Source organism: Thamnophis elegans, chromosome 2 (genome assembly GCF_009769535.1).
Source record: "Thamnophis elegans isolate rThaEle1 chromosome 2, rThaEle1.pri, whole genome shotgun sequence".
Classification (NCBI taxonomy): Eukaryota; Metazoa; Chordata; class Lepidosauria; order Squamata; family Colubridae; genus Thamnophis; species Thamnophis elegans.
The window spans coordinates 16,265,903-16,335,910 of NC_045542.1; the positions used below are offsets into that span (position 1 = coordinate 16,265,903).

The 70,008-nt window shown below is 40.3% G+C and overlaps 1 protein-coding gene across 2 annotated transcripts; it reads left to right on the forward strand.

Moving 5' to 3' along the window:
* The first annotated feature begins 2,239 nt into the window (after positions 1–2,239).
* GTSF1 (gametocyte specific factor 1) lies at positions 2,240–29,485 on the forward strand. 2 transcript variants are annotated; one of them, XM_032208780.1, is made up of 9 exons: positions 2,240–2,296; positions 6,381–6,467; positions 6,559–6,618; positions 8,315–8,412; positions 16,104–16,230; positions 18,161–18,241; positions 18,556–18,616; positions 21,832–21,926; positions 28,671–29,485. In XM_032208780.1, exons 2-9 carry the CDS (start codon positions 6,446–6,448, stop codon positions 28,682–28,684), a joined length of 558 nt encoding a protein of 185 aa, XP_032064671.1. In that variant the 5' UTR covers positions 2,240–2,296; positions 6,381–6,445; the 3' UTR covers positions 28,685–29,485. The 2 variants fall into 2 exon arrangements, with proteins under 2 accessions (XP_032064671.1, XP_032064672.1); XM_032208781.1 differs by lacking the exon at positions 6,559–6,618.
* The last annotated feature ends 40,523 nt before the right edge of the window (positions 29,486–70,008 follow it).

Sequence of the window (70,008 nt, forward strand, 5' to 3'; positions counted from 1 at the left end):
CAGAAATAAGCACTACACCCTAAACTGGACACTACCTTTTTACTGTAACAGATATTTATCCACTTTCAAATTATTTTGCAGAAAAATTGCTTATTGCCCAAAAGCAACCATATCAATATGATTAACATCTTGGCCAATCTCCTGTAATAAAAAATTAGATTATAATTGGTAGACATGCCAGGGAACAAAAATATACAATTTACTTACCTAATTCTTTGCATCTTCTCCTTCAACAGAGAACTGCTACAGACATTTCTTCAGTTATCCTGTTTATCTCAGGGGCTGCCACAAAGAAGAGGGAGTCAAGCTATTCTCCAAAGCACCTGAAGACAGGACAAGAAGCACTGGATTAATAAATAATTGCATAGTATCTTCTATATCAATTTGTCATCAGTCCCCACTATTGTCCAGTGTTGCTAGTTCTCTATAAAAACCCTCTCTTCACATCTTTCACAAAACATGATTGTATCAACTCTAACTCCACCCCTTGGTCTTTTAGTTCTAATCTGGTTTTCAAGTTACCTTTCTCATTTAACATATCCTTATAAGAAACATTTTTTCCATATTTTTCCAGAATTTTTTATGTTAAGAAAAAATGAAGCTGAGTGGTGTACTGAATTTTGAACTTTAAAAAAACACTACTTTTATGTAAGAGCACTTACAGACCAGACTATGCCACAAAATAAACTAATGGGAAAAAGATGGGTAAGAATTTCTAAAAAAATATTGAAATATTGAAAGCACAATCACAAACAATTCCAATGAGGAAAAATGGATGCCCATAAAAAGAGCGCAATGTGGTTGTCCCGAAAGAATTATGGAAAACAGGAAATCAAATGACTTGAAGTAGAAAGAAGGACAGATCACAAAAGGAGGGCACATATAGAAATTTGGGTTTGTGGAGATGATGCCTGGAAAGCACATGCTCAGAACAAATCCAAGTTAACAAGTTAACAAAAAGGCTTTGTAAATACTGTTATGTATTTTTTTTAAAAATACTGTATGTATTTAAAAATAAATGAAGGATGAGAAGTGAAACCATGTCAGCTGTTCACCGAAGACAACAAATGGGTATCAGATCACAAAGAAAAAGCAGAACTGTTGTTTGCAGTCTTTTCTGAACTGTGTTCTGACCATTTAATTGGTTATTAATAGTTCATAGAGCAGAATTCCAACTTAACAAGAACACAGTTCAGATCTCCAGGACCAGATGGATCTGCATGCTAACTGTCCAGCTCTTCACAGCCAGAAGCAAGTATTACACAACATTCCCTAAAGTTACCCTGGGATCAGCAGTAAAATACTGCAATCTGCAAGAACTTTCAGTCTTCATTATTAGTAAGTTTCTTAAGACAGAACCTTAATGATTTGAAACGAGCTTTTGGCAGTCTGGCCTAAGCTGCTATTTATAGGGTAACTATTAGCAAACTTTTTTATTTCTTTTGCATCTAACACTCCCCTCATTATCTTTCCAGCCTCTTTATAAGTTCCTATATACTGAAAAAATCTACCATTACCATCTACTATTACTATCCAGAAATCCTGGAAAACAGGTGAAGTGATAGATGCACCATGGAAAGGAGGGCAAGCAGTGTTATTTTCCAGCAAGGGGGGGAGGGGGGAGAGGCTTCCGTTGTGTTTGACTGCAAAAAAAAAAGAAGAAGATAAACCGAGTAAATCTGGCTCAGTTAATGATGACTAGGGACATCTTAAAGGAAATCCACCCTAATTATCCTTTGGAGGGAGAGCTGAAGAGCTGAAGCTCAAATATTTTGACCACCAAATGAGAAGAGAGGATTCACTGGAAAACACCCAAATGTCGGGGAAAAATTGAAGGCGGAATGAGAAGGGGAAGGCAGAGGGCAAGGTGGTTAGATAAGTGTCACCGATGCAACGAATATGGGTTTGGGCAAACTCCAGGAAACAGTGGAGGGCAGGTGGGGAGCTGGCGTGCTGCGGTCCACGGAAGAGCCGTTAGCGTCTGAACAACAACAACAAAGGGCACCATACATTTAAAAGGGCATCAGCCTGTTTCTGGGAACAGCCAAGGCCAAAACTATGGGCAGCCCGTCCGACTCCATCCCGATCTCGCGCCAGCAATCCTCGCGCGCTCAGGCGGGACGCAGCACGAGCCACAGACCGAAGGACCCGCCCCGCCCCGTTCGCACCTGCCTAGCAGACAGCGAGAGAGAAAAAAAAGAGCGGGCGGAAGTGAGGCCGTGCGCATGCGCTCTAGAGAGGCACATTGGCGGGGGAAAGTTCTTTTCGCGTGTGACTCCCAGGAGCGGGTTTGTAGGTAACGGGCCCTTTACGTGGCTTCGAGAGTTTCGCTTCCCGTCTCGCTCTGATACCGGGTGGTGTTTTCCAAAGGGCGGGGCCGCCATTTATTAATGTCCTGGGCTCTCTTGAGATTTATTTAGTTATTTATTTTCTCCCGCCGAGCACTAACCGCGTTAAGAGGATAAAGCTTTTTTTATTTTATTTTATTTTTTGGTGAAGTTAAGGCATACGTGTCGGTTTCGGGGCTTTAAAATAAGCAGGCTGTAAAATAGCATAGGGTGTATTTCTGTAGAAGGTGGTAAAGGTTAGGGTTACAACATATTTATTTGGACTCTTAGGGTTGTATAAGGCTGAAAAACATATCGGCGCTAAAACATTTAAAGATTACAGTGGCAGGAAGACGTCTTACCTTCAGTCTCTCTTCCGAAGCTCTAATAAAAGGCCTTATGGCTAATATAGATTAGCCAGCAATGCTAGAACCTTCTACCGATTATACTGGCTAATCTGTCTTCTCAATACAATTTGCAAGATGGGTACTTGGTTATCCACTGTATTCACCTAACCAATAAGCTAATTAATTAATTAATTAAAAATCAGCTCGCGGTGATGTATGAAAGAGGAACACGGGTGGCTATCTGACAATAAGTGAATAAATAAAAAATTAGCTCACAGTGATGTACAAAAGAGGGGAGCATGGTGGATTCCAGTCTTGTCCTGCCTCTCTTTCGTGACTTGTTTGCTTATTCTAACCAAGAGCTTTTTTTCCTTTTTCTCCAAGAGCGCCAAGCGGTGTGCGAACCATTCACTTCCATTTCTCTTCACAATAACCACCCTACAACATCAGCTTCCTGTAGGAGCAGCGTCTTTCCTTAAGGAGCCTAGTTTCAGAGTGACTTAGCAATGGTCCTCTTTCTCTAGATATATTCAGATCAGTGGTATCTTACGTAACTGTGATAGTCAGGGTTTCATGTCTTCAGAACCAGCAATTTATCTACTTCCGTAGTATTCTCTTGCTCCTTTCACCCTGGCTCTCAAAATTTCAAATGGAAACTGCATAGTTGCAGCACCCTTATCATCTGGCCTATGTGTGTCTTATTGGATTTCCTGTTTTTCTTCTTCCTGCCTTCCATTTTTTTCCTCTACTGCTTGTATGAGTTGAAGAGTACAGGTAGTCCTCAACAGTTAATTTAGTGACCGTTCAAAGTTAGAATGGCGCTGAAAAATGTCATTTATGACCATTTTTCACAATTACAGCCTTTGCAATTACAACCTTTCCCATGTCACGTGATCAAAATTTAGATACTTGGCAACTGGTTTTTATTTATGACAGTTGCTGGGTCCCAAGGTCATGTGATTCCCCTTTTGTGAACAACTGGCAAGCAAAGTCAACGGGGAAGCCTGATTCACTTAACAACCAGATTACTAATCAACTGCAGTGATTCACTTAATAATGGAGGCAAGAAAGGTCATAAAATAGGGCAAAATCCATTAGCAAATGTCTCTGTTAACACATTTTGGACTGAATTGTTGTAAGTTGAGGACTATCTGTAAAATCTGATTCTTATCTAAAGAGCTATTCTGATAGTAAGTTTTCTTATGGTCTTTCTCCAAGTTCAGTTCTCTGACCTGGTATAATCTATGTTGGGAGATCTATTGTTTAGGTTATTTGTCAGATAGTACCTCTGTTTGAGTGACTTTATAATTTAGCTTTTCGCTTAGGAAGGTTATTTTAGGAGCTGTAGCCATCTTTCCCAGTTTTATCCAGGAAATATTGTCTTATTTTATCTGTATTATCACTTAGAAAGCAAGTTACTATCATTTTATTGGATTTCGATGATAAGAATTATAGCAGATATCCTGTAATTGTTTCAAATTCTCTTAGGGCAAGCTGACATACATACTTTGCTCTAAAGGTTATTATTGATTTGATTTTTTATAAAGATTAATGAGATTATAGTTTTATAAATGCTAACATTTAAATTAGCAGGAATATATGAATAGTGCTGTCTTTTAAAGTTTTAGATTTATTAATTAAATAGACTGTTTGCAAGGTTATACTGAAATGCTAATATTTTCATCAAGTAGTATTTTATATGTTTTGAATAATGGCAAGACTTGGAAAAAATATTTTGCCTATATTTATGTAAAACTAAAGAAACTTTAGGAAAGTACATATAATTAACAATTTATTCCTGGAAGGGGAAAATGTATTCCCCTATTCAAACTGCCCAATAATATCAGTATCATTTGAATAAGTAAGGTAACCCTATTGAAATTTTAGACTTTCGGCTTTTTTCAACATACAGCTACGGTATCTCATCTTTATTTCAACAATATGGATAAAGGATATAACAAATATGTACCATTTACATTTGATATTCTTTTGTATAACTGAAATCTAAATGCAATTTTTGTATGTGAAAACAAGTACATTCCTACATTTATCACTATCTCAAGTACCTAAAATTAGAATCAAGTACATCAGATCAGGTGTAAATGATTAGAACATAATTAGGATGTGGGTGAGACTTGTCTTATTTAAACCTCAGACATTCTATTTATTTTCTATCTATTATTTTTACAAATAAGACGATAAACATATCCAACACACCGTCCCCCTCCTATTTTTCCCACAACAACAACCCTGTGAGGTGAGTTGGGCTGAGAGGGTGACTGGCCCAAGGTCACCCAGCTGGTTTTCATGGCTAAGGCAGAACTTGAATTCCTAGTTTCTAGCCCAGTGCCTTAAGCATTTTACTCTTTATTGTTGAAGTATGTGTGGAATCACCTTGCTTAGATGAAAAGAATTCTCCGAGGCATTCGGAAAGAAGGTTATAGATGCCTAATTAGTCTAGAAAGGGATGTTAAAAGATCACCAAACAATTGGGCATAAATCATTTCATGTCTGAAAGGTCATCTACAAATAACTTCAGGCAACTGCTAACTTGTCCATGCCAGGCTGTCCCAGCAAGTTCAGTTCCATATCAATGCAAAATGCTGAAAGTCTCTTAGGAAAGTAGACCTTTACCATATGATTTACAGGTAGTTCTCACCACTATTACTTCCAAAGTTCATTTGTCTATTAGAAGGAAGCTGCACAAATTAATTCTACGTTTGTGTGGGTGGGGGGTGCCGCGAGGAAGCATTTGCCCTCCAGGAAGAACATGAGACGACTTAAGTTTGGTTATAAACATCTAGACAGAGACCAGAATCCAAGGCACCTATCATTACTGGTACTATCTTTTACCACTGTTGTCCTACTTCTATTTTCAGATCTTTGTATTTTATAATTGTCTCTTTTATTCTGTGTCTCCAAATACTGCCACTACTTACTGCTCAGACTTTTGTTAAATCTGGGGTGTTATGTAGCAGGTGCTTGTTTGTTTTAATTATAAAATCTTGAGCACTTTAACTTCTAGATTTTCTATTGTGATGCCACCAGTTATTGCTCGCAGGCAAATGGTATTTTCTGCAGATATTTCCAGTGCATCATTGCTGCTGCTAACATACCATCGTTTGCAGTCTGTGTTATTATTTTGTAATGGTTGAAATCTTAAGTGATCTGCAAATCTCTCAGGTTTTTGGCATTCTTAACACGCTCAAGACTTAAAATGGGAATGCAAAAATCTTCCAGGGTTTGGCACTTTTCCACAAATTGAACCATTTTATATGTAAGAATTAAGGATATTTAATGAAGCAGAAACACTGAATTATGGCCCATAGTACCAGTTTGCCAGATTTTAACACAAAAAGCAATCTGCAGTTTTCAGAGATGATACAGCCTACATAAAGGAAATGATAATAAATTACTTTACAAAACTAGGGAGCATGTTTCTGACTGTAATCTTTTTTCAATCATTTTTTCTCAAAACAGTGAAAGATTGTAGGGAAGGAAATTTGTTCAGGTAGGTGCCCATTTAGAAAGTATAAGAGATGTGTAATAGCTAGCATTTGCTGGATTACTTGAAGTTTCTCATAAATTCTGTATTATTGCCTCCCACCCAGCTTTTCTGACTACTATTATATGAGTAACAGCTGTATGAACCATAAAAAGTATTAATTGGAATAATTTTCATTATATCCTGGTTTCTACTGTTTAGAAGCCTGTGGGTCATAACAGCAGAGTTACCAAAGTTTTCGGCAGGCTTCTATCAGTTTCCAAACAATGAATACAGAAGACAGCTATGGTAAGATAAATTTAATTATTAAAAAACGGCAACTAAATGTGGACTATGTGTACATGAATAAATGCTTTGTGTTTTTAATCTTTAATCTTAGTTGCCACCTGTGCTCTTGATAATCACCTCTGGGCAACAAAATTCAGACACTTGGCAACTGGTATGTATTTGACTGTTGCAGTGTCCCAGGTACTCGGAAGTCCAGGGAAATCGTGCTTTTGTGAGTTCCACTTGGAAACTTCACATTGAGGGAAGTGCTGGAGCTCAGTTGTACCTGATTTGCTTAAACATGCTGCTAGCTATAGAAATTATTTGTCCTCCCATAGAATCCACCCCAGAGTCAGGAGAATGCCATATTCAGGCCTTCTTTCTACAACACATTTCATTACATGAAGACAATCTAATGTGCTGTGTGAACTGACTACCCCGGTCAGTAAGTGAGAGGGTGGTTATCAATTCAGTTTGTTCCCAAATAACTCTGTGGGATGATACTATCTCCCTAAGGCACCCACGTCGTATATGTGGAATAAAAGAGTTAATAAAGGATCATCCTTCCCAGCCAGCCCAAGAGGACTTACGATGGGGCTTCTTGTAGGTAGTCTGTTCCCCTCTACGCCCATAGTTGTCATCCAGGAGTTTGGAAGAAAAAGATTAGTCCCAACCCTAATCAGGGCACTGCAGGTTTTTAGATCTTTTTTCCTTACTGAGGGTAGAAAACCAAGTGACAGCCTCCTTTATGGCAAGTAGGAGGACTTTGAAAATGTCAGTTTTCAATTTTGCCAAGATATTGAAAAATGTGCATTTCCAGTGGATGGGATAAGTCAGTTGCCAGAAGAACGATTAGGTTGATTTAGTTAGTTTACTAATAATAAGCATATGATAGGAATTGGATTCCTTTGTTTGAAAGTATCTAGTGCTTTCAGCTGTTGATCCCATCTCTTAAAACATGAGTGTTAAACTCACCACTTCATGTTGCCATCATGTGATGTATCATAATGTTTTTTTCCTTTCCCAGAGCTCGAGCGAGTATGGCCTGTATGATGCATAGGCCCTCTGGGCTGCTAGTTTGACACCCTTGCCTTAAAAACTTATCAAATAGACATGATTTTGCTGCACTTGGGATGGCAATCTGTTGAATTGTTTGTAAATAAGTATACTGAATTGTACTTTAGTTGTACAATCCAAGAACATCTCACATATACTATTTTGTTAAATGTAATCTTTTACACTGATGGAAGAAATTTTTTTTCACATAGCATCTCATTGGAAATACACATATTGAAGAAAAGAAAAAAATAATGAGAACAGTCTGCTAGCAAAGATTCAGGGTTTTTTATAGATCACTTGAGATTTTAATAATATTGTCCTCAGATTTTTTTTTCCTGTAGCTGTGTGTTGTTGTGGTCTCTGAATTGAAAGCAGAAAGGTGTAGCCTAATACAATGACTGCCTCCCTCAGACGAATGCCACTTATCTTATAATGCCAGTGGGGACTGTGAGCAGCACCTCTTCAATTTTCTTGAATAACTCTTTTAATTGGACTGTCTAATTGAGTAGCTTCAGGGATACAGATTTTCGGCAGCTTTCTCTTCATTTCATAAATATGCTCATTAACATCTGCCGCATTGTCTTGCACTACTGACTACATTTCTTTGTTTAGTACCCTAATCGCCTAAACCTTCTGAGTGAATTTAATTAGCCAGCAAACTTGAAGTAATTTTGTGGTTGTGGAATACTAAGAACTGATAGCTTTTCTTACCTATCTGATTAATTCCAATGCTTTGGTGTGTTTTTGCATTGCATTTAGAAGAGTATTTGTGGGATACTCATTAGTCCTTCAATGTTCTTTTTTAATAGATGCTTTGGATCCTGAAAAACTAATTCAGTGCCCCTATGACAAAAGTCACCAAATCAGAGCTTGTAGGTTCCCCTACCACCTTGTCAAGTGTCGTAAGGTAAGCTGTGGAAATCTTTTTGTTTAAATGTAGTTGACAATGCAGAGTATAAAGAATATTTGACTACCTGCTTATTTCCCAAATGATACATTTACTTGTTTTTTGGACAAGTCAGTGTTACTGCTCTTCCCAGTTTCCTCAGGATATGTTTTAGTCTTAATCCCCTTCATTCCATTCCCTCCATTTCAAAATGTGGTCCCAGTGTTCTTTTTTCATCATTTGCAAATGGTGGAGAAAGAACTGGCTATCTTGATTGGGTTTTGAGCGGTACCAAATTTGAAATGGTATTTTTGGTCTTGTAAATATGATTTTGGCATGAATCATTTTCCTGTTCATTACATTTCCAGCAGTTTTTGGAGAATTAGTAAGCCATTTTAGCAATTAAGACAGAAATAACATACCAATAAGAGGAAAGTGTACTGAGTAACTCAAATCAGGAATAGCCAACACCCTAAATGATAGGCTCAAGAACAAGATGGATCTTGACAGACTTGAACATTGGGCCCTATCTAACAAAATGAAATTCAATGTAGAGAAAAGTAAAGTCTTACACTTAGATAAGAAAAACCAAAAGTACACATACAGATTAGGTGAAACCTGGCTTAATAGCAGTAACTGTGAGAAGACTATTCGAATCCTAGTGGGCAATCAATTAAATATGAGCCAGCAGTGGGTAGCAGCAGCCAAAAAAGCCAATGTAATCCTAAATTGCATTAACAGAGGGATTTAATCAAGTTCCTATGAGGTATTAATACCTTAGTAAGGTATAAAGCCTTAGTAAGACCACACCTAGAATACTGCATCCAGTTTTGGTCATCACACTATAAAGAAGATGTTGATTTTCTAGAAAGAATGCAGAGAAGAACATAATGATGATTAGGAGCATGGAGGCTAAAACATGAAGAATGGTTGCAAGAACTGCATGGCTAGTCTAGTGAAGAGAAGGCCCAGGGATGACATGATAGCAACGTTCCAATATTTAAGGAACTGTCACAGAGAGGACAATCCCAAAGCTCCTGAAGGCCAGACAAGGAACAATGGATGGAAATTCATCAAGGAGAGTTTCAACCTAGAAATAAGGAGAAATTTTCTGACAGAAAAATCAACCTATGGAACAGCTTGCCTTCAGACGTTGTGGTGCTTCACTGGAGGCTTTCAAGAAGAGACTGGACAGCCACTTAATCAGAAATAGTATAGAGCAGTGGGTTGGACTATACATGACCTGCCCCTTCTAAATCTGTTATTCGTTAATCAGGGAAGTGTACAATGGCTTGCTAGGAGAGTGGGATGTTGCCAGCTGCTGTGAAATAAATGATCATTTAGCCCAGGGGTGTCAAATTCACTTTGTCACGGCAGCATCACCTGATGTATCGGGACTTTTTTCCTTTCGCTAAACTGGGCAGGGCCAGTATGTGACACATGGTTAGCCTCTCGGATCTGACAGATTTAGACAGAGCTTCCTCAGTCTCCTTCCTTTTTAAGAAGGTTGTCAAGAAAATGATGGAAGCAGTTGCACTAACTCAATCCATAGCACGCACACACACACTCACACACACACACACACACACACACACACACCAAGTTAGCTTGATAAATACATAGATGCAATAATATAAAATAACATACACTTGGGTGAAATATTGCAATGCACTCTGTATGGAACTACCTTTGAAAACTTCAGAACCTGTCCCTGGTACAACCTGTTTGCCAATGCATGAAAGGATCCTGAATTATATAACATTGGTATTGTGGGCACTGCTTTGGTCACCAGAGTCCTACATGCTTTGACACTTAAGTATTATAGGGCCACTTAATTCAAAGGGAGTTGCCCCATTCAATGAGTGCTTCCCATTAGGGATAGTGAGTATCTTCCCATGTTAGGGGAAAGCTGGTTAGAAAAAAAAGTTTCTTAATTTGTGCACCATCTCTATTTAACAGCTTAACACTTAGAACTTCAGATATCCCTACTGCTTGCTTTTAGAAAGACAGAACACTTCCAAAGAACATGTTTTATTCAATGTTGCAGTATTATTATTATTGGATGAATTTATATACATTGCCAAGTGTCCATATAGTTAGCAATATACAAATGTTGTAATATATACAGGTATCTGTTGACTAAATCCTTTTTCAATATAAAGTTAAGTAATTATAGCCAGTAGTGGGATTCAGACGGTTCTGGCAAACTGGTTGTTAAATTGCTGGCTGGCCTCGCCCCTTCCAGGAGTCCACACACACACCCTTTTGGCTCCCAGGTAAGTTCAGGGAGACCTACTAGGGCCAAAATGGGGTGCAGGGGATGCAGCGTCCCCCCACAGTCCATTTTTGCTTCCAGGAGGCTGTAGGGAGGCCTACTAGGCCCAAAACAGGGCCCGCCTTTTGCTCTCGGGAGTTGCAAGAGTCCAAGTGCTGCCTGTCACACCCCCTGGCCATGTCCACCATCGCCATGCCTACTCAGCCAGTCACTAGGTGGCAGAGAACCGGTTGTTAAATTATTTTAATCCCACCACTGATTATAGAACCATTTATGGTTCAGTGAAGGAAGTCTCTAGGTTCATGGTAAATATCAGAGTAATTCTTGATGATATACAAAATTGTTCCAAATAAACATGATTCTCATTGAAAATAAGGTGCTTCTCCAGTTGAATACTTTTAATGTATATTATTCAAATTGAAAACTAGGCCAGAAAAGAGATTAGGATAGGAATGTCCTATGGGACAATGTATTTACTACTATAGCTTTTTTTTTTTGTATGGGAGATGTTTCAATCATGTGAAGCCCACGCAGCTGCATACTTAAGTGGCACATCTCAGAAACAGATCCATCAATTTAGTGAGAATTAGGCCTTTTGGCTAAGATCAAGTTTAATTAGGCCATAGGCTTCTGTTGTGAGAAATCAGGAAAGGATGTAAAATAGTATATCTTCGTTAAGAAAAATCTGTCTATGCAGGTGCTGATTCACTCACTTATTTAATTTAGCTCCTCATATGAAAATTTTTGTAATATTCAGGAATTCAGATGTTATTCCAGTACATAGCACCTAAATAAACAATCATACATCAACTCTCACAGCTTAGACAGAATTTGCTTCATTTCAGAATATATTTGGAGGTTCCTTATTCCTCCTCCCAAATATGACATAAGCTACTCATTTATTGTTAGATTGATATAATGTAAAATCCCTAGAACAATGGTTTTATTCACCTGTAAGAAGTTAGAAAAGAAGCTAGGTAAACTTTAAAAATAGTAAATTTCCATTTTGGCTTTATTCCAGCTCTAAACTTGTATCTTTCTTGGTGAATCTAACCATTTCAACATGTCACCTCAGCTTAGGCAGCATACTCCTCAATAATGAACCAAATATTTGTTCTTCTTTGAGGGATTTTATATACATACATACAGTACATACATACATACATACATACAATTTTTTTAATTGGAGGTTCTTTGGGTTCCTGACTTCTGATGATACTTATACATAATTTATACTCCTGGGGATATGTTTTTACTTTCCCAAGAATATGATCAAATATTTTCTCCATGATTTCTGCAATACTACACTATTAATTCATTTGGAAAAACGCTGAGGGATTTTAGGTTAGGTTAGGTTAGGTTTATTGGTTTTGTATGCCGCCCACTCCCGAAGGACTCCAGGCGGCTCACAATAAACAGGGGAGGGAATAAATAAGACAATACAAACAATTTTAAAATCCACAACAGTCACAATTAGGATGGGGCTGGGTGCTTTAACAGCCCCCAGCCTGCCGGAACAGCCAGGACTTAGTAGCTTTACGGAAGGCCAGGAGGGTAGTAGGGTCCGGATCTCCACAGGGAGCTTGTTCCAGAGGGCTGGAGCAGCAACAGAGAAGGCTCTCCCCCGGGGGGGTCGCCAGCCGGCATTGGCTCGCAGATGGAACCCGGAGAAGGCCAAGCCTGTGCGATGGAATTGGTCTTTGGGAGGTAATTGGCAGGAGGCGGTCTCTCAGGTACCCAGGTCCGATGCCATGTAGGCCTTTATCAGTAACAACTAGCACCTTGAAGCGAGTCCGGAGACCAATGGGCAGCCAGTGCAGTTCGCGGAGGATAGGTGTAATGTGGGTGTACCTAGGTGCACCCACAATCGCTCGCGCGGCTGCATTCTGGACTAGCTGAAGTCTTCGAACACTTTTCAAGGGCAGCCCCATGTAAAGCGCATTACAGTAGTCCAGTCTTGAGGTCACGAGGGCGTGAGTGACTATCTGAAGTGCCTCCCGGTCCAGATAGGGTCACAATTGGTGCACCAGGTGAACCTGGGCAAAGACCCCCCCTGGTCACAACCGATAACTGGTGATCTAAAGTCAGCTGTGGATCCAGGAGGACTCCCAAATTGCGAACCCTCTCTGAGGGGCGTATAATTTCACCCCCCAGACTGAGAGATGGAATAATTAGCCAATCTTTGGGAGGGAACATCAATAGCCATTTGGTCTTGTCGGGATGGAGTGCAAGCTTGTTCGTTCCCATCCAGACCCTGACAGCCTCCAGGCACTGGCCCATCACTTCTACTGCTTCACTGAGTTGGCCCGGGGCGGACAGATACAATTGTGTATCGTCCGCGTATTGGTGGTATTTAATCCAGTGCCGCCATATGATCTCACCCAGCGGCTTCATGTAGATGTTAAATAGGGGGGACAAGACCGAGACCTGCAGCACCCCATAATTGAGGGGCCTCGGGGTCGACCTCTGTCCTCCGACCAACACCGACTGCGACCTGTCTGAGAGGTAGGAAGAGAACCACCGAAGAACGATGCCTCCCACTCCCACCTCTCATAACTGTCGCAGAAGGATACCATGGTCGATGGTATCGAAGGCCGCTGATCCAGGAGCTCTCCTGGATCTGCTACCTCGGAGAGGCCGCAAAGGCACAATCCGGTTTAGAGCCCCCGTCGCCGCTGCATTCCAGGCAGCGACTAAGGACTCGACCGGACTGTTTTCCTTATAAAGTGGGCCTCAGTATCTTCTTAGTACCAACAGGAGAACCCATCAGCAGCATTGAGACCACCAAGTTTTTACATGACAAAGGCAAGTCAGAATTTCGTTTGGAAGGCTCTTAACCCACACATTTATTGATAATCTCCAGAGATTAAGTTCCAAACAAGCAGTAATCAGTGGAACAGAATAGTTTGTCTATTGTCTCAATGCCAGTCTCAACAATAGAAGACAAAATCTGAGTAGTTTGTCCTCAGCCAGTCCTTGAATTGTCACAGTATCCTCAGTTAACCTAACATGTTTAATCTTTATTCCTGTTTCCAAGGAACATGCATTTTAACCATACTTTACAAACTGGTCCCTTAACTCCAGACTCCTGCCTTCTTCCAGTAAATTTACTTTTGTAAACTAATATAAAACATATTAGCTTCTGAATATTTTGAATTTGATAAAACATTTCAAACTGGATTCAGCTTCTTTTTCTATTCCTTTCCCTGGAGCACCTGGTCTTCAATTTCTTCATCTAATTGAGATTTGGCATTATAATGCCTTTTCATGTTTACTGCATCAGAGCAACTCATTCAGTGCTAATGAGGCAAACTGCCTTGTCTTTCACCTCCCTGCAAAATAAATCAATTATCTAATTCTCTTTTATAATAAGGCTCTCAAAATGAAATGATAGAAACTCAAGTTGCCTCTCTTCAAGAAAAACACCCTCAATATGTTTCCATCACACAGCTACAGGTTTTTCCTATGCAAGCTTAGCAAAAAGTTGAAGTGTTGTTGAAATCAATGTTTCAGATATTCTCAATATGTATCAATGCTGAAATACATAGGCCAGGGGCAGTGGTGGGTTCCAGATCCCTTTGCAACTGGTATGGCGCAACGGGGCCGGGCATCCACCACATGAACGCACGCAGCACGTGCATGCATACTTACCGTCCACGATGCTCCAGCTACTCGGAGCATCGCGCAGGTGCCGTATGCTCCATGCACGGAAGCCCTGAACAGCTCAAATACAGGTGAGGAGCGCAGGTGGGCCCTCCAGAGCACCATACTGGAACGGTACCTGGTGCTCCCAGCAGGCACCGGTACACTCGTACCGGTCATATTCCACCACTGGCCAGGGATGTCAAACTCATGGCCTGCCATCAGGAGGTATCATGTGCTGGCCCTGCCCGGTTTAGTGAAGGGGATGATGCCATGACGACGTGAGTTTGACACCCCAACCTAGGCTATGTATATCTTCTCAGAAGGAACGGCAAATAACAGCCAGAAATGAAATGTAATCAAGCTCATTTCTCTTCATAAATTACAAAGCCACATCTTTAATCTTATAAACAACTAGATTATATTCATGCATTTTCCCAAAGGTGCTTTTTTCAAGGGGCAACTGGACTTTCTTGTTTTTCTTTGAAGATGTTTTGCTTCTCATCCAAGAAGCTGCTTCAGCTCTGGCTGGATGGTGGGGTAGGATGGAAGGATTTATATTCCTTGCAGACAGCTAGTCATTTGCATTATTTTCAGAGAGTCGTTGAGGCCACCTGGAGGTTTATCTGTGTCCTCAGGGTCCCCTGAGTGGTGCAAATGGGTGTGGAGCCTTGGAACTACTGAAAGGACTGTGTTGTAGACTGGAGATAGATGATGTTGTATCCCTCCCCCTCTGTTGAGAGAGGAAAGTTCAGTTTTGACATAGATGGCCTCTTTGACTCTTCTTTCAAACCAGTGGTCTTCTATGTCCCAAATGCAGACTTGGCTGTCTTTGGTGGCTTTGTTTTTTTTAAATGCAGATGGACTGTTGAATCTTGTACTGATAGGTCTGTTCTCCTATGTTGTGCCACTTCATAAATGCAAACCATCCAGTCAGAGCTGAAAAATCTTGGATGAGAAATGAAATCTCAACAAAGAAAAACAAGAAAGTCCAGTTGCATCTTGAAAAAAGCACCTTTGGGACAAGCATGACATGGATGACTGAGAATCTCCATAAATATTCATGCATTGATTTAGAATTAACCATTTCCCAAAAGCAGTTGGTAGAGATGCTGTGGTAGTGGTTGTTCTGGAGTTTAATGAAAAGGCTTTGGACAATAATGGACTAAGGAATGGGGGAACGTCCCAAAAAGATCAAGAATACATGAGTTCTCCTTCCAGGCAAAAGTGACCTAATAGATAAAAGAGATAAATATAAGAAGAATAATGGAACTAGTATGGAGAGGAAATTTTGGTTTCAAATTATGATTTTGATGACCTGAAATATTTTCTGAATGTGGTCACTATGTAGGGATTCACACTTGTTATGCTAGTGATGGTGACAGTATGGAGAATCCAACAGGAGATGGGTTTTGCGATATTTTTTCCCTATGTCCTGCCTTTCTCTAGAGTTATTTAAGATAATATATTTATGCACTTGTTTTACATAGCCTGGCTAAATTATGGCACCCAGCCACATGTGGCAAATCTTGATTGGATATGGTTAGTAATTCGGCTGTAAACCAGACTAGGAAATTAAAAACAAAAATCTGTGAAGAAGATGATGGCAAACGTATTGATGCCAAATGGATGTTTCACAGAAAAATGAGGAAATTACAGTACTTACTTTATGTCACAGTTATATGTCACTGATTGTTAAGATTTGAATTAAAATGCATTCATGTTGTTAAGACAATGTCTTGGAGACCTCTCAGTAAGGCTGCTATGATTTTGTTATCTGTACTTATCTTTCTAGAACCATCCTGGGATTGTGGAACAGCTGGTCACTTGCCCATTTAATGCTCGTCATCAGGTGCCCAGGGATGAAATCAGTCAACACATATCAAGCTGTGATGACAAACGATGCATTGAGCAGGACATCGGTAAAAATAAATATTTAGGAATTGACTGTTGACAGCTATAACAGTCCCTTACTTTGCTGTTAGAGTTTCAAAAATGGTTTGTCGCTTTTGCCTTCAAAAGGGCTTTCAGCATCTGTTGCAGGTATTATAGACTGTGTGGCTTGCTGTTGAATGTGATTTGAAGTGGCATAGGTTTTTAGCTACTATTTTTAGCTACTATTTTTTAAATGACCTAACAGGTCTTGTGAGTCCTTAGTTTCATAAATCAATGACTTTTTATTGTCAAACATTGTGACATAAATTGTTGATGTTATAATAAAAGGTAGTCGGGGTTAGGTTTTGGAAATAATAATTTGGGTCACTGGCATTCCACTGGTGTTCAGTGGAGTGAAGCAAGCGGGAACAAAAGCTATATATTACTTTCCCTTTTATGAAATAAGTGAACATCATTGTGTTCTTAGTCCACAAATATATATAAGAGAAATTGAACATTAGCATCATACTTGGAAGTTGGTTGATTGATTGATTGATTGATTGATTGATGCAATCATTTATAGACTGCCCATTGCTTAAATAACTCCAGATGATTTACCATGCTATACATAAAAAGTGATTAAACATCATCAGAAAACTTACAGACAGATAGTACCATTCAGCACCCAACATGGCCCATAGTATAAAATATTTTTAAGGACTTTTTAAAAACCAGGAAGTGTGGGGCATTTCTTATCTTAGGAAGTGCCATTTTCCAAAGGCTGGGCATCTACTGAGAAGAGGCATTCTTGAGCTCCTAGCTCCTTCACTTTCTGTAGTGTGGGAATCAAGATTGCATGGAGCGTATTGAGTCTGGACAGAATGGACCCTTCTGTTGGTACCAGGGTAACTTTTTCCCATCTGCTAGTTGGGCTAATTCTGCAAGGAGAAAGCATTCTCTCAGTTAGCTTTTGGATTGAAAATAAATAGCAATGTTTTAACCACTCAGATTGAAGTACTTTGGAAATCAAAATCTCATTAGATATTTACAACCTCTAATATATGTATAAATGTGCCAGGATAAGTAAATATGAAAGAACCAACATAGCTTGAATATCGTTTCGCATAAACCTGAATACTTATCCCTTATTAACGTAATGTACTGTAAACCTGGGAGTAACTACTGTTCTGAGCCAGTGCAACAGTGATTCATAGTAACTAAGTACCAGATTGAAGTTTGTATTTAACAGAATATCATCACACTGACTTAATTGTCAAAAGGTTGGCATCAACATTAATTGCAGTTAAGATTAGCCAAGGAGACTCTGAAATACTCATCCCATAATTTTAATTTAAACTTTATTGGTTATAATGTAGTTTACATCTTGAATTAAGGCAGGAGAAGGGGATTATTGTGAGAAAACAGCATGTTCTTGCAGCTCAACTCCTGATTGTAAGTAAAAAAATAAAACTGGATAAGAGAAATAAGGAGAACTAGCATTATATGTGCAGCTGGAGGGTAGTTGGATTTGAACTCTGTATTTCAGAGTTTTAGTTTGGAGTTTGAAAGAAAACACAATGTTTTAGTTTCATGCTCTTAAGTGCTCATGTGTGGGAAGCAATGGGCACCCAAAATAAATTCCTGCTCCTTCATTTTCTATAGCCTCCAGGTAAATGTTATAGAAGATGTAGACCCTACTGAGAGCTTCTATCACTCAAACCAATGGAAGAAATGGTCAAGGGTTGTTGTTTTCTTATAGTGTTTTAAAGAATGGCCTTTAGAAGCAGTTATATTGCTTCAAACCTAATAGCCATTAAGCCCCATCATTTCTATAAACTGAAGCTATTTGTAGGCTACCCCTTGGGATGGGTTACTATAATGTAGTCAAATGTGGTTCCAAAGGATTAATGCTGACAGCATTAAATTGGGTCATTTTAGAAGCATTTTTTCCTTATGATTTAGTCTTTTTTGTTATAGCAAGTCAAGCAGAGAATAAAAGAAAAGTGAATGTGATAAGTTCATGGCAATCTCCTCCATGTGAAGAAGATTGGGACAAAGGTGAGAATTGTGTAGTTGATAGAATACTGCAAGTTTGAGCCTTCCCTTTCTCTTTTTGAATGATATTTAATATGAAAAGATACTCCTGTCAAACCCCTGTTCTTGCATTATTTTGTGTCCTGTGCTATTATTATCCTTGGCTAAGCAGAAATTAGAACATTTTACAACTTAAGGTTATGCATTCACATGTAGATTAATTATATTTCTGCATTGCTTCATTTGATACCAAACCATAGATTAGTTTTATCCTTAATAAAAAACAGAACTTATTTTCTTTGCCATAAGTAAAAACTGATATTTTTGTGCAATAATAGATATAGAAGACCAATCAAACACTACCTTTGTTTGGGGCACAAACCGCTATGCAGTAAACAGGTAAGTTGTATTTTCTTTCCATTCTTAAACTTAACATCATTCTCTTAACTCCTGTGCATTCCTGTTTTCTCTAAACAGACATTCTTTTAGGAATTTTTATTGAAAAGTTTTGCTATACCATTAGAAACATTATGGCTTATTACTGACCTTTAAGAAAGCTATTACTTTATTCTTTGGTGTACTGTTACAGACAGTCCTCAACTTATAACCATTTGCTTACCGACAGTTTGAATTAACGATGGCCTCAGAAAGGATAAAGCACTTCCAACCAATGCAAAATATCACACATGCGCACCGCAGTCATGTGATCACAATCTGGGCACTTTGTAATCTGTTCACACGACTGACTGGTCGCAAAGCTAGCATTGGGGGAATGAAGGATTGCAAAGTAAGCAAAACCAGCAGGTTTTCTACTCAGCTTCCCCAGCATTACCAACTGCATTTCTTCTTCGTTCACCACTCCACTCCCCCAATAACCCACCCCCAAGGGCTGACGATCTTAACTGGGGCTTATTTTTGGATAGGGCTTATATTATGAGCATCCTGAAAAATCATGCTAGGGCTTATTTTCAGGGAAACCTAATACTGGCCTCCTGTGACTGCTTTTTCAACCTGGTGCCTTGTGATGGAACTCAAGAGAAGTTTAAAGCTTCCATCATTCACATCTTATATGAATTACGTATATCCTTGTCATTGAGTTTCCCAGTTGTTGGGTGAAATTTACGCTTGATAGAATTACCAGATAGGCAAATCCAGTTTTAGACCATTGGCCCTGAAAACTATAGCAATGTAGTAATTATAATCAAGATCCACCTTTAATGACACCGCTAGAAAGGTGTCCGCTAATTGAAATTTACTAACTGCATTAAGGTAAAATCAAAAAGTGTGGGTGTATTTAGCTACCTTATAGCTTTATTCCAGAGATGTGGGCTAGAATAAAGTAGCATTAATTAACCAACTTAAAGAGGGCTTTTCTAATGAACTGCATAATGAGTTGGTTTGATAGGACATTTCATGTACCTTAGCATAGCTAATGCAAGTACCATGTTTCCCCGAAAACAAGACCCAATCTTATATTTTGGGGGGGCTCCAAAATAAGCACTATGACTTATTTTGGGGGAAACACGATTTCAGGGTAATCAGCCCGGCTGGGCACCCTACCCCGGCACGGGGACAAAAAGTGGTGAATGCTGGGGGCTTACATTGTCCGGCAGCAGCTGCAGCCTGCTGGCCCTTTGGTCAGCACACTCGGGTTGCGCAGGCGGTGCAGCGCAGGTTAGTTGACTACCTTTCCAAGCAGCGGAGAGCAACAGAGCGGTGGGGGTGGCAGGCGATCTGGAAATGCCACGTGGGCTGCAGGAAAGCCAAGAGTCGGTGGGCCAGAGCAGGCAGACAGCCATGGAAGGATCATTTTTGTGCAGTAGACTGAGGTGACAGATGTAGGATAAGAAGGATGGAAGATTATGTATGTATGTATACATACATACATACATACATACATACATACATACATATGCACATACATACGCACATACATACATACACATACACCTATGCAACGGTGAGCAAGTAGACCTCAGTTGCCAGCTGCAGCAATATATCCATGCTAGATTTCTACATTGTGGAATTGTTATCCAAATAAATGCCCAAATGAACCAAGCTGGGTTTTCTCTTTTTGTTATTCTTTTTTTTTTCTTTTTGTCACCATTCTGTTTTATTAAGTAAAGCAAAAAAAATAACATCCCTTCTCCATCTAAATGTCAGAGAACTGTTGCAATGTAAGAATTTAGTAATAACCTATTATTTGAAAGCTCCTGTCTTACGGCTTTGTTAAGAACTAATTTGGTTACACTGCTCGTTTCTCGATCTTTGTTTAATTATAAAATGGCAACAAACCTGGGGGGAGTGGGGGTGAATAGAGATTGTTCAGTACTGGAAATAGCACAATTAAATGCTGAGTAGAACTAAATGGGACTTGGTGGCTCAGTGGCTAAGATGCCCAGCTTGTTGATCAGAAAGGTCAACAGTTCGAATCCCTAGTGCCGCGTAACAGAGTGAGCACCCGTTACTTGTCCCAGCTTCTGCAAACCTAGCAGTTCGAAAGCATATAAAAATGCAAGTAGAAAAATAGGAACCACCTTTGGTGGAAAGGTAACAGCGTTCTGTGCACCTTTGGCATTTAGTCATGCTGGCCACATGACCACGGAGACGTCTTCAGACAGCATTGTCTCTTTGAAATGGAGATGAGCACCGCCCTCTAGAGTCGGGAATGACTAGCACATATGTGCGAGAGGAACCTTTATCTTAGAACTGTAGCAAATGTCAGTGGCAAATCTGTTTAACTTTCTGTTACAGAGGAACATACAAAGGTATTAGTCCTGACCTGCAGAAACCTTAAAAATTCTTGTTGAATAATGAACAAAGCAGTAGTCTTGAGTTATAACAGTATTTGGAACTGGAATTTCTGTCACTAAGTGATACGGTTGTAAAGTGCAGCATCCCCTGACTGCTCCACTTAACCAATGACAGTCCAGGCATTCTCTGTTGCTGGTGTTAATAGAACCACCCTGGTTATTCAGCAAGGACCCACCCCAACCTAAGCCATTCCCCCCATTTCTGCCCTTTTGGCTGCCCAACATTCTGATTGTCTCTCTTGCCCTGGTCTCTGCTCAGCCCACGGAATGTAATTGTGCCTTGCCCGAATTGCATACAGCATTCTTGCAAAGCTTTGAAATCTTCCAAAGCCTTACAAGAAAGTTTTATATTTTAGGAAGAAAGCCTGGTGTGGCCAGCAGCTGCCTCCTGAAGGGCCAGGCATCCCTCCTCAGCAGTGAGGGGAAGAAGAAGGCAAAGGTCAACTCAGGGGAGGCATGCAGGGTTGGCAAAGAGGAGCCCAGAAGGGTGGAGGTGGTAGAGGCAGCAGAGTGCAAGGGAGCCCAAAGAGCAGACATGGGGGCAGATGGCTGTCGGGAGTCCAGGCTGTCGGGCATCTGAATTTTGATCACATGATCATGAAGGGCCCTGTACAACCATAATGTCAAGGAACTGAGTGCAGCTACCATTGATTCACTGCTGTTGTAACTTCAAATGGCCACTGAATGAATGCTTGCTAAGTGAGAACCAGCTATATATTATTCTCCCTCCTGTAAAAAATACACGTTAAATTTAAGCAAAAGCAGGAGCATGAACGTTTCCTTTTTTTTTCTTTTCCCCAGTCCAAGATCCAACCCAATAATAGGATATAGGAGCCACCTAGCTTCAGGCCTGCGAGCTCCTAGAACTTTGCCTTTCATTCTGCCATGGAAGAACTGTAAGTAATGATGTTCTTTGCATAGTAGACCCTGGACTGTGTACCATAAAACACTCCCATGCAGTACAGCTTTTCATATTAAGAACTTATTGTGTTTTTTCTTTAAAAAAAAAAACAAAGAACTGCCCATAACCTCAGTGCAATATGTGCTGGCAACTATGTCCATTATGGATAAAAAGTAAGAACCTGGGAAGATTTACCTATGCACTTCACCTAAAGTTAATAATACCGTTTATTATTCATTGATAACATCTGCTGGAAATATTTATACGCCTGAGCATTATAGCAGTCATTATTTGTCATTAAGAGAAGCTCATAATTGATGTTCGGTATATGAATATACTGTGTGTTCACCCAGATGAGAGGCAGTTGTCTCTGCTAAGGGTTAAGGGTTGCACCATAAAATTTAAGACATGGACCAACTGCATATATATAACTGATATGAACGTGGGTCAATAAATATGAGGTATTTAAAAATACGATTTTACAAGAACAAGGTAATTTTAATTGTCTTCAGACTGAATGCTTATAATAAAACTCAATCATTGAAATGTGAAAAAAATGAAATTGGATTTCAAATGAATAGGTTTTCTGTTTATGGGAATTATTCCCTAGACAGATAATTAATAAACTTTAAAACTGCTATGCTGTTCAGTTCATCCCAGTTGATGCAGGAATAGAAGGCCAGTTACTAGTCTTACTGATTTGTCCTGAGAAATTGGGAGAGGGGCGGTTTGAGTCCCCCTTGAACATGAAGCCAGCTGGGTAACGTTGGGTCAGTCGCTTGCTCTCTCATCCCTAGGAAGCGGGCAAAAGTAAGCCACTTCTAAAAAACCTTGCCAAGAAAAATGCAGGGACCTGTCTAGGCAATATCTGAGAATCAGGCATGATTGAATGGAAGAAAAAAAGGGGAGGGGTTAACAAGAAGCCTTTTCTGCCCAAGACTATTTCTTATGCTTGCACAGTATGCTGCACCCCACCCCTAATAAGTGATCTGTTTAAGCTTACTGAGTAGAATCCAACATTTATGTAGCTGTCATGGGAGAAGTGTTTTATTTCATTACCTTCTGCTCACTAGACAAGAGAGGGCGCTATTTACCCCTAACTTCTCTGAAACAGCTGCTTTGAAATATAAGTGCTAGAGAAGAAGAGGCAATAAATAGCATCTTAACAGTTGTTAGATTTTTTTCGTATTAATTCCTGTTAAATTTGGTATGAGCTTCATAGTGAACAGCTGCATGAGGCTTGGTTTGCAGAGCCTGTCCCAGTTCAGCTCTCATAAGCTGCAACAATCTGGGATATGTTGCATCGTTATTCTTGTCTCTCCTTGGGCATGAACAAAGGGGAATGACTGGGCTAACATCATTTTTTTCCCCTCTCCTGTTCTATCCCTCAGGTGACAAAATGCTTCTTCTAAATTCATAATCAGATATAAGGAAGAATACAATTTTCTTCCAGTGCTTCTTTTTCCTGGTTATATAGCATGTGACTGGGTTTCTGCAAATTGGGTCTCTCACAATTTCAGAAACAGCTAAAACTGATTGCTCCTTACGTGTGTGCCAGAGATTGTATTTGCAAAAGTAACTTGCAAGAAATATTTCTTGGGGCATCATTAGTTAAAAATGACCATATGAATGCTGTTGTTTTTCTCTTCTAACAAAGTAAAGATTTGTGGCATAAATGCAGAGATGTCCTTTTACATTTGCCATTTAAACATTGGAATAGGTAAAGAACAGGGGAGGGTTATCTTGGGATTTTGGCTTCTCTAAAAGAAAGGGACCCATTTTGCTTTAGACAGTGGCATCCATGAATCTAGTTATTCCAGCTATAAAACATTGGAAGAAGTGAATTATGTGCCCGTTGCTTAATGAGTCCATCATCCAATTTCTCAGGAGATTAGATGTTAAGCCAATATAACTAAAGTAGGAATGGTTTTATAGATGTATGCCACATAAATTACTTTATAAATCAGCTTGCTGTAGATGAGAGTGGATGTATGAAATATGAAAAGGTGTTTGGGGAAAAGTAATAGATAATTTTCTTCGGCATGTAGATACAAACATATTTGCATATGTGCTGAAAGAAATGGAGGGAGAAAAAGATACCGTATTTTTCGCAGTATGAAATGCATCGGAGTATAAAAGACACACCAAGATTTTGAAGAGGCAAATTTTAAAAAAGGTTTTTTGCACTCTGCAGACCTCCCAAAAATGGCCTTGGTTTTTTTTTTTTTTCAAAAGAATGGCATGAATAGCCTTTAGGGGGCTTGTAGAGTGCTCCTGGGGATGGGGGGGGCAAAAATGAGCAAAAAATGGTCCATTTTTGTCAAAACTGTCCTGTTTTTTGTTTTAAAAAGGGCATGCACAAGCTTTAGGAGGCTTATAGAGTGCTCCTAGGAGCTGGAAGGGCAAAATTGAGCACAAAACGGCCCATTTTTCACTCATTTCTGCCCTCCCCAACTCCCAGGAGCACCCTATAAGCCTCCTAAAGGCTATGTACGGCCATTTTTGTGAAGGGGCGGGGTTTTGGGAGGCAAAAAATACTGTATTCTGTGTATAAGATGCACCAAGATTTCAGCCTCTTTTGAGGGAAAAGATGTGTCTTATACTCTGAAAAATACAGTAATGGGGGTTGTAGTAAGGATTTTCCATAGGACAATCCTTGGGTAGCTAAAGAAAAGAAAGGGAGGGGGCGGTATCATACCTAAAGGAAGGTATGAAGGTATGAACTGGGAAATTAAGTGCAAGAAGTAAGTCTTACGATCCCTCAATCTTTTTCTTGCGCTTTTATTGAAAGCTCTGAATTTTTCAGAAAATAGTTCCATTGGTCTCATTCATAGTTTAAAATTAGAGCATGTACAATGTAGTGCAAGACAATGACTTAGTTTGCATAAGGTAATTAAGGAAATAATAACAACATCACCATTTGAGTGTCATTGAAAGTAACTTAAGAGTCACTCTTCACTTTAAAATGCTCCATTAAGCTCAGTGTTTTAGAACAGCAATCCAAATATCTCTTCTTTTTCATTAATCTGTCTAATTGAGCTATCTAGAGAAGATAGCATAGAGGGAGATTTATATCAAATTTGCTCTACATATTTTAGGAAAAAGTATGTGTGGTATAGATTATTTCCATCTCATTATAGATAGCTCTCTTGTGACCATTCATTTAATGATGGTTTGAAGGTACAAGGGCACTGAAAAAGGTGAGTTATGACCGTCGCAGCACCTTGTCCACAGCAGATAGGATTGTCATAAACCAAGCCGGTTACCAAGCATCCAAATTGAGATCATGTAATTATGGGAGTGCAACGGTCATAACTTTGAGGTTGGATCAAAGTACACTTTTTTCAATGCCATCATGACTTCAAACCATCATTAAACAAATGGTTGTAAGTCAAGGACTACCTGTATATCAAGGACTACCTGTATATTTATATTGGGTTTTCTGTTCTAAATTACAGGTAAGATCTCTATCTTTCAACTACTTTGGCAAAATAAGCACTGGGCTAAATGTGACGTTCTTATTTTAACATCAGCTGTATCTGAAATGTTATGAAACACGTTAATATTGCTTGAACAATGTTAACATGAGTAGAACAATGGGCCTTATCCAACAACATGACATTTAATGTGGAGAAAAGCAAGGTTAACACCTAGGAAAAACCAAATGCACAAGTATAGGATAGGCAAAACCTGGCTCAAAAACAGTAATTGTGAGAAGGATCTTAGACTCCTAGTGGACGATCACTTAAACATGAGCCAACAGTGTGTGGCAGCAGCCAAAAAACCTAATGCAATCCTTGGTTGCATAAACAGGCACATATTAAAAACCATGTGAAATATTAGTACTGCTCTATAAAGCCTTAGTAAGGCCACAACTGGAATATTGCATTCAGTTTTGGTCACCACATTACAAAAAAGATGTTGAGACTTTGGGAAAAGTGCAAAGAGCAATTAAGATGAATATAGGCCTGGAGACAAAAACGAACAGTTGCAGGAATTGGGGATAGTTACTGTAGAAAAAAGAAGGACTAGAGGTGACATGATAGCAGTATTTGAGGAGCTGCCGCAAGGAAGACGGGGTCAACTTATTTTTCAAAGCATCAGAAGGCAAGACAAGAAACAAATGGATGGAAATTAATCACGGAGAGAAGCAACCTGGAATTGAAGAGAAACTTTCTAACAGTGAGGATAATTAATCAATGGAACAGCTTGACTTCAGAGGTTGCAGAGGCTTCGTCGCTGGAGGCTTGTAAGAAAAAACTGGACAGACAGTTTTTCAACTGAAATAGTATAGGGCCGTGATGGTGAACCTATGGCACCTGTGCTAGAGGTGGCACGCAGAGCCCTCTCTGTGGGCACCATCACCAGCTGCTCTTCTGGTTTCTGGCACACACATACGTGCCGGCCAGCTAGTCTTCACACTTGCCAGAGTCCTGGAAACCTGAAGACTAGGTGGCCAGCACGCACATGTGTGCCGGCCAGCTGGTCTTTGAGTTTTTGGCGCTCCTCTGCACGCATGTATTTCAGTTGGGGCACTCTGCCGAAAAAGTTCTCCATCCCTAGTATAGTGCGCCTGCTTGAGCAGGGGGTTGGACTAAAAGACCTCCAGGGTGCCTTTCCAGCTCTATTCTGATTGATTGATTGCTTCTTGCCCCTTAATAGAGAGAGGTTGCTCTCTACTGCCACCTAGGGACTTCCTGAATAAAAATAGTTAGTTCTTCCTGTTGGAGCAAATGAAAGACAACCCTGACCTACGACTATACGGAGCCTGGAATTTCCATTGTAAGTTATAATTGTCATAAGTTGAGGCGTTGACCTAATTTTTCAAACTTCTTTTTTCCCACAGCCATTAAGCAAATGCTGCAGTGGTTAAATATGTGAATACATTCCTTATAGGTGTTTTGTTTTGTTTTTGCCATAAACCAACCAAAAAGGCCAATTTCTCGCAACCCCCCCCTCCCCAAACTGCATAATGTGACTGTGGAACACTACAACCAGCTGTAAGGGTGAACCATTTGCCAAACATCCAAAATGTGATTATATTTCGGGGGGGGGGGGGGCGAGGTGTATGCCACTATCAGTTCTCTGCAGGTGGGTCATAGATACCTTGGGGGGGGGGGTCTGTCCTAACTTCAGATGATCTCTAAACAAGGACTACTTTTAATGCTATCAAGTAAGTAATGCTTACAGCGTAAGGAATTTAAGGGAAAAGCCAGTGTTCTGTTCAAAGCCTTTATTTGATCAATAGACCAAATATCCAAATATATACATATATATATTTGCATTTTGGGAAGTTATTTTTAGAACTTTTGTTAGATCAAAAGCATGAGGGATTTTGTCCCTCCAGAAGTTTCGACCAATTCCACAAAATCTTTTGTCATTAGCTGAGTTTAATGGAAGTTGAAGTCCAAAACATATAGAAAATAATAGGCAGTTATTGCCTCTGTGTTAGACATTGAGCAACTATCATGAAAGTGCTTTGAAAGGTAATGCGTAATAGCTCAGTATTAGCCACTAATAGCTTTGTTATTTTCCAAAAGGGAAAATAGATTTATGAGAAAATATTATAAGAAAATAACCTAATTGCAGAAATAATTCTTCTTCAGTATGTTGATATTTTTAAAAAATCCTACTACAGCTTAAAGATAACATTTGAGAATTGTAATGCTAGATACAAATAGGATCTGATTGTAAAGGACTCCCAGCTAAATATTTTTGTTCCTGCTTATGTTTCATCAAATGTTTTGATTTTGCAAAATGCAGATATATACAGTAATCACTTTATGTTCACTGTATTTCCAAGTTTGTTTTTGTCCTATCCTCTGTTTCGTATTTTTAATTCTAATTCTACCGGTTAGCAGTAGGTGAGAAATTAGCAGAGAATATGTGGAACTTTCCCACCTCCAAAAAAAATTGGGCCTTGAGATTACAGCTTCTCCATGACAAATATAAATATTTATGCATTCATTAATTTGATTTATAGCCCATCTTTCATCCAGGAACTGAAAGGAATAGGGGCCCTCTCTTATTTTTCCTCAGAATATAACCTTATGAGCAGCTTAGTTTGAAACACAGTAATGCATTCAGTAATTTTATTTATACTCTTATCTTTCATCCAAGGGCTGAAGAGAGTGTGCATAACACCCTATTTTTCCCAGAATAATAACTTTATAAATAGCTCAGGAGTGAAAATTGTTACCCATTGAGCTTCTATTGGCAGGGATGGGTTTGAATTGGGTGTTGTCTATTAGACTTCCAATATCTGAACTACTGTACTACACTACACCAAATAAGGAAAAGAATAGGGGAGAGCTACTGCTAAACAATTTTCCTAAGTGCCTCAACCATTGCTTCAAACTATAGCTTAGAAAGGAATGCATGTGTCAGCCTGGAGTTAATTCAGACAATGGTTTGACAGAACTTGGTTTGTTTAAGTGCACTGCAAAAATATTAACCAATTTGCAGCTTTTGAGATAACTAAAAAAAAAATCTGTTAACTCTAGGCCACAATGCATATGGACAAGACAAATTCTGCACTTGCTCCTCATTCTGGTTAAGACATTTTGTTTATCCTGCCTATCACTGTAAGCATGCTAACTCTGTAAAGAATTGGTGGTGTTTTCTTGATGTAATGGCTGTTGTGGGGCTATAGAACTGGTTTGCCTGACACTTCTCTTGTGTGGATTATCATAGCTTCTATTTTGAGATCTAAAACTGCTTGCTTTTCATTTAATTGCAGATGCTGAAAATTGAAGGCCATGGCAAAAGCTGTTCCTTCCATTGGCTCTCAAGTATTCATTATCTATTCTCATAAAGATTGAAATGCCAGCAAAGACACTGATGCCAAGCTGTTTTCTTGTTTGAGGTTGCAAAACTAAAAGAATTCAAGTTCTTAACTGCATATGGGCCAGTTAACCATATAATTGCCAACAGCGTGTTGCTTAATAGTTACTATGAATATAGACGTTCACTCCTAAAAGGCTAGTAAAACAAATAAACTTGGTATAAAACACGGATGAAGAGTAGGAGAAATTTCCAGACAATGAAAATGGTTTACTGTAGGATTTGAGGACTCTGTCTTTCTAGATGTTGAGGTATAATTCCTAGCATTTGTTATCGTTGGCAATGCCAGCTGCAGTTCCCAAAAGTTGGAATCCATCAATATTTGGAAAACCACATATTTCCCCCCCTAGTTAAATGCCTTGATATGGCGAGTCATGATTCATCCCCATTTCCAAGATGATAGATCTGTTTCTTAGCAGAAAAATCTGATGCTGCAATTTGGTTGTCTGAATGATTTATGACATATTTTTAGGCCCAGTTTTGTTTTGGTTTTATTTTATAGAGTCAAGGAGTATTGCAGAGTAGCCTTACAGGGGAGATGGGAAGCATTTAAAAATCACGTTTTGTTGTATTCTTTATACCTTTGTAGATGTAAAAACCTGTCTTTGACAATATACTTTGACAAATGAGATGATTTCTCTTGCAAATTTTGCGGTTTGTATTTGAGAGGAAATGACAATATCAATTGCTTGAATAAAGATTTGCAGTTTACTTGAAGAATTTCTTTATCAACTCTAGCTAGTTTCAGTGGCAAAATCCAAATAACAAATGTATCCTTATTTAGGAAGATTGTAATTTTCTGTGTTAATACAATCATTTAGATGCTGAAGAGCAATTATTTCAGTTAGTGGTAGAATTTCTTGATCGCTTTTTCTGATAGTTTCTGCAAAAATGTTTACTGTGAAACTCAGTTTAAAGGTTTAAACTAAAACTGTTCTCAGTAATTAAGTTGTGTCTTAATTTTATGAAAAACGGATAATGCCAGAAGACAACCATTTGATGTGGATGAGGGGTATTTCAGTCCCACCACTACTTATTTGACTGTCTCTGGGCATTGCCACAAGTAGGAATAAGAACATATCTTATTTCTTTTGTTGTGTGAAATAGGACTTAACTTGTGTCCCTGAAAATAAGACCCCCAAGGATAATAAGCCCAATCAGGGTTTTGAGCACATGCGCTAAAATAAGCCCTCCCCCAAAACATTGCAACACAGCAGCAGCCATGAGGTGCCTCTTGCACCTCAAAAATAATAAGACCTCCCTGAAAACAAAGCCAAGCAAACCACAGTGCTATCGACAGTTTAAAAGTATCTACAAGTGGCAAAATCATACATACCTGATGCAAGTATGTAAGTTATAGCACCATCAACCCCTGGCGATCAATGGGGTGACAGATGTCACAGCCAGATCATCCCTCACGTCCAAATTATAGTACTTGTATGATTACATCATCTCTTAACATATCACTTGCCCATCCCTTTGCATAAATGTTTGAGTTTTAGCCCAGCTTTATTGCTTGCTTGATTGATTGAATATTAAATGATTAGTCTTGTGACCATACAAAAAGATAAAATAAAATACAGAATCAAATTTCAAGACAAAATAGTTAAAAGGAAACACAGAAATAAAATACGTATGTGGCAAATACAAGGAATCAACATTCAGATAAACACATCAACTTTACAGGACACTTCAATCTGTTCATCGCAACCGGTTCTTAGCTCAACTGTCTTAACTATAAACTTAGAACTTCTGTTGCTATTATTTTATAAGTAATTCAAGACAACGAATGCAACACTCCTACCTCCTATTTTCCCTGAGAGGTGGTCTGAGCTCAGTATGATTTGCCCAATGTCACCTCACTAGCTTCCCTCCCTAGGTAGGACTAGAACTCACAGTCTCCTGGTTTCTAGACCAGCAACTGCAATTAAACTAACTCCTCCCCTTCTGGATCAGGATGATGTTTTTCCAAATCCAGAATTCAAATGTGAAAATTTTGTGAATTTAAGTGGTAATTATGTACCACAGTCTTGCTTGTGAGGAGGCATTTCTTTTTGTATTTCTTTTTGAATAAAAAACCCAACATTTTAGGTATACTATATAAACATTTATTTGGAGAAAGGAAAAACAAGAAGGTAGGTAAACAACAAACAATTGTATTCAAAGTCAAAATTAGACAAAGTTATATTTTAACTGCTTGTATAGAATTTTTGGGTTTCTTAACAAACTTTGCAGAGATAGCTGATAAAACCTTTTCCCCCACCTTCATTGTTTTTACAGAAAGGTGGTGAACATACTTAATATTCCCTCCTGTTTTCCCCATAACAGCAGCCAAGTGAGATATGTTGGGCTGAGAGAGTGATTGGCCCAAAGACACCCAGCCAGTTTTCAAGATGCTATTAGCTGGACTCTTCATATAAATTTCCACTGTCCCTTAGCAGAGAGGTGCATTTGTCACCTGCCTAAATGATTTATGTCATCCCTTTTATCAGAAGTTTAGCCAGCAGTTACAAAAGTTCTTAATTTGGGTCAGGTCCATCCAAGCAAACCTTTATCTGAATTAGTCAATAAAAATGGGACAGGCTATTGTACAAAGGAGTCGTGTATTGAGAACACACTTATGAATTTTCGTCTGCCAAGCTTTCCATTTTGGGAAACGGGAGTTCTGTCAAGCTTTAAAAGCATGTCAGGGTTTGTCACAGAATAATACCTCACTGTCATGTGACACTGGAGAGGCTTAAAAGACCAGTTGGGATTCCAAGGATGCTTTGCTTCATTTAGACAGATGGTGGTAAACCTTTAAATATACAAATCCTGTTGTCCTGCTGGAATGTTCCATATCACTGGAGTGTCACCTGTAAATCAGCCTTTGTTAATAGGTCCAATTTTTTTTAAATGCTCCTTTTTATGCCACCATCTTGTAACTGCTAGTCGGTTCACATTTTTTACAAGATAGCAATTTGTTAATGCATCAGTAGAAAATCCATTGGTAACTTCACACTCTTGTAATTTGCTGGATAATCTCCAATGGGAATCTGGTGGCAGCTGAGAGAGCTTGTCTGCTCTTTTTCATTTTCTTCTTCTGTCTGTAAAAATAGACTTTGCTGGATTTTTGCATCTGTGATTCTCTCACTTCCCATGGCTTTGACTGACTTCTTTTTATGTCTGTGTTGTCCTAAAGGAATAAAACAATGGGAACTGTCGTCATTGAGAACACAAGATGATCAATTCATTTGGGTGACCTTTAGAAAAGAAAAATGTCCACACCTGCCAGGCTTAGTTGAAAATATCATTAATTATAACTTTCTTTTTAGATAATAATGATTCTAAAGTTTAAAAACGTGGAAATCTTCCTGATGGAACATTGGAGATGTAATTAATGAGCTGAAACCACAATGTTCAATTTCCATCCGCATACTCTGTGTACCTCTTGCTCCTAATACTAATTTAGATTATCTCAAAACTTTATTGCAAATATGGAACTTTAGATAGTATCTTAACTCAGATGGTTTAACATTCTGTAATTGTTTATTCAACAAGGAGTTGACTTCATATGAACATAGCTGTTGGAATAACAAACATTTCTGCAGTGTGATAAGTTTCTAGGGCAGTGACAACTAAGCTTTTCGGCACTGAGTGCTGAAACGAGCGTATGTGTCCATGCAAGAGCGCCAGAAACCAGAAGAGAGCAGCTGTCAAGCGTACATGCGCGCAACGGAACCCAGACGAGCAGCTGGCGATGGCACACATGCCCACAGAGGGCTCTGCGTGCCACCTCTGGCATGCATGCTACAGATTTGCCAGGGCATGACATTTTAGAAAAAAAGTAATTCATGTGCAACTAGAAAAATACTCAATTTTAGCAAAATAATAATAATGAAAATGTAAACTAATAAAGAAGGCTGAAGACCTTGTTTTTTATGCTTATAATGTAGAGTTGGTTTTTCATTTATTTACTTATACACAAACATGAACCGCTTCTCTGTTCCTTAAAAAAGGCAAAGGATGGAAGAATCTGAGGGACAATCAATGAACTGATCTTTCTCCTTTTTATGTCAGAGATAGAAAGGAGTGATGTTTTATTATGTACTGTGGCTAAGGTAGTCAAATTTTGAGTGAAACTGCACATCTCCAGAAGGCTGAGTGGGTGATCTTTCTCACAAAATGGTTGCCACAAGAAGGGAAAGACGACGTTGCTTCACATTCACCCCTCTAACTTCTTACAGTGCTCGCTCTCATCCCAGTTTTACTTTTTATTTAATTTACAACTTCACATCATTTTTATTTTCTGGGAATTCCAATAACCTCTCTGATTCTAACTGGTGTCAGGCCTGTAGTTATGTTCCTTTTAGGATCTTTGGCCTGCCACACTTTCTATTATTTCACTATGCTGTTTCATTAGTGTAGTAGTTGGGAGGGGGGAATAGAAAGGATAGTATGGTGGAATGTGTTGTCATTCTTTTCTAGAAGCCAAAGTCATCTTTTGTCTCTGCACTTCTGCACCTGACCAGAACCAGCTGGGTGGAGATGCCAGCGTGGGCGAAGAAGATTGGACCATGTGATGGATTTATGGGTGTGGGGACAAGATCATGAACTTTCAACTGGGTGGAATCCCAGGAAGTTTTCAGATTTGGGATTCCACAGATGGTTGCCAACATATCTGTCTTATTAAATTGGAACTTTAAGGATAGCTCTGCCTTGGACTCTGATTTAATTCTGCATGATATTTGGAACGCTGACAACTGGATTACAGCGAGTCTTTGACTTGAAACTTTCCTCAGTGACAGTTCAAAGTAATGACAGACCTTGAAAAAGGAATGTACAACATAATTTGAAGTTCTGATGTCCACTATCGCCCCCCGCCCCCCCGGTCATATAACCACATTTTGAATGTTGGGCAAGACACCCACATTTATGGACCTTTGCAAGATTCCCACATTCACATGACTGATCTACAATGTTGTTTTTCTAGACATTGGTTACCTCTGGTTTCCAGCAAAACAAAACACTCCATAGTAAACAATGGGTTCACTTAGCAACTGCCATATGTGCTTTTATGAGTGCCATGTTAATCACTTTTTTAAAAGTTATAAAATTGGACACATTCACATGATGACTTGCTTTATCATCATCACAACTTAGGACTGAAGTTGTGGGCCCAATTACCATCATAGGTTGAGAAATATTTGTATGGATGAGAGGGCTGACCTGACATAACCCTAACAGATCTTGGGTGAAGAAAGATAGGGAGGAGGATTATTGTCTCCCAATCTGAGTTTCTCTGGATGCTATGCAATCCTCCAAAACAGGTTTGCCATTGAGAAAGAAGAGTTGATGTAGTTTTTCTCTCTCCAGGTGTCCTATCTGTTGAATGCCAGTCTGCCACACTTATGTCTTGACTTTCTAGGAAAAACTGGATTTTCCTTAATTGACTAAAGTGCTAAGGAATGTTTCTTGTCAATTATTGTCTTACCCCAACTTTGTGTGTGAACAGATCGCCAGTGCAAGTATATTATCACATCTAATGTATTTTTTTAACGACCATAGTCAAGAAGGAAACTGTTGCTTTTGATCTCTTTCCTGGCTCTAATTTAAGCAACCCACCTTTGCAGGATAATGTTCAGTGCTTCTAATAAAATGGATTGTATTCCACAATACTTTTAAGAGCTGCAGTGGCACAGCGGTTAGAATCCAGGTCCGCTGGCTGCCTGCAATTTGGCAGTTCCAATTTCACCACGCTCAAGGTTGACTCAGCCTTCCATCCTTCAGAGGTTGGTAAAATGAGAACCCAGATTGTTTGGGGGGGGGATGCAATATGCTGACTCTGTAATCCGCTTAGGGCTGTGAGGCGGTATATGTCTGAGGGCTATTGCTATTTTATGGCACAAGCATGCAGAATTAGGCTCGCTTTTGTAAAAGTTTATCTTAAAGAGTATATTTGTGTTGAAAAGTGCATTTCCTTTATTAAAAGGAATTGAGATAGTGGCTTTCTCAGAGAGCCTTTGCTGCTTATAGTAGACATAGCACTGCCAGAATCCACGAACCTTTTTTCTTTTTGCAAGAGAATCTTTCCAACCATGTGCAATTTTACAGAAACTAGTTAATTTTAAGTGGCACGCTAAAGCTGTGGAATTAGAAGTGCATTGTGAGTAAATACGGTCAGGACTCTCCTTTGGATAAATATTTCCCAATTTAAATACAGACCAGATTTTGCACTACAATTATTTTTCGCTCTATGACAGATGCTGCAGCCTGTTTGATGCGTAAATAGATGGATACTTTCGCCAAGAATTTCATTTGTGGAACTACTTATTGACTAATAATGGTAGGCTTTGTTTAATATGAGAATCCTATATATTACAAATCTCATCTGTACTGATTGATTCTTATACTCATTAACCTCTTGTAGTTCAGCACTTACAGAACATGAGATAGTTGAGTTGAATTCATTGTTTTCCTAATATTTAGGGGTGATCAGGTCAGTACATAAGATAGAAGTAAAGTCTATTCAAGTTAATTTGTATGAAAATAGTTGTAATTCCTTATCTAGACAGTATAAGAGTTAGTTGATCTCATCAGTAATAAATCAGGCCCTTTACAGTTCTTGTCCAAAAACCCAACACTGATAAAAAATAATAATAAATAAATAAGGGCTTTTACAGTACTGTGGGTACTTAAAACAAAAATGTTGATGGACAAGAATCTGCAGTTATGACCTTGCTGTGCATTTATTATCTTGCCTGGCACGCTTTGAAAGGTCAAAGCTGCAGTTCTCCTTGAAGGACAAGGGGAGTGAATGAGTGAATGGCTACATTTCAATGTATGAGGAGAATGAAGATGCATCAAGTCAAACAAAGGAGGCACTGAAATAAACTGATAAAGAAAGCAATATATCAGAAAAAAATAAAGCAAGTTCAGAGGATGGTGGGGGGGGGAGATATTCTACCACAGGAATGTCAAACTCAATTTAATTGAGGGCTGCATCAGGGTTGTGTTTGACCTTGGACCAGTTGGGTGTGGGTGTAGCCAGGATGGGCATGGCCAACTCAACATTAGTCAAGTCGGGGGCACTTGTGGTGGCCCAAGTGGAGCTGGGGAGATCCTCCAGCCCTCTGCCAATGAAAACGGAGCCCGGGAGGGCTGCGCGTGGCCCTCTCGAGCTCCATTTTTGCTGGAAGAGGCACTGTGGGCCAGTCCTTTGCTATTTTCAGGTCGGCCCTGTGGGCCAGATCTAAGCACCCTGTGGACCGCATCCAGCCCACAGGCCTTGAGTTTGACACCCATGCTGTACAGTGTTAGAACTTGGGAATTGTTTTCAGACCCTGACAAAAGACTCATCCCTTGAGTCTTCATGGTTACTGAAGAAGCTATGGAACAGGCGCTAGGATGATGGATCTCTGAAAATCAAGGGAGGTACAGCTGTATTCTGCAAGAAGACAAAGGTAAGGATTGCAGTAATTGATCATCTGCTCTAATGAGCCAAATAAATTATGCTATTGGACTCTCTAGTTTTTTTAGTGTAATGTCTACTAAAGCAAGGATCAGGGGTGTGATAGAAGGTATATCAAGTGCACTGACAACCCTTCCTGCTAACCTACGTAGAGACAAATGCTGCAATCATTGTATGAACAAGTTCTAAGAAGGGCAGAAGGAATAACCTTGAGTAGGAGGAAAAGCTGCTACCAAAACAATGGTGAAATCAAAAAAATCCAAGTCCAAGCTACAACTGTAAACCAAATAATTGTCTCAAACAAGACATCCCCTTCCCTAGTTGTCCTCTGAAGAGGGAGGTAGGAAGCACGTTTAGATTCCAAGATTCCGTTATTGTAGCCTTATAATAAAAGTAGTATTGGCTTTCACATCTTTGGTTTCTTAGGTCTACCTTGAAGAGCTCACAAGACTCTTAGACCTAAAGTAGTATTCTCATTCACATTTATAGTCCATGGAAAAACAGAAAGAAGGAAGAATAATATAAGTGAATGACTTGACTATACAAATAGTGTTGACAGACAATATATAATTTCTGGGACATAGTCTGAAAGATGGACTATTTCCATTTTTTAGGAAGCAAATTGTTGGCAAAATTGGTCCTTTCAGAAAATTGTTAACATGTCCCTTGCTGAAACCTTTGTTCCAAAGGGTGGAGGAAAATGTAAAAAGAAAGGTTATAAGTTGCTTGACACCAACCCACAACATTTTGTCAATGAAATGGAGTAGCAGGAAGAGTGGACACAATGTGTAATATTAGTGTTCTTGTTAAGAAGTGAAATTAACGCTGTCATTTAACAATGGTAACGTACAGGAAGGTCCAATATGGTGTGAATCAATCTGAACATAGACAAATTAGCACATTTTCTACAGATTCTAATAAAAGAAGGAAAGATGAAACAGTCAAGGAATATAGTCATAATTAGAATAACAGAATCCCAGACCTGTTAAATATAGATGGAGTAAATCCACCAGCTGTTGATAGCCAGTACTATAGTTAAATATATTGTGACTTTAGATAATTCAGTACATTGGTCTTGTAGCTGCTTTATAAATAACTCATTGTGGTAGGTGAGAAAGCTTCCCAACAACCAGCTGTATAAGATGTTGGGTATGATATAAGGGGCAATTTAGCAAAATGTGCCACATGGTGTTTGATATATGGGTATAACTACCTATTGTCATCAGAACAGGACATCAATATGTAAACATAACAAAAGGAAGATGCGCAACCTGATGATGTTGGAAATACAAAATGTTCAACTTATCCTTCGCTCTCTATGGACTTTTTCTGGATCCAAAAAGCATACAGCTAGAGTGATCACCCCAACATACCAAATCAGAGCCTGCTTTTTCAAGGAAGAAATGTGACTGAGCTGGACCATGGACTCACCCTAACATTTGTATTTTAACTATCTCAAGAGATATAGTGAAGAATATGCTCTTTGGGCTACTTGGAAACCTTCCATAATGGCTGCTTTCACAATGTAAATCCTCTCACAGTAGTAAAATCTGCCTGAAACAGCTACTTATTCCATACAATATCAGGTCCAGCAGATCTCTTGCACCCATTTATTATTTGTTAGATTTATTGTTTGCCTTTCTGAGACACTCAAGATAGTTTATGCAAAATACAAAATATGAAAACATGGGGAAATCAGTTAAAATCACTATTAAAACTTCAAACAGGGTGCTCCTTTTTGTCCAACTCCTTATAAGAATTACATATTAAGTATCTGACAAATAACTATCTTCAGTTTCTTCTGCTTTTGCTGTATTCAGATCATGGTGACTAATAAATAATGATCATCTCTCAATCCGAAACAGGGTTTAAATAGATTTTTCATTCTATGGGAAGGTATTCTCTATAATAACAATTTTGGAGAACCTACTGGAAACACATACAATTCCACAAAGTAAAAAACATTTGTTCAGTTGCTTTGGAAAAAGATTTGGCACCAGATGAATAGGAATTGGAATGGCGGTTTTTCCAACTAGGAAAACATTACATATTTTCAAATCATTGAGAATATGGAGTGAGCCTTTGTAACATATTTGATGTGGGTGCAAAGAATTTGGATGTTGATTGATTCTTGGAAGTTCTCCAGACATACCTATGAAACCTTTCCTATAATTTGATCTTTATGTAATTAAAATTGGGTGTCTTATGGGACCATTTACTTTGATTGCATCTCAGGTTCTTGGATTCCACCTCCCACCCCCTGGAATTTACATAAAAGCAATTTTCTTCTTTGAAATCAAAACAAAAAAAAATTGTTCTGACTATTCACTGCATAAATTTGTTACTTCCTGAACTACCCTGCTGATATGTTTTTCAAAAATAAGTGGGTGGGTGGATATAAGAAAGAAATAATGCACAGTTTCTTGGGGCAGCACAAAAGAACTTCAGATATGGTGTGTGATTAGGTATGGACATTAATAACGGGTGAATAATAGAAGCTGAAAGTAACTTGCATTGTGCTCCTAAACTTGCCATGAAAACAAAGCCAGCCTCCAGAGCCACATGCATTATCATTCATACACAAGCAGAATTTGAGATGCTAGGTTTAATAAGAATATGTTATAAGCTGTAGCCGACATATTTTGACTCAAGATATGTGGGCTCTGGGGAAAGGTGCCTGTGAGACCTAGTCTTGCTGTCACTCATTGGCTCATACCTTTGACTGTGGATTTAATTCTCACTGCTCCGGCAAGTCAGAAGGCTACTATTCATTGTTAAAACATGTTTGAGCTCTAAGCTTACATTCAGAAATGTCAAGGAAGAATGGCTATAAAAGCAGAAAACTTCAGTCAGCCATGGGAATATGTAGAGACATTGACTTTGGCAGACACTTTATAATGCCATATCCTGATTTGTGATTTCAGTCTGGTTGGTTTTGTCATAAGGATGGACTGTACAGTAGCCTTTCCTGACCATGTTTATTCATACGTTACAACTTCCATCCACAATACAATCACCAGTTGCTATGACAGACTGTATTCTCTGTCGCTGACCAATATCGCTACTTGAAGTATTTAGTTAGGTTGGGCTGATGCAAATCCTCTTCGTCATCATTATCCTGTCAAATCTCTGATTCTTCCAAAAAACTTACTCAGTGACTTTCCTAGTTGTTTTATAACTGGAACACATAGTACTATGATTGAGAAGATTAACTCATTCTCTAAGAGCTTTGCAAATTTCTTAGCTAAATGTCAATCATCAGGAATGAAAACAGGGTAATAAGAGCTTTCTTTAAACTGGCTTGAGTTACAGATGCAAGCATGCCTATCTTGTCTGTGGTAAGCTTAATCTAGCTTCATTTCAATCAAATTTAGATCCTTTGACTCCATATTCACAGAATCCTTAAAACCCAACTATGGCAGATCTGCTTTTCCAACATGTTCAAGATCCAGAGATGGTTAAGAGTATATAGAGAGGCATTGAACTGATAGTTTCCAAGGAGTCTACGTGGGGCTGGGGATGTACAGCTTGGGGGAGTCAAGAGATAAGTTCCTAAACTTTCTTCTTGCTCAAATTAAGATCTGAATGGCTGAATGGCTGATGCTGTCATGATCTGTTAATAAAGAAGCTAAAACTTTTCAGCATGTATACATGTGTAAGAGATGGTGCTGCGAACTAACAGCAAACGTTCTAATTGTATATGGAAAACAAATTCTTGTAGATGAGGAAGAGAATCTGTAGAAACTTAGTGACAACATATCCAACATTACTTTTTTATTGGTCCTGAATTTTGTTGTTGTTAGATGCATTTCTCAAAATGCAAATCACTTCGTTTTATCATATTATTTCACGGGGAATTTGAAGATTCAACCTATTTGATCTAGACATTAGACTCTAGTACAAAATAACAGAATAAAAGAGTTGGAAGGGACCTTTGAGGTCTTCTAGTCCAACCCCCTGCTCAAGCAGAAGACCTTATATCAGCACTATAATCTTAAAAATGCCTGTCCAATCTCTTCTTAATGGTCTAATGGTTTTCTAATGGTCTTAGAAAATGGTCAAACTAACAAAAGCTAACCTCCTGATGCGACAGGCCTTTTCTGCCACCAAGTTTTTCAGCATTCCATTTCCATAAACTTGAATTATTTTTCTCCAGGAGTTTGGATGAGAAACTCTGAGGTGCCTGCTTAGTTGACAGAATAGAGCCATAAACTTTAACACATTTCATAAATATGTTTTCATTGCAATGAAATTCAATCAATGTGAAAGCAGGGAACATTGAATTTGCTCATATATCAAGGGAGGAGGCCAGCTCTGAAAATTGCACCAGTTAAATACTTAAATGCTTCATGCAATTATAAGAAGCATTTCTATAGTTCTAGCAGATGCATCTGAGTTCAGAGGTGGTGTATTCAGCCGGTTCGGGCAAACCAGTAGTGGAAATTTTGAGTAGTTCAGAGAACCGGCAAATATCACCTCTGGCTGGCCCCACCCTCGCAAAGCACGCATTAGGCACGCACGTGCGCAAAGAGCAAGTGCGTGAAGCACTCCTAGAACTGGTAGGAAAATATTTGAAATCCCACCACTGTCTGTGTTGCATTGAACTATGAAACAAAGTTGAACTCCCAAAAGCACAATCTCATCCTCATGTTCCCACACTGTTACCTCAATCTTGCTTTATGAATTACACGAAGCAATTAATGTAATGATTTTTAACTAGAGGTAGTAGCTGCAGGATGCTCAAAACAAACTTAAGATGGCAAGATGAGTTTAAGCCTTTATTTCATGTCCATCTAAACCTGATTTGCTACCAGAAATGCTATTTGTAGTGGGATAAAAATTCTTATCAGCTGTTCTCAGTGATTCTGCCGGGAGGGCTCAGAGGCCCAGTTCTATTCAGGACCTGAGCCAGTGGGAATAGGATAGAATTAGAGAAACAAAGGCACAGAAAAAGAAAGAAAGTGGGAAAGGATGCATAGGAGAATCCCCCCTCCCCTATTTTTGCTTTGGATGGCTGAAAACTAGGGGGGGGGGAATGTGTATTGTATGTTTTATTCTCTCTCTTTAAAGCACTGTTTAAAGATTCTGATGCTGAAATCAAAACATAACAATGTAGAAGGTAGTATTTTGAAGTCCTCAGCTTGCGATCACAATTGAGCCCAATATTTCTGTTACTAAATGAAACGTTTGTTAAGTGAATTTTGCCCCATTTTATGATCTTTTCTGCCATAGTTAAGTGAATCACTTAAGTTGTAAAGCGAAGTAACACAGATAAGTGAATCTGGCTTCCCCATTGACTTTGCTTGTCAGAAGGTCACAAAAGGTGATCCCATGACCCCAGGACTCTGAAACCGTCATAAATATGAGTCTATTGCCAAGTGTCCAAATTTTGATCACATGACATGGGGATGCTGCAATGTCTGAAGCCAAATGTTGTGGGGGGTAGGACATACCGTTAGGTAGATGCCGATTTGCATACTTAACTTAGCAATCACAATTGGGTCAAGCAATTCAATTGTTAAGCACCATAGTGTCATTAAGTGGAAAATCATGTGACTGTGATAGACTTACGATATTCCACTTCCCATTTGGTTGTTAAATGAGACATCATGTAACAGTGACTTACGATTTTGTTTTGCATTCCCCATTAACTCTGCTTGTTGGAAGCCTGTCGCGAAGTACACAGATAGTGATCATGTGACCACAGGACACTGTGAGGGTCCTAATGTGAGAATTGGATGCAAAACTGATTTTTGTTTTTTACCATCATAACTTTGATCAGGTTTTAAAACAATGCTGTCAGTAAGTGAGGCCTACCTGTAATTTCATAGCTGGCACAAAGCCAATAAGCTGCTCTCCTGCATTCATTCCCCCCAAAAAGCTTCTGGCACAGCTGCCTGTTTGCTTGTCCCTATTTTATTTCCTTGATGCTCAACTGTTCTCAATGGATGTTCCTAGCACCTGCTTTCATTGTACATTTAATAGCTATTGATCCCCCCCCCCCCAATTCCCCAATCAGATCCATAGCTTAACGCAGCTGCAGTTTCCTCTCTCTATCTCGGTCCTTTCCAGCACTCGCTTTCTCCTGCAGGGCTTGGAGGAAAAGCAATGGCTGGCTGAGCTGAAGCTATTTCCGTACAGCTGCACGGAAGCTTAGGAAAACGGTGGGATTTAATGGCCTCAAATCATTTTGTTTGTTCTTTATGTATCCTCCAGTCAAAAGGGGGCTAAGTTGGAGCCAGAAAGTGATGTAAGTTCTGGAGGCTGCCGATAGATGGCAGCGCAGCGCTATTTTCCTTCTACAGGGGCTATTGTAAAACCAACCCCGGAAAAATAGTTAACTAGGATTGCTGAGTTTACTTATTTATATTAGGGAAGCTTTATAATAAGAAACTTCCCTCAGGGTCGAGAACAAATGCTTAAGCTTATTTGGTTGCTAAATCAAAAGCTGCCATGCCACAGCAAGCAGGCGTGTTCCTCACTGAAAAAATTTCCTTTCCCGTCCTAGATAGGAAAAGGAACAACAAAGCTGCTGTGGTTACTAAGTAGTTGGAATGCTGTGTAAGTTCAGACAATTCTGATAAAAACATCTGGGTGGAAATGGAAACATCAGAATGACTCAAATCAAATTTCAGCCAGGTTGATTTAGATGCCTATAATGAGGCGTGGTGGCACAGTGGTTAGAACTCAGTACTTCCGGCTAATTCTGCTGACTGCCAGTTGCCAGCAATTTGATTCTCACCTGGTCAAGGTTGACTCAGCCTTCCATTCTTCAGAGGACCCATTTGTTGGGGGCAATATACTGACTAAGTAAACTGCTTAGAGACGGCTGTAAAGCACTATGAAATGGTATATGTCTAGGATGACCCTAGTTCTCTCGAAAAGTATAGACCAATTTCTTTGTGTTGTATTACATACAAAGTTATGGAGCCAATTATAAACCAATCCATCGTTCACTACATAGAGGCAAATAATTTGCTATCCGACAAACAGTTTGGCTTTAGGAAAAACTCATCCTGTAATTTACAACATTTGCACTGTAAAAACTTCTGGACTGCATGTCTTGATCAAGGTAAACCATTGATGCAATTTACATAGATTTTTGTAAGGCTTTTGATACAGTAGTACATGATAAACTGCTGTTGAAATTAAACTCTTACGGCATCTCTGAATCCCCCCTCCCCTATTTTTGCTTTGGATGGCTGAAAACTAGGGGGGGGGATGTGTATTGTATGTTTTATTCTCTCTCTTTTAAAGCACTGTTTAAAGATTCTGATGCTGAAATCAAAACATAACAAGGCTTTTGATACAGTAGTACATGATAAACTGCTGTTGAAATTAAACTCTTATGGCATCTCTGGACCTTTGCATAAATGGATTGCTGCTTTCCTGTCTAATAGACTGCCGAAATAGGGAACTCACTGTCTAATCCTGCATCAGTTAACAGTGATGTTCCCCAAGGCAGTGTTTTAGGCCCCATGCTTTTGTTGCTCGATATCAACGATTTATGTGATCAACTTAAAAGCGATTGCGTTCTTTTTGCCCATGACGTAAAAGTGTTCAATTCTACAGATAATTCTTTTGTTTTACAAAGTGATCTCAATTATGTGTCTGGCCATCTATTTGGCAACTTCAAATTTTGATTAATAAATGCTCTGTCTTACATATTGGTAAACGTAATCAGAATGTCAAGTATAAGCTAGGTGGCATTGATCTAACAGATGACCCTCACTTGGTTAAAGACCTAGGTGTACTTATCTCTGATGATTTATGCTCCAAAGCTTGCTGTAACAGCATTGCTAAAAAAGCATTAAGAGTTGTAAACTTAATTTTGTGAAGCTCTTTTTCTGGAAACATCGTATTACTAATTAGAGCTTATAAAACCTATGCTACACCAATTTTAGACTATTATTCAACTGTTTGGAATCCCCACCATATATCTGACATCAGTACAATCGAGCGGATTCAGAAGTACTTCATGAGAAAAATCTTGCACTCTTCTGTACACAATTCCTTATGCTACTAGGCTCGAAAATCTCAGTTTGGATAATTTAGAACTGCATCGCTTGCGGTTAAACCTAGGTATTGCATACAAAATTATACGTAGCAATGTTTTACCTGTAAATGACTTTTTCTGTTTTAATCGCAATAATACGTGCACGAACAAACACTTTAAACTCAGTGTAAATCGTTCTAAACTTGACTGTGAAAAATACAATTTCTGTAATAGAGTTGTCAAAGACTGGAATGCCGTACCTGATTCAGTTGTCTCAGCGACACATTTTCACAGTTTCAGTCACAAATTGACTTCTGTGGACCTTACTTCATACCTAAGTGGTCAGTAGAGGGGGCGTGCATAAGTGCACTAATGTGCCTATCGTCCCTGTCATTGTATTTTTATTCTCTTATTCTTGTTCTCGGTTTTGTCTGACAAATTCCAATAAATAAATAAAGTAAATAAATAAGTGTTGTGGCTATTCTCTTTAATTTTCCTGCACAGTTGAGAAAGTTGTGTCAAGAAGCCCTGAATGTGAGGACAGCAGAGGCATCCCTCAGCATTACACTTAGCAGAAATGGGATTGGAAGTTTTTAAGGAAAATGGGAAGGCAGGATTGTTCCTATGAGCAGGCCTACCATATCAGGCCAGTTGTTGGAGGGCAACAAACAGGGACTTTAGTATCATGGAGGTAGCCCTATTGTCAGGTCCAGACATCGGAACATTCTGCTACAATCAGGAGTAAACCACGTGGATTGTCTGCAAAAGGTCTGGCATTTGATCTATAGCATCTCCACACAGGACTTGGAAAATCCCTGCCTGACATCCTGGAACGCTATTACTAATGTGAGTAGATAACACTGGGCTAGAGAGGCAATTTGTTTTGCTGTGAATTTTCTTTCACACATTCTTACGCGATTCTTGTTTTTTTTATTCAGGAGCCAAAAAAGCCCTAAAAACTCCCTTTTGTTTTCTTCTTACCGCCTTATGGCAGCAATCAATTTTAGATTTTGCAACTGGGAGCAAAGAAATGTTTGATGATGTCCTTTTAACAAGCCTTGCCAACAACTGCAGGATAAAGCAGGCTGACTGATATCACTGAGCAGTCCTGCTTTAGAGCAGAAGGGCACACAGAAACTTCTCATTTAGCTATCACAATTGGGACCTGCAACTTAGTTGTTAAGCAACGTGGGCGCTAAGTAAAACCGCAACTGTGCTTATGATCCAATTTCAGCTTTTTTTGCTTTACAGATCTGTGAAAGTTGTTAATAATGCAAGGATTCATTGCAGAGCTATTTTTTCATCACTGTTGCAACTGCAAAATAGCAGTAGACTTATATACCGCTTCATAGGCCTTTCAGGCCTCTCTAAGCGGTTTACAGAGAGTCAGCATATTGCCCCCAACAATCTGGGTCCTCATTTTACCCACCTCGGAAGGATGGAAGGCTGAGTCAACCCTGAGCCGGTGAGATTTGAACCGCTGACCTGCTGATCTAGCAGTAGCCTGCAGTGCTGCATTTAACCACTGCGCCACCTTGGCCACTGATAGGTTCAGTATTCAATCCTTGTGATTTTGATGGGGGAGAAATGTAATAGAAGTGCTATATATCAGATCATGGTATATCTATGGATTTGTCTAATCGTATACAAGTAGTCCTTGACTTATGACCACAATTGAGCCCAAGACAGTTGTTAAGTGACTTTTGCCCCATTTTATGATCTGTCTTGTTAAGTGAATCATTGCAGTTGTTAAGTTAGCAAGATGATTGTTAAGTTAATCTGGCTTCTTCATTGACTTTGCGTGTCAGAAGATTGACTCTGGGACACTGCAACCGTCATAAGTATGAGGCTGGTACCAAATGTCCAAATTTTGATCCTGTGACCATAGGGATGCTGCAATGGTCATAAATATGAAAAACGGTGGTAAGTCACTTTTTTCAACTACCTGTAGCTTTATTGATTAGTCAATTGACCATATGAAAGATATTCAACTAATGAATAGCTCAGTGAATTAAACTACAAAGTGGCACTGGGTCAGTTTATAGTAAGAGGCCCAAACCTGTAGCCTCTGGACTACAGGTAACTCTCCAAGTAATTTTTTTGTAGGTTGGAACAATAGTTTTTAGGCTCTGCAGATGCTGCCTAGCAAAACCACAGCACTGAGAACCACAGAAATGCTCCAGAAAGATGGGGGTGGGTGGGAGGGGGAGAGGGCTCACAAATCACCTCCGCAAATCCACATGGATTTTCTAGGCCTCACCATCGGCACCCTGTTGCACCAAGCAACGCTGCTCTCTGAGAACCCCCTCCTGCTTCTGCACTCCATGGTGGTGCTACATCTGAGGATGGTCCTAGATTTCTCCAGATGGGGGTAATAGGGGACAAAAAAAAAAGTAGGCCGGGAAAGGAAAGAGATGCTAAGGAGGAGGGCTGAGATCTGGCTGCCCCACTGCAAGGATCTCTGTGCTAAGTAGGGAGAAGAGAGAGTGGGAGAGCAAGCAAGGTCACTCCCTTAAGGACTGTAGGATGGGATCAGCTGGGGAGAGAGGGGCAGGAAAAATAAACAAGCAAGATCATTAGTCAGACAGGAAAAAAAAAGAAAGAAAAAGACAGGATTCGTTGTCAGCTCTTAGTGTGATGGTTTATCTAATTTAGATTTCTGAGAGATTATCTTAAAATAAACCCAGTAATAAAAAAAAAACCCGTGTTCTAATAAAATGCGTAAGCACAAAAATGCTGCGAGCTCAGTGGCCAGAGTGAAATGGCCCTGTTTCACAGCTGTTTTGCACATGGCTCTGGTATGTGTGTTTAAATTTTTTAAATAAATGTATGTTTGAAGGCCCCTGGGATGCTCTTCATCCGCAATTTACTTTTGTATCTATGTACGAAGAGGCTTCCGTGTCCCATCCTTCAGGCTATACCGTTTCAGACAAATGGCTATCCAACATCTTATTAAAGACTTCCAGTGTTGGGGCATTCACAACTTCTGGAGGCAAGTTGTTTCATTGATTAATTGTTCTAAGTGTCAGGAAATTTCCCCTCAGTTCTAAGTTGCTTCTCTCCTTGATTAGTTTCGACCCACTGCTTCTTGTTCTACCCTCAGGTGTCAAATGCGCGGTCCGCGGGCCAGATGTGTTAGGTGCTGGCCATGCCCACCCATGATTTAACAAAGGGGGGGGAGTTGCGATATGTCACGTGATGACAATGTGTCGTTGCAGGTTTGACACCCCTGTGGTTTAGAGCTTAGTGTCTGATGTCTGAATGCAGCAGGTGTAACTTGAGGGTTGGGTTTTTCCTAGCCATATAAGAGGCAACAGATGAAACCTGTGACGCTGTAAAGCAGATGCTCTACCCTAGAGCTGTAACAAGGAGATATCAAGTCTGTTCCTGGGCAGCCACTTTTAACAAAATGGAAGTGGCAGCACATAACCAGCAGTTCCATTCTGCTATTTCTCCTTTCCTCTCCCTTTTATTGTTGGATACTAGTTGGACCTTCTCTCAGATTAAAAGAATTGGAAGGGACCATGGAGGTCTTGTAGCCCAAACTTCTGCTCAAGCAGGTCCTAGACCATTCCAGACAAGTGGCTATCCAGTCTCTTCTTAAAAGCCTCCAGTGATGGAGTTCCCACAACTTCTGGAGGCAAGTCGTTCCACTGATTAATTGTTCCCACTGTCAGGACATTTCTTCTTAGTTCTAGGTTGCTTCTCTCCCTGGTTTGTTTTCAATCATTGCTTTTTGTCTTGCCTTCTGGTGCTTTGGAAAATAGGTTGACCCCACCACTCCTCTTCTTTGTGGTAGCACCTCAAATATGGGAGCATTGCTATTACGTCACCCTAGTCCTTCAATTCCACAAGTAGACTCAGAGGAGGAAGTTCCGTTCCTACCCGTTGGGGTAGACAGTATGGAAAGAAAGTAATTTAGGGAAAAGGATTGGAAAATTGATGCTGACTGGAGGACTGAAAGGAAGAACAGATGGATTTTGGTCTTTATTCTCAGCAATGACTTTGCTTCACCATCACTCGCCCCCAGCAGCGTCTAGCTACCAATTACTGCTAAAATTACTTAAGGACAGAGTTATGGTTCCATAAAAAGGACAGGCATGTTTTTCTTTTGAATCATGGATGCTAGTCCTCGCCAGCACGTTGATGAGGAGGGAGGAAGAGATGACACAGCAGTTTTCTGCCTATCCAGAGAGAATTCCCACAATTACTTCACTTGCTGGCAAGCTGAAAACATGTGTAGGTGGTTCAAGCCACCCACAGTAAAGCATCTGGCTTGGACTCGTGGGAAGACCCCCAAACTCCTCAGCTTCAGGGTTGAGCAGGTCATCATCAGGGGAATTGACTTACCATAACTCAGACTGTGGGCTGAGGTTGCTCATCTGTGCTCTCTTTAAAAAGCCAGCTCTGATTTCAAAACAATCTCCCTCTTTACAGAATGTCTCTTTTTGTGCTGAAGCTGTGAACTGGAACAGAGAATTTTAAAAAAATTCAGAGCTACTGTAAGATAGGATATAGAGGGGAAAACTGATATACTCTTCATCTATGGCCCTATCATTTATCTAACATTTTTGGCAAACACCAGAATGTTATTCCAGATTGTAGGAAACAAGATAATGGTCTCAAGTTATAGGAAGGCAGTCATCGTTGTTGTTAGTTGCAAAGTCATGTCTGACCCATTGCGACCCCATGGACAATGTTCTTCTTGCCCTCTACTGTCCTCTGGAGTCCATTTAAGCTCACGGCTCACGCCTACTGCTTCAATGACTCCATCCAGCCACCTCATTCTATGTTGTCCCCTTCGTCTTTTGCCCTCAATCTTTTCCAGCATTAGGCTCTTCTCCAGTGACTCTTTCCTTCTCATTAGGTGGCCAAAGTATTTGAGTTTCATCTTCAGGATCTGGCCTTCTAAAGAACAGTCAGGATTGATCTCCTCTAGGACTGACCGTTTTGATCGCCTTGCAGTCCTAGGGGACTCCAACCCTTCTCCAGCACCATAGTTCAAAGGCCTTAATTCTTTGGTGCTCAGCATTTCTTATGGTCCAACTTTCACAGCCATACATTGCAACTGGGAAAACCCTTGGAAGGCACAGTCTGGTTAAATGCTAGGGAAAACATCTTTACAGTAAAATCTGTTTGACAGTGGAAATAATTACTCCAAAAAAGTAATGGTGTATCTGAGCAAAAGCTAGACAGCTGTCTCTCAAAGATGTTTTTTTTGTTTTCTGCACTGAACTGGGTGTCTTAAACTCCCTTCTCAACTCCAAGGCTAAGTTCACAAAACGCATCAAATCTTGGTTAACAAAAGAAGACTGCTGTGTTCACAATCATGCTATCCCAAACAAGAAGTGGCTAAAGAAGTTGTCCTAGATCATATAATATGGTCTAACAATAAGTAGATTCTTGCAACTTGCTAAGTGTAAAATATCCAACTCCTTTTTAGTGTAATGGTTTGTTTTGAATCTACCCATTCCAAATATATTTTCCAAGGGTGGATCATTTTGGAGCCAAAATGGTACAATTCATCTGTAAGAGACAGTCAGCAGGCTTCTGAAAATGTCAAGTTTAAAAAAATGCAAAGACTTACTGAGAAGAAGGAAAATATGTTTAGCTATTCTAAAGGGAGTGGATCCATAATTGGCTTTCTTTTAACTATAGGAGATGACTAATAAGCATCAAGCCATGTTTTTGAGAATTATAATCTTAAAGCGAACCAATTGGGGATAATGGTTAAGGCATCAGGCTAGAAATCAGGAGATCTTGTTCTGGTTTAGGCACAAAGCCAGCAAGAGTGACCTTGGCCCACTCCCTCTTTCTCAGCCCTAGGAAACAAACCACCTCTGAAAAATGTGGCCAAGAAAATTGCAGGGACTGATCCAGGAAATACTGACTTGAAGGCAGCAAATAAAAGACCCACCCATCAACCATTTCAAAGCATGGTCTTGGTTACCCGGATTACATTGCTATTAGCTGAAAAGGAACCTCCTAGCTTGGACTTGTCATAAAAGAACTTGGACAGTAGAATTCATTAATTCTTTGTAGCTCTGCATTAATGGGATGGAGTTAAACTACAAAGCTCCTTCCAGCTCTGATTCTACAGCAGCCTTCCCCAACCTGGTGTTCTCTCCAGAAATGTTGAGACTTATCTGGAAAAGTTAGATATTGCTATCCCACTCATGAGTTTTGCCAAGGGTAGTCTACACACTGGAGATGTCTTTTGTTCTGTAATCTTCACTGGGACACACACACACACACACACACACATACACATTTGTTTTTGTAGATTTCGTAGAACACGTACACTTTGTTTTCGTAGAACACTTCAACAAGAGAATAATTATGGAAGCTATCAAAATAGAGAAACACCCCACAACATGAATAAACGTGATGATACCTCCCGCCTACCAGACATCTGGAAAGCAGCCCTAGTCAACAAACGAGCCCCACCCACCACCCAGGCTGTTACAACACGAAACAACAATAGAAACACAGCCAGCACCAATCAGCATCAATCTACCAATCATGATACAACCACACAACCAATCATTCCACTTACTGAAACAAAGCCAGCAGTCCACACACCCCCACCAAGATTTATAGAAAGATGGCAGCTCCAATCACACTTTAAGCCCAAAACCCAGCCTGAAGATGGCGAGTGAGACCTCGCTGAACCACATTTGATGAGGACATCTGCAATGCTGTTTAATCTTGCTAGGACATTCCAAAGAAACAAGGCAAACATCGGAGGTGGAAGCTGCTGAGTTTTTCCCCTTCTTGATAACTAAAAGTCAGTCTGTGTCTCAGTGCCCTGCTGCTGGACACCGAGTGTGCGCTAGCCTGCTAAGTCAGCATCTTCATCTGGTGAGGTTCATTTGTTATTATAATATAAACAGGCTTCAAGCCTGCCAAAAAGTAGTAGATGCTTTGTTGAAAATAAGCTGCAGTTCTTTGCTAAGGGTAATGTGGTTGCCTTTCTAAACTGAAGACATACACAGTTCCTCAGGATTTCAAAACCTGGTGTTGTTGGCTGCAACTTCCGACAAAGCAAAATTGTGGGTTAGGAAGGAAGTGAATGGTTGTTTCTCTCAATCTCTTATTTTTCCTAAGCAGGGAATTGTAGGCGAGGGGGACCTTCATTCATTCATTTCATTTCATTTTAATTTATTTGTATGCCGCCCTTTTCCCTAAAAGGGACTCAGGGCAGCTCACAACTCAAAGGGAGGGGAAAGACAAACAAAGTTACAAAAAACATTAAAAACCATGCATAATTAAAAAAGCACAACAGTCATACCATTCGAAGTGGGGCAGCGAGTCTTTAGCCCCAGGCCTGTCGGAACAGCCAGGTTTTAAGGGCTATGCGGAAGGCCTGGAGGGTGGTGAGGGTACGAATCTCCATGGGGAGTTCGTTCCAGAGGGTCGGAGCAGCCACAGAGAAGGCCCTCCTCCGGGTAGTCGCCAGTCGACACTGGCCGGCTGATGGAATTCGGAGGAGGCCTAGTCTGTGGCATCTAATTGGTCTAGTGGAGGTAATTGCCTTGCAAACCTTCAGTTTGATTAGACCACTGATCCTGAAAAAAGGATGTTTAATTCTCCTCTCTTCATTTTTCTGGCATGGCTCTACACCCAATACTTTACCTGAGTTCTTGATTGATCAAAGATACCGTATGGTCAGAGAACAGAGCATGCAAAGTCACTCATGTGTGGGATTAAGGAACTTCCCCCAGTCCTGAGTTAATATGTGTGCTCCACCCATCCTTGAGTTGGCACAAATATGAATTAGTGTGAGATCTGCTTTCCACATTGTCAATCCACAGAGCCTGCTGCTTCTGCTTCTGTTCCCATATAAGCTAATAGATGACAAAAATTAAGAGAATTCACACTGAGCCCTAAGTAATAGTAGCAATGAGATAAACCCTACAAAGCTAAAGCTAAAGATAGTGGGACAGGGTGGCTCACTGGCTAAGACTCTAAGCTTGTCGATCAGACAGATCGGCAGTTCGGTGGTTCGAATCCCTAGCACTGCGTAACGGAGTGAGCTCCTGTTACTTGTCCCAGCTTCTGCCAACCTAGCAGTTCGAAAGCATGTAAAAATGCAAATAGAAAAATAGGGACCACCTTTGGTGGGAAGGTAACAGTGTTCCGTGCACCTTTGGCATTCTGTGCGCCTTCGGGCAGCAATGGGTCTTTGGCTTTGAAACGAAGATGAGCAACACCTCCTAGAGTCGGGAACGACTAGCACATATGTGCGAGGGAAACCTTTACCTTTATCTTTTACCTTACAGCTAAAGATGGCTTAGTCCTGTCTTGCTCCCAGGTTGGAATGAGATGCTGTTACCCCAGTGGCATGGGATGAAATAAGTATTGCAAGGCCTTGATTCGTCATGGTAAGGTTCAAGTGAAGACATTATATATATAATGAAATAGATCTATACTAATCTCCCTTTATTTATTTATCAGCACAAATATAACATATATATGTGTGTGTGTGTGTATGATGTATATGTATGTGTGTGTATGTGTGTATATGATGTATGTGTGTATGTGTATGTGTATGTGTGTTTATATATATGTATATATATATATATATATATGTATATGTATGTATGTATATATATATATATATATGTATATATATATATATATATATCTATGTCTGTGTGTGTGTGTGTGTGTGTGTGTGTATGTATGTATGTATGTATGTATGTATGTATGTATATATATATATATATATATATATATATATATATATATATATATATATATATATATATATACTTAAAGTCACAACCCCTGGTATGCCCAAGTGTGGGAGGAAGGTCACACTTCCACTCTCTGTCATTAGGCTCGTCACAAGAGTCCATCCAGACAGAAACCCAATATTTTTACTGTTGCCTTTGTTATATTTGTGTTTTTATTTGTGCTGATAAATAAATAAAGGAAGACTAGTATAGATCTATTTCAAGCTATTTAGCTCTCATCAGCTAGCCATATCCTTACTGGGATTCGAACCTGTGCTCTATTGCCTCCCAGGCAGGGAGGCAATAGAGCACAGGTTCGAATCCCAGTAAGGATATGGCTAGCTGATGAGAGCTAAATAGCTTGAAATAGATCTATACTAGTCTTCCTTTATTTATTTATCAGCACAAATAAAAACACACACACACATATATATATATATATATATATATATATATATATATATATATATATATATATATATATATATATATATATATATATATATATACTTAAAGTCACAACCCCTGGTATGCCCAAGTATGGGAGGAAGGTCACGCTTCCACTCTCTGTCATTAGGCTCGTCACAAGAGACCATCCAGACAGAAACCCAATATTTTTTACTGTTGCCTTTTTGTTACATTTGTTATATTTATGCTGATAAATAAATAAAGGGAGACTAGTATAGATCTATTTCAAGCTATTTAGCTCTCGTCAGCTAGCCATACCCAAGTTTGGGAATCGAACCTGTGCTCCATTGCCTCCCAGGCAGGGAGTTAACCATTTGAAATATAACAAATGTAACAAAAAGGCAACAGTAAAAAATATTGGGTTTCTGTCTGGATGGTCTCTTGTGACGAGCCTAATGACAGAGAGTGGAAGTGTGACCTTCCTCCCATACTTGGGCATACCAGGGGTTGTGACTTTAAGTATATACCTCCCACCCTGGCTGGCTGATAAGGAGTCGTTCTCTGTAGCTCAAATGGTTAACTCCCTGCCTGGGAGGCAATGGAGCACAGGTTCGATTCCCAAACTTGGGTATGGCTAGCTGACGAGAGCTAAATAGCTTGAAATAGATCTATACTAGTCTCCCTTTATTTATTTATCAGCATAAATATAATATATATATATATATATATATATATATATATATATATATATAGATAGATAGATAGATAGATAGATAGATAGATAGATAGATAGATAGATAGATAGATAGATAGATTTATTTACAACCCCTGGTATGCCCAAATATGGGAGGAAGTTCACTACTTCCATTCTCTGTCCATTGGCTCGTCACAAGAGACCATCCAGACAGAAACCCAATATTTTTACTGTTGCCTTTTTGTTACATATTTGTTTACATATTTATTTTTGTTACATATTTATTTATCAGCACAAATACAACATACATACATACATACATACATACATACATACATACATATATATCTTGTTCATTATTGTCTAAAAGTAGGGGTGGGGAACCATGGCCCTTTTATGACTTGTGGACTTCAACTCCCAGAATTCCTGAGCCAGTATGGGAGTTTTGAGAGTTGAAGTCTACAAGTCATAAAAGGGCCATGGCTCCTCACTCTGGTCTAAAGGCAGAGATATCTGGGCTGCAAAGCAATGTGGCCTAGCAATTTCCTCAGGTGACCTAATGCATCTGAGGAAAGCAATATTTTATGTTGTGGCCTCCTTACTTACTGGCAGCAAGAGACAGGGAGAAGGACCTTTGGTCAACTTTCTTGCCATAAAATCCTTGGCTTGTCATTGTCCTTAAGAAGCAGCATGTTGTTGCCCAATTTATGTATGTATTTAAAAAATAAGCTCCCCTAATTTATCATGACTTTGGATGGCCTCCTTAATACAAACAATATTTAGAGGCCACCCAACTCCAGATGATTTTGGGCTGCTTGCAAGTAAAAAATGAGAAAGGAACATAAAACTGAGGGAAAAAAAGACCACACATATCCAGAGAACACACAGGGGAAAAAACACAACCCACAAGGGCTCAACATCCACTGTTGCCTGGGAGAAGAGCCAGGTCTTCAAGGACTTCCAAGCATCATCAGGGTGGGAGCCAGGGTGAGACCTTGGGTGGAAAGTGTTCTAGAAGCAGGGGTGTAACAGAGAAGACGTGCTTCCTAAATCCTCCAAAGATGGCTCTCTTTCATTGAGGGGACCTGAAGCATCCCCACTCTGCCCCAATGTCCAGATAGAAACAATTGAAGTCAGGCAGTCCCTCAAGTAGCCCAGCACCATGCCATGAAGGACTTTACAGGGGATATCTTGGCCCATGAATTGCACCTGATATACTGTGGCATATCCAAAAGATAAGCAACAGATCTTAAAGCTGGAGCTTCTTCTGCTGAGATATCAGCCCGATGTAGTATTCAGCAGGTTCTGACCAGTTCTGGAGAACCAGGAGTGGAAATTTTGAGTAGTTCGGAGAACCGGTAAATACCACTTCTGACTGGCCCCACCCCATCTATTCTCTCCTCCCAAGTCCCAGCTGAGTGGAAGGGAATGGAGATTTTACAGTATCCTTCCCCCTGCAATGTGCCCACCAAGCCACACCCACCAAGTTGAGCCATGCCCACCAAGCCACACCCACAGAACCAGTATTTAATAGCAATAGCAATAGCAGTTAGACTTATATACCGCTTCATAGGGCTTTCAGCCCTCTCTAAGCGGTTTACAGAGTCAGCATATCACCCCCACAGTCTGGGTCCTCATTTCACCCACCTCGGAAGGATGGAAGGCTGAGTCAACCTTGAGCAGGTGAGATTTTGTTCGTAGAATTTTAAAAGAATTCTAGAGACGAGGTTCGGGGTAGAAAAATAAAGTTCCTTTTTATTTTCCAAAAATCAGAGTTAATTTGAAAACGGTTTGCAAAGCGTTGGTGGGTCTCACCCTGACTTCACCTGAGTCACAAAGGAGAGCCACACCAAATTCGAAAGTGAAACAGTAGTTATACCCTCCCTAACTCCTCCTACTCCTGGTCAGCTAGCCTGACGAGGGTGGTTACAGACCAATCAGAGACAATAATTACCCTATCTTTTACCTTATTTGGAAATACAATTTTTAGCCAATTAGCCCTTGGCATCCTTCTGGCCAATCGAGCAACCACATTTTTCCCGCTCAATTCATAGCCACTCCTCTTACAGTTCATTGTTCTCCTCTCAAGCATTTACATATTCCTTCCCTCCGCCATTACCACGTGGTATAGCTCCCCCTAGTGGACTATTTCAGTAAAATATAAACACTTTATATTATTTTATTACTCCAATTCCCCCATTTCTTATTTGGTGATTTGTTTAATATTTTCTTTTATTTCTTTCAATCTTTCTCTCTCAGTTTCAGTATTTTTCATAGGGTGTAGAGTGTCCATACTTTCCAACAGGTGTATCTGGTTACCAATTTCTTTTAGTACCATCATTGTTTTCTCTGTTTGTTGGGCCTGCATAATACTTTTCACAGTTGTGATTACTAAGTTTCTTATTACCGGGATTAGACATGGCAACAACATTAATCCAATAAAAATTACACCAACCATAAATAAGGCTTGCTTCCAGTTTCTGAAAATGTCCCCTAGGAACCCTCCTTCATCTAACAGGCCAGTCCAGGTTTGTGAACCACATTTTCGGAAGGCTATCATATCCATTGCTCTACATACATCTAATGAAAGCTCCCATTTTTCTTCTTTGGTGACCACCGTATGATTAAGATATTTTAGTAATGCTGCCCCAGGTTGTCCACTAATAATTCCCAGTCCAACCCACAGGGTCACATTATACCTTGTGAGTAGGCCTGGGTTATGGCAAGTAATGCTCTGTTCTTTCTTTTTCCATGGGGGTTTAAGGGATAGGCTGGTTGATGACTCCGAGCAGGTTCCCACAATACTTTACACAACCCCTTCCTGGTTGTAAATACTGACTCCTAGTATTATCACATAGAAAGTGGAGATTCTCAGTGCCTTCCCCTTCCGTGCCACAACCACTGAACCACAAGGCCTTCCCTATCCAATAGCACCTTGAGTCTCCCCTGGTTGCATTTTCACACATCTGGGTGATTCCACTCATCCACTCTCTACTTTGATTTTTACAAGTCCAAGCTGGATCTCTCTAAGTTTGCCTTCGTGTTACCTCCAGAGTCAGATTACATCCATATTGGGCAGTTTTCCAGTATTGGAACTCTCCCTTTCGATGTCCCCCACTTTTCGAACAGATCACCATACCAACGGCTCTATTCTTTCTCCGCAGGGAGCGTATCCTAATAGCCGAAGCAGTCAGCATCCACGAGGGGATAGGAGGAAATTCGAAAGAACTTGGGGAGACCACTAAAGAGCTTGTGTTTAAATAGTCTTTCTCCTCCCACATTGTACAAGTATATCTTCCTATAGTCTCTCGGTTTATTTGCAAATATAGAGTGGTTTGACACTTACCCCCTCTCTTTTGTGTTACCACTATCCAACTTTCCTCCTGACCTACTTGTTGCCAGTTTGGTTGTAACTTAGATTCATACCACAAAATTTTGGGTTCAAAGATCCAATTCATGGGACAACACTCACTCTCCTTGTCATTATAACACCGAATTTGTGTCCAAGTTCCATCAGGTTCAAAGATTCTAGGCGGTTCAATCCATAATTCTCCCCCAACCGCCACTAGGGTTATATTCAAAAGGATATAAGTCACTGTTTGTTTGTTTGTTTGTTTTTTTGTTTTTTTTTTAACACCAGTTTCAACGGTTCTTTTTGAAGGGCTTTCCATGTTTCCGACTCCTCCAAGTTGGCTCTCTTCACTCTGGTGTAGTGGGTCCAGCCTTTTTCTTTCATCCGGATGGCAGTGTCTGTGGTCAGCAACACCAGGAATGGTCCATCCCACTTTGGCTTTAGGGAATCGTCCTTCCAAGTCTTTATCCACACCTGGTCTCCCACTTCAATGGAATGTACTTTGAAGCTCAATGGAGGAGTCTGTATTAAATAGCCCGCTTTTCTGAAAGAATCAAAAGTCTGGGACAGTATTTGCAAGTATTGTATTAACCCTTTGTCTTTACTAGGTAAATTCTCCCATTCGTATCCCAACATCTCTTAATGGCATCCCAAATAACATTTCGTAAGGTGAGATTCCCACATCCCTCCTGGGTTGTGTTCTTATTCTAAATAAAGCTATTGGCAAAGCTTTTATCCAATTCATTCCTGTCTCCAAATACAACTTTGTCAGCATTACTTTAATTTTTCCATTCATATTCTCCACCTTTCCACTAGAGGGCGGATGCCACGGGCTATGCAGGTCCCACTTAATTCCCAATACATTAGCAATTCCTTGAGTAATCTTCCCCGTGAAATGTCTTCCCTGATCACTATCGATTCTCTGAACCACTCCATATCTTGGTATAATATGCTCTAAGATTAATCTGACAACAGTTCTAGCAGTTTCATCAAAACATGGGTAGGCTTCCACCCACCCTGTTAAATGATCTATAATAACCAACAAATATTTATATCTTCCCACTTGTGGCATTTCAGTGAAGTCTATTTGTATATTTTGAAAAGGATAAAGCGCTAAAGGCCTCCCTCCTCTTTGTTTTTCCCTTAATTGGTTTTGATTTACCCTCTGACAAATTATACATTTTTGGGTCACTTGTTGCGCGGCAGTATAAACTTTTATTCCTGCATATTTCTTTAGTACTTCATCAATCAAAGCCTGAGTTCCCCAATGGCTCCCCTCATGTAATCTCTCAAAGATTTGTCTCATTAGGGGGTAATTGAGGATTTGTCTCCCATCTGGTAACCACCATTTCCCCTCTTCATCCTTCTTTCCCCCCATTTGTTTAATTTTATTCTCCTCCTTCTCATTAAAAATTGGTATTTCTTTCACTTCATACACATGGGGAATCATAACTTTGATCTGTTCAATGACTTCATTCATGCCTGCTTCTTTAGCCTCCTGGTCTGCCAGCCTATTTCCCTGTTTCTCAACCTCATCTCCCTTTATTCAACTCCCCCTACTGCTCGTCTATCGCACAATTTTTACGGGCTTCCAAGAGCTGCGCAGTCCTCTGGGTTATTCTTCTCCTTTCAAAAAAAAAAAGGAAAGGGGTGCACCTGAGGAGAATCCCTCAGAGTTCCAGCGCAGATTGGATCCCGGACACGAGCCCCCAATTTGTTCGTAGAATTTTAAAAGAATTCTAGAGACGAGGTTCGGGGTAGAAAAATAAAGTTCCTTTTTATTTTCCAAAAATCAGAGTTAATTTGAAAACGGTTTGCAAAGCGTTGGTGGGTCTCACCCTGACTTCACCTGAGTCACAAAGGAGAGCCACACCAAATTCGAAAGTGAAACAGTAGTTATACCCTCCCTAACTCCTCCTACTCCTGGTCAGCTAGCCTGACGAGGGTGGTTACAGACCAATCAGAGACAATAATTACCCTATCTTTTACCTTATTTGGAAATACAATTTTTAGCCAATTAGCCCTTGGCATCCTTCTGGCCAATCGAGCAACCACATTTTTCCCGCTCAATTCATAGCCACTCCTCTTACAGTTCATTGTTCTCCTCTCAAGCATTTACATATTCCTTCCCTCCGCCATTACCACGTGGTATAGCTCCCCCTAGTGGACTATTTCAGTAAAATATAAACACTTTATATTATTTTATTACTCCAATTTGAACCGCCGAACTGCAGCTAGCAGTCAGCTGAAGTGGCCTGCAGTACTGCACCCTAACCACTGCGCCACCTCGGCTCTTTTGATTTAAAAAAATCAAATCCCACCACTGATATCAGCAAACATTTTTTTAATTAACAAAAAAAAAAAATTAGTGCTTCCACAATGGAAGGAATATTCCGCAGCATAAACCTAAGTTAAGGAGGTTGCCCTGCTATCTCTTTCAATACAGTATAGGCTTTGGTTTTGAAGCAATGCCCCTGCCCATATTTTAGATTTCATCGTGATAATGAACTGTTTTTTCACACAGTTCAAACCAATTTTATCAGAATTTGTTTGAAATACACTCCCACAGGCAAAAACAACAACAGAGCGAAATGGAACAAGGTCTTAATCAGCTCTGTTCCACGGGCCAAGCTTGCTGCATGAGGAAATAGACCCGGGAAGTTCGGGAAATGGTTGCACAGCAGCTGTTTGGGCTTGGACAGCATCTCTGCAGTGAGATAATACCGGGAGGGCGAAGGGTCCCGTCAAACTGCAGCTGGTGACTCCATTAACCACTTCCAGCCCCTGACTTGATTCTCTGCGGCAGGAAATACTGATGTGTTTTACACAGGAATGTCTGACCTAGACTGATGGTCAGGCTTGTGGGTAGGCCTGCTTTTTTTCACTGGAACCGAATGGCCGCCTTTCCCATCCACTCAACTAAAAGCTATGTGCTCCCCAGCGTCCACGCATTAATTGCTTTAAAACATTTTCCTTTCCTGCTTTCTCTTAAAAAATCCCTAGCAATTAACCAGGAAGAAGCACTGTAATTCTGTTGGTGCACACTTACATACGTAGATATGTATGCTCACGCTTGTATGTTCTGGAAGCAAAAGAAGGGGAGGGGAGAGAACTTTTGGCATGCTGGTGCTGCTTAATCAGGCTGAGGATTGTAGGGTACAGTGGTGAAGTAAAAGGGGGTGATGTTCCCATGTAGCCCAACAGAAACTGATCTGTGTAATATTAATAGTTTGTTTATTTGTGGGCTAGTCACTCTCTCTCTCTCTCTCTTCTAGCCCAACACATCTTACAGGGTTGCTATTATCAGAAAAATAGAAGGAGGGAAAGATGTTGAATGTATTTGATGCCTTGATCTATTTGTAAACATAATAAAAATGGAATACAAATAAGTAAAAGGTAAAGGTTCCCCTCGCACATATGTGCTAGTCGTTCCTGACTCTAGGGGGTGGTGCTCATCTCCGTTTCAAAGCCGAAGAGCCAGTGCTGTCTGAAGATGTCTCCGTGGTCATGTGGCTGGAATGACTAAATGCTGAAGGCACACGGAATGCTGTTACCTTCCCACCAAAGGTGTTCCTATTTTTCTACTTGCATTTTTACATGCTTTCAAACTGCTAGGTTAGCAGAAGCTGGGACAAGTAATGGGAGCTCACTCTGTTACGTGGCGCTAGGGATTCAAACCGCCGAACTGCCGACCTTTCTGATCGACAAGCGTCTTAGCCCCTGAGCCACTGCGTCCCTCACAAATAAGTAAACAAATATATAAAATGGTACTGTGTATTTATCTTTTTTATTGCACAATGCTTTGATTTTGGGTTATCATTGTTGTATTTTTATTGGTTTCAAGAAAACTCCAGGCAGCCACCAGACATTGACACTGACTTAAAAGTACCCAAAAAACCCCAAGCCCCAAAAAGTTTATTTGTCCTTCAAAGCTTTTCATAGTTTTTCCTAAACTCCCTCCAAATTTCTGATGATTCAGTCGATTAATTCCAAGACTGCTTTGGAAGGGGGGAAGTACTTCCTTTCTCATCTCACCAGTGGTGGGTTTCAAAAATTGTTCGAACCTACTCTGTGGGTGTGGCCTCCTTTGTGGGAGTGGCTTGCCGCCCATGTGACCGGATGGGAGTGGCTTGCCGCCCATGTGACCGGATATGAAGATGCCAACGACACTTGTCAGAACCACCTTAAATTACCTCACAGACAGCACTGGCATGCATAAGAATATGATGTAAACTTGTTTTTTAAAAGGCATCTTTGGTTTGCGTTAAAACAACTTCAACACACGCAATGTTCTGATTGCACCACAAACGCAGTAGTCATCCTTACCTTTCACAGAGGCACTGAGTTTTATAAATATGAGCATGATAGTGTAGAATAATCATATCCAAGGAGCAGTGATGGGTTTCAAAAAATTTTGGAACCTCTTCTGTAGATGTGGCCTGCTTTCTGGGTCCACTAGTGGAACCTCTTCTAACCGGTTCGGTAGATTTGACGAACCGGTTGTACCGAATAGGTGCAAACTGGTAGGAACCCAACTCTGCATCTCACCCTCTGCTATCAACCTCTTGCCTCTTTTCTCCCTGAGGACCTCACTTAGAAATGGAGACAGTGGATGGAATCTCCTTTGGTAATGGGATCCAGGGCATATGACTAATCCTGTAAATGCAAATTTGGAGGATGAAAGAATATTATTATTTCCAATATTTGTGTGCTGCCAGCTGGCATGAAACAGCAGTCTTGGAAAGCAAGCTGGCTATTCATAGTCGAATCTACCACACAGGATCATGGAGAGAGGGAGGGGAGAGAAGTACAAGGGAGCACCAGGTGTGTTGCCTTTAGCCCATAAATGAAAGGGAGGATAGTAAGCTAATAAAAAAAAAATAAGCAAGCCCATCTCCGGCTTTACATCACTATGTTGAAATTGCAAAAAACGCCAGTCTCTGGATTTTAGAAAAGGATTCTGGAAGCCACAAAAAAGGATTTTAGAAGCTTCTTGTAGACCATGGACTGAGGTTGCCCTTCTTTGAAATAGATTATGACAACTCTAGGAATTAAAAATCTAGGAATGGCAAAGTAAAAAGAGCAACACCAGCTAGACAATATGATGACAATATTTTTCTGCAGACGACCTCCTCCTCCTCCTCCATCCCTCCTCCCTTATGTCTCCCATTTTGAGGAATACTACCATTTTGGAAAACATTCTCTTCATTCTTCAATGGTAACCTTTGGGCACTTCACGGGATACTCCAGCAATCTGGGAGTTTTGTGATAATTGCAAGATGAAGGACAGGCTGGCAACAGAGTTGTTTTGTTTTTTTTCAAATGCCAGCAGAAGATAAAGATTTTAAAAAAAAAGTCAGGCAGATGCTATGATAGGCTACGTTCCCCCCTTCCTAAAAAAAACAAACCTGTAGAAAATGTCTTCCACTAAAGAATATTAGAAAAGTCCCTGCATTTTGGGGTTGTCAGATAAGGTAGAGGTAGAGGTGGTATTCAGTAGGTTCTGGCCAGTTCTGGAGAACCGGTAGCAGAAATTTTGAGTAGTTTGAAGAACCGGTAAATATCACCTCTTGACTGGCCCCGTCCCCATCTATTCCCTGCCTCCTGAGTCCCAGCTGATCAGGAGGGAATGGTGGTTTTGCAGTAATCTTCCCCTAGAGTGTGGAGGGAATGGGGATTTTACAATATCCTTCCCTTGCCACACTCACCAAGCCATGCCACATCCACCAAACCACGCCCACAGAACCGGGTAGTAAAAAAAAATTGAATCCCACCACTGGGTAGTGGCATAGGAGGGAGCACTGCTTCCATTTTGCATCATCATTAAAAATTCTCCATCAGAGTTAAAGCTACCAGTCAAATTTCTGCATCTTGCAAAAAATTCTGAGATTTGGAACCAAGCAAAACATGCTAAGGGTCAGAAAGTCTAAAAAAAAAGTCACTGAATTTCGCAGTCAAGGTACAGGACAAAGAATAAAGGGGTGGAGGAATCTTTTTTTTCCCTGGGCCTTTTGACAGGAAGGGAGGAAGAATTAAGAAATGTTTGGCAGCTGGGTGAACAAGATTCAGGAAAATTTATGAGGCAGGATGTGACCTTAAATATTCCATAATGTTAACCACCCCACCAAATCTTTGTGTGCTGCTCTATTAGCATATATTTGCCATCCTTCCAAGTTCAAATTAGGTGGGTGATTTGCGTTGTGCACACAGAAAAGTTTTCAGGCGTGTAAAATATGTATTGACACCCAAATGAGTGTGTGTGTGTGATGGATGCTTTTGTTATTCCAGTGCCACTTCAAGACCAAGATCTTTGGAATTTGGCATTTTTGCAGAGATTATTATTCAAATTATTCAAATTGTTCCCTTGGAATCCCTTTAAGGCGGCTCTCTTCTTGTGCATTTCTCTCTTCCCCCTCAGTTTTCCTTTTCCACAAAATGGAACCAGCAAAGCATGCGCTGCCTTTCACCCTGGTCCATAATACATTCTTTCTTTCTTTCTTTAAAAAAAGTGAAGGGTTTAGGCATTACTGGAAGGAGCACTTCTGCTTGAAAGTCCTTCTAGCCTGCAATGCATACTGCCCTTGGCGCCTCTTCAGAGGGCCTTTCAATTATTCCAATTGTATTTGTTTGGAATTAGAAAACAGAGCTGGGGTGGAGCCCTGGCTGAAAGCCTTGATCCTCATAAGCCCTACATTCAAGTAACAGAAAGGAGAGGAAGCCTTCCCGCCTTGCCACCTCCCTCTGTAATGTCACAGGGACCCTGCTCATCTTTACAGAGGTACATTTTGCACCACCAACACCCCCACCCACCCACCCACCCACCCGGACTTTCTCCTTGCACGGACTGACTCTCCCTCAACATCTGTTTGCTCTTTCAGAGGCCGAGGAAAGCGGCTCCTCTCAGCCAGAGCCGTGTCATGCTGGATTTATGCTCTTCGTTCTGCAGGGGAAGCGCAAAGCAGATGGAGAGTGCTGGCAGCCTGCTTACCTTCGGCTGCCTCCGATTCTCGGCCCACGCGGGAATGCTTTCTTCTGCCTTCCCCAGAGGCGTAGGGGAAGAAAAACCCCGGGTGGTGCTTAGAGAAGGAGGTTTGACCAACACACATGGATTGGTGAGGCTGAAGTTGCTGTAACAAAAAGAGCAGGGAATTGTGGGGTGGGGGGAGTTGGTTCTTCTGGCGTCCATCTCTAGCGTATCTTTATGGATGGAACCTCTACAGTGAAACCAGGTGCTGCAGGAAATAGCTTTGGCCAACAGGGAAACAGCAAATAAATCTCCTTCACTAGAGAAAGGCAAATGCATGTTCTTTCCCCAAACAGAAAAATGTACTGCTGCTTCTTTCTTCTTTGCCTTCCCATTCCTCATCTGTTTTTGCCTAATACTGGGAACCCTTTGAATGGGACCAGCCGTCATTTGCAGAACTGGCCTTCTTCTTCTCAAATTAGGCTCATTATCAGACATCCTGGTAATGGTAAAATAGAGACCTAGATTGTTGGGGGCAATATGCTCACTCTGTAAACTATTTAGAGAGGACTGTAAAGCGGTATATAAATCTAAGGGCTATTGCTATTGCTATCCTGCCCCTCCTTACGATGGACTGAAATAGGGCCCTTTATCTGCAATCAATGGTTGAGGGAAATGTTCCGATGGATTAGTCTCAAATCTGGAATCTAAGAAAGCAGCAAATTAAAATCTCATCTTGGGTCACTCAAAGCCATTTCTGTCTGAATCCTGATGATGGTGTCTTAAGTTCTGGTCTGGAGAGAGATGCCTGGAAGGATCCTGCTTCTCCCCTTGATATTCATTGGCCTCCCTACGTCTAGGACAGGGGTCTCCAAACTTGTTGGCAACTTTAAGACTTGTGGGTTTCACATTCCCAGCAGTCCTCAGCTAGCTGCGGAATTCTGGGAATTGGAGTCCACAAGTCTGAAAGTTGCCAAATTTGGAGAATAGAATAGAATAGAATAGAATAGACTAGGAGGAGAGGAGAAGAGAAGAGAGCTGGAAGGAATCTTGGAGGCCTTCTAGTCCAGCCTGAATGATAATAATTAACATGTTTTATTATGGCTGCCCACTCCAAAAAACTGTGGGCAGCTTACAGTATCCAAATATATAATTAAAACAGTTAACTTCAGGCATAGAAACAAAACCAAGTAAAGTGCCTTCCTGGACCCTAGGAAAGTAGGCACCATTCATATATTGCCTTGCAGCGAGATGCTGCAAGGGCAGGGACAGCAGCATTTACCCTCCCCCCAATACTACCAATGTCTGTCTATCCATGTCATGCCTTTCCTCCTAAAATAATGTATAGCAAAAACAGCAGAAGCTGAATTTATTGACAAAAGTATACCAAGCTGCAGGTTTTGTTGCATTACATCCATGCTCTTCTCTTAGGAGCTGGCTCAACATTTTCTTCTAACAGTGGTGATGTGGCACATGTCAGATGTATTTATTTATTTGAATTATAGGGATACCAAACCAGCTAGCAATTCAGGATGCTGTTCAATACAGTTGAAATATTTCTTTTGTTTGTTTGTTTATGAAGAATAAAAAAACAACACCATGCTTCCCTTCTTGGATATCCTTATCAGCAAAGAAATGATGGCAAACTAGAAACACAAATCTACAGAAAGACCACCCACACCAACCAAGTGCTCCATTATCAAAGTAACAACCCATCCTCTCACAATAAAAGCTGTATAAGGACACTATTTAGACCAGCACACTACAGCAACCATGAATATAAAAAAGGAAACAGTTCTTCTGTAGAACATCTTCCAATAAAATGGATATCCTCACAACCTTATCAAAAAGATCACTCTACCCAATATAGCACAACCAACACTGCAGTATTATCTTGTAAAAAGGATAAAATTGTCATACACCAAAAAATCTCAGAAATTGTCAACACATTATTACAAACACACGGCATCAGGATAGTACTCAAACCAACGAAAGCCTTCCAAAACATCCTAAGTAACAAAAGACCCAGCAGCCCCAGAAAAAATACAGGAGTCAACTACAACTTATAGTAAAAGGACAGCAATAGTCGCTGTATGGGATAAATAACAGTCAAAAGACTAGTGGACCACATCCATAAACATAACCATGAGCCGAGGTGGCGCAGTGGTTAAATGCAGCACTGCAGGCTACTTCAGCTAACTGCAGTTCTGCAGTTCGGCTGTTCAAATCTCACCGGCTCAGGGTTGACTCAGCCTTCCAGCCTTCTGAGGTGGGTAAAATGAGGACCCGGATTGTTGGGGGCAATACGCTGACTCTGTAAACCGCTTAGAGAGGGCTGAAAGCCCTATGAAGCGGTATATAAGTCTAACTGCTATTGCTATTGCTATAACTAGCAGTCAGAAGACATGATGAAAACTCCTTAATTTCATGGACAAACGTAACCATAGTTTCAGTTGGGAAACTGACCATCCTAGACTGAGCCAAGTCCAAAAACACTACAGAATTCGTGACACTCTCACAAATCAGCCATCAGTAGATGCATAAGCATAAACAACAGCTACATACTATTCAAAGGGGACAATCAACAAGCCAAAATGGGAACAAAAAGACCAAAACACCGCCCCAGTAGCAATCAACATCCAGAAGAGCAGAGATTAACACCAAGATTAACAATCAGACCAACTATCAAGAAACACACAATACCACAATCAAGAAATTGCATGGAAATACTGTAACCAACTGATACACTTTCTACACTTTGTAATGGAAGATGTTTTTTTTATGTTTGTTTGTCCTTGTTCAAAAACAAATAAAGATTGTTTAAAAAAAGAAATTGTAAAACAAGTCAACAGCAACAGTAAATCCTATTTCCTACTAGCACTGATGGTGTTACTTTATTTGGGTAATGAAATGTCTGGAACAAAATAACCAAACTCAGAGAGCATCAAAGATACCTCATTTATTTATTTTGTCTGCCTGCCTGCCTGCCTGCCTGCCTGCCTGCCTGCCTGCCTGCCTGCCTGCCTGCCTGCCTGCCTGCCTGCCTGCCTGCCTGCCAGCCTGCCAGCCTGCCAGCCAGGCTGCTTACCTACCTACCTACCTACCTCTATTATCTATCTATCTATCTATCTATCTATCTATCTATCTATCTATCTATCTATCTATCTATCTATCTATCTATCTATCTATCTACCTACCTACCTACCTACCTACCTACCTACCTACCTACCTACCTACCTACCTACCTACCTACCTACCTACCTACCTACCTATCACCTATCTTACAGGTCTTGACTCTGAATGGTATATAGCAAAAAAAGTACAAAAACCCCAAACTTGCCAAACATATAAAAAACACTCCCCCCCCCCACTTTTGGCATGCTTTTTTCACCCCCCTCAGCTCCAGAGGCTTTTTACGAGCATGGGGAGGGTGAAAACAGCCTCCTCCACCCCCCCAACCGGAGGCTTTCTGGAGGCTTCAGGAGGCCTCCAGAAAGCCTCCAGACAGAGGACAAAAACGGCCCTATAAGCAGCCCAGAAGTTTAGAAACTGTGACTTCCAGGTTGCCCATGGGGCTGTTTTTCACCCTCCATAGCCTTCAGGAGGCTTCCCTGAAGGCTCCGGAGCAAGAAAAACAGCCCAACATGCAAACCAGAAGTCTGTTCCTGAATTTCCGGTTTGTGTGTTGGGTGCTTTTTCGCCCTCAGGAAACCTCAGGAAGATGAAAAATGGCTGAAAAAGAAGGCTGAAGTCAGCTGTCCAGCGCATGCTGGAGCTAACAGGACAACGCCTCGCGTGCCCTAACAAATGGCTCCATGTGCCACCTATGGCACACGTGCCATAGTTCACCATCATGGTTCTAGTCTAACCCCCTGTTTGAGCAGGAGAACTTACATTGTTTCAAAGTGAACAAAACAATATTTCTTTTCTTCTTTATGTATAAGCCAACGTTCAAAGTTTTTTTTTTAATCAAGCAGAAAAGTGGGAAGTGGGGAAGTGAAAACATTTTTAATTTTGCTGGATAAGCAGACCCAAGATGCCACCAATTTCTACACATGTTTATTCAGAGAAGTGGGGAGGGGCAGGGCAAGAAAAGTGTTGCCTTTGAAAGCACAGAAAGCCACATGACCTGGTTGTATGCAAGTCTCTGAAGGACTCCAAGTCCCAGCGTTCCAGCCCAAAACATCAGAGCACATGAGGGAAAAGTTAAGCATGAGCTGAAGACGCAATAGACACCAGATTTTGCTGGCAACGCTGGTGAAAGTTTACGCCAAGAGAACAGAAACAAAGCCTTCAGGACTGGAGAAGAGGGAGGGAGGAGGGAGAATCAAATCCGGACCTTTCCAAGATTTACACAAAGGAATCCAACCCGGAAATATTAGGCATGAACAAAACAACATCATTAGGAAAACAACGAGTCCTGATAGAACACCCTTATAAAACAACAGTAACTCTCCTGGGCATTTCAAGACAATAGGGCACTCTGTGTTGGGACTCAGGTTGGAATGTAAAATCAGGAAGTTGTCTGAATTCCAAGCACATGCCAGATTTGGATGCTTTCAAGATGCTTTTGATAAAACAATTCACATCTTAATTGGGTAGCCTTGGAGAAATCAATTGTTGTTAATTTGCCATCTTGTAAAACAAAAACAAAAGAAGTAGCTTTGCATGTTTACTTAGAGGCTCCACTGCTTGGTTTTCATGTCCTAATTGGTCTTTTGGTTGTCTTATTCAACGTCTTGTGTTAAGGAAGATTTAGGATTGAAGCAGGCAGTTAAAGTGTGAGGTGAACTCATTCAGTTGTAGGAGGAAATGCTGTTGTGAAATGTGCATGTAGTCCTTGACTTACAACCAGTTGCTTAGTGATTGAAATTACAACAAGTCTCCTAAGGGTATTTAACAACTTCATTCTGAATTTGGATGGCTGCCTATCTGATGGCCACAGGATCGCATTTTGGTTGCTTGATAACCAGCCGGCTATTTGCAGTGTCCCTGTCAGCATTTCTTCATTCAATAATCAGGAAAGAAAACCACTGGACTCCATTTGTTGAAATCAAGTGTACTTTTACTAATTATAAATGAACAGTTGCAAAGCTAAGCTAAGTCAGAAACTTCCTCCAGCACAACAATGATTCCCCTCCCAAATACCATACCCCCCCTTCCCGTTTCAATGGCAGCCGAAGCAGTAGCAAAGCAGAGGCTGACATCCAGCCCTCCTCCAGAAAAAGGCAGTCAGACCTGCAGAAACGAGAACGCACAAACAAACAGACGAACAACAAGACATGAAAAGGGGAGAAGAAGAGAGAGAGAAAAGAGAGAAGAGAAAAAAAAACAGACTTAGCTTATTGTCAGCATTTCTTCATTCAATAATCAGGAAAGAAAACCACTGGACTCCATTTGTTGAAATCAAGTGTACTTTTACTAATTATAAATGAACAGTTGCAAAGCTAAGCTAAGTCTGGTTAATTAGGCGTGAAAGCGAATATTATATTGTATAATTCATTCCCCTCCCCTTGGCATCCTGTGCACAGTCCAATCATAATTCTCCCAAACGTCAGGTGTGAGATAACTTCGAAAGGCATCACCAGGATGGAATGCTGGACTGTTGGCCTTGGCGGGAAACACTCCTCCT

Bases quoted from the DNA above. Each gene is read 5' to 3' on its own strand.
- GTSF1 (XM_032208780.1), top strand. From the start codon at position 6,446: ATGAATACAGAAGACAGCTATG. The intron at 8,413-16,103 runs GTAAGCTGTGGA...TTATCTTTCTAG, and splicing joins ACCTTGTCAAGTGTCGTAAG to AACCATCCTGGGATTGTGGA. The intron at 18,242-18,555 runs GTGAGAATTGTG...GTGCAATAATAG, and splicing joins TGAAGAAGATTGGGACAAAG to ATATAGAAGACCAATCAAAC.